Consider the following 69987-nt stretch of genomic DNA (forward strand, 5'->3'; position numbering starts at 1 on the left):
TGAAACCCTCTCGTGATGCCACCAATCACTTCTGATACTGTTTTAGAGTAGCCGGGAACTGTACTTACTGTGCAACGTCGCCTATTCTCGAGCAAGCTTTCGGAAACTGGCACCTGCTCTGCGGATCTCCGGGCCCCAATTGTCGTTGATGTTGCGTTGCTAGAAGAGAAAAGGCGCAACACGCATGTACGAGGATGCTTGGAACGATTTCCTTGTCTAGCCAGGTTCGCGATGCGATTGTTGGTGATCGGTGGACTCCCGGCCAGAATGTCCAGCGGAGAATCTCTAGGGACGTGGAAAAGGAGAAAGGGAGTAAAAATGATAACACCAATGCGTAGATGAGGAATTGTGGCTTTGGACAGTTGATGAAGCGGGTTGCAGTGAATATCGATTCGTGGGCTGTGCTCCCCAAGCAGAATGTCAAATTTGCGTGCTGTGCGTAGATAAGGATAGCGATGTGCAGCATAAACGCGATGTGCAGCATGCTTGGCGGCGGCAGTGAGCGAGAGTGCCATTGCCATGCGCAGCGCTCTGCCAGCCCGATCAGGTCGGTGGTGGTGCCAGACGGCAGGAAGCTGGCTATGGATATCTGCTGGCTTCTGCCCAGTTGCGAGCGAGTGTTGGCCATTTTGGGCGGCAGATCATTGGCGGCAAGAAAGTAAGACAGGTGAAAGGAATACGTGGGAGGAAATCTTCGCTTTGCACGCAGCGATCTTTGGTTGCCAGCGAACTCCTTTGGCGCCGGAAGGTGCAACGTTGCATCATCGTTGATATTTGGGCTCATCGCCAGTCATCACTTCAGATGACTTCCAACACAGTACGCCATTCAAGCTGGCATCAAGATGGCCCTGATCAAATCAACACAGGTGCAAGCGAGGGAGGACCTCCTTCCATCCAGAATCCAGATCGGTGGTGCTCATGATGAAAGCAACCCTTATCCTAGTTTCTGTACTGCTTCTTCGTGCTATCCTCCTTGTCCGCGTCTTCGCCCGTTTCCGCGACCGTCTTTTCTTCTTCTTCACCGAACTTGCAACCTCACTCCCTGACGTAGACCGCTCCGATTGAACTTGATCCACCTCGAATCCCATACCCCCAGCAAGGACGTCAGTACGGCTCATAACATGATTCGGAGGAAATGAGAGTACGACTCGCGCGCCCCAAGACTACCACTGTGACAAAGAGTCGCGCAGCGTATGAGACGTGTGGGAAAGCGAAGTGACCGAAGAGCTTGACTGACACCAGTCCTCAATTGGCGGCTGCTCGTCGACGGCGGCGCGATACCTATTCGCCATGTTCGCGGAAATCGCAGCGTCCAGAAGCAGCGGTATGGCCAAAGCCGAGTAAGATAGTGTTTGGAATGGCGCTCTGGAGGTGGTGCAGAGAAGGAGATGCTCGAGAGAGGGTGGCAGGCGTGCGCGTAGTGATGGGAAGTTCGCAGGTCGTGACGGATTCAACGCCGAGGCAAACTGAGAAGGCCCCCACTTCCAATTCACGACTTCAACGCCTGCTCTTCACCATCTTCCGCACCAGCGCGTAATCAGAATGACGAGAGTTGGTGGAGTCAGTATCGATACCATCGGCCACCAGCGACACGAATCCCACCACGAGAACGCCAATTCTGAAGCGATGAGAAGCATGTCACAGCTCGACATCATTCGCGCCGCCTTCTAACATCAACGGCCTCAGTATCACGCACAGCGCAGTGGATTACTTACGTAATACTGCATTGCCGGCGGTTGAATTGGCTTCCTTAATTGCCTATGTTCTGCTCTATTCTATAGTCTAAAATACAATGAAAATTCTTCAAGCTAAGAAGTCACGTGCTTGTCATGTGACTGAGCTAACGCGTCACACACCCCCTTAGCTTATGCAAAAGAGGTTGCCTTCTATTTTAGGCAAGGTAGTTAATGCTTCTTTACATACAAATAAAAGAAAAATTAATCTTTTCAACTCCTTATATAGTACTTTATTAAAACACTAAAAAAATAGTTTGAATCTATACTATATATAAGAGAGTCTTATTTTATACCCCGATTACCCTAGAAGGATATCGTTACATAATCCGGACTGTATATGCACCTTTATATATAGTCCCTATTACTAGGAACTATTGTCTTCCTACGTAGTCTAAGTATAGACCGACACTACTAAGCCTTACCTAAGTACTCGTATCGTATAGTAAAGTTAGTTTAGCTAAACTAAGCCCGTTACATTATTACTATCGGTTATTATATTAATCGCATAGGTAGCGTCTATTTAATTAGATAAAGGATTAGGTAAGATATGCATTAGTTAAACAGATTTAATAAATTAGGATAGGTAACTTAACTAAGGACGCTACCCTTAGCTAAGACTACTGCACTATTATTACTAGCACTAATACAATCGCCGTAGACTTGTTATTAGTTAGTAGAAGTAACGTTCGAAGTAATAATATAGGCGACAATAACGTATTAGGAAGTAAGGTTAAATCCTTTATCCTAATTAGTCGTCGCTATCGTATTAGACACTTTTGTTAGCGCTAATCGATGAAGGTATACTTAATCGACTTAGTTACAATTAATAGGGGGGGGGCGGCGCCTACTACCTATTATATAGAGTTGTCTTCGTATTGCTAAAAAGGAAGAGGTTATTAGAGGAAGAGTTGCTTCCTTATATACCCCTGTAACTATATATCTTAGTTAGTTATTAGGTTAGGTAGTCTAGTTAGTCTTAGTTGTTTAATAAACCTCTTCTAGTTCTAAGGGCTATAGAGCTTAGTCAACCTATTAGCTAGCATGTCCTATATTGCTAGATACTTACATTGTATGCGACCTAATTTATATTCTTAGCGTAGCTAGCATTAATAAATGTCTATATGCCTAAGCTTAGTGTCTAACTTGCTAGCATCCGCCTTAATAATTCGAATAGTCTATGTGTTATTATAGTATAGTACCGGTATGCTATCTAAGGTAAGGCTAATATTACTAAAGAAGCGCTTCTACTAGATTAGTTCTAAGCCTGCATGTAAGGCAGCTAGCAGCTCGGCTTTAGTCGTAGACTTAGTAACAGTTAACTATCGCGCTGCTTTCTAATTAACTAGTCTATTAAATAGACTAAATATCTATCCTTCTAATAACTGTCTCGTACCCGTATAGTCGCTATAGGAAGCGTTAGAAGCTCCGTAAAATTCGTGAAGCTATTAGCTTAAATAGGCGGTAACTGCTAGTCTATCGGCGTTGTACTCTAAGCATAGGTGCCTTGTCTATAGCAGGTACTTGACATACTAATTGGCTGCGGCTATGTCCTCTTATCGTAGGTTCTAAAGGGCCTTTAATAGCATAGAAACTGCTTTAGCTATGTCCGGCCTAGTTTGAACTGCTAAAAAGTTGAGCGATCCTATACGGCTCTAGTAGGCTAGTATTGCTAATAAGTCTATATAACGAGTCTCCCTATTAGTAGGTTTCTCGTATAGTTCGTATCTAGTTAGCAATAGTGCCTCTGCTCGCCTACTAGTCTTAGGATCAATTCTATAACGCTAACCTATCTTCTTAGTATATGCCTTTTATAACAACTATAGCTTCCTATTCTGTCTGTTACGTATAACTTCAATACCGAGAAACTATAAGAGCTTTCCTAGGTTACTAATTTTATATTCCTTCATTAACTTCTGCTTAAGGTCTATTGCCTTTTATATATGCTATCGGTAATACAATAGTACAATGTCGTCTACGTAGAAGAAGATAAATACCTGTTTGTCTAGGTCGGTATATAGGCAGTCTATATTGTCTACTAGTTGTATACTAAGTTTGTTTTCTAGTGTTATAGTAAAGTAGTTGTACTATAGTCGAGGTAACTCCTATAGACTATAGAGTGCTTAGATTAGTTTCAACACCTTACCCTTCTGCTTAAATCTATTAGGTAGCCTAAGGTATAGCGTATATAGGAACATAGCATTAAGGAAGGCATTAACTGTATCCATTTGCTTAGCTTCTAGGTCAAACTTAGCTACGATAGCTATAAGGGCTCTAAAAACTCGTATAGCTAGTGTTAAGGCATAGGTGTCTAAGTGTGTATTCTTCTAAAGGTCCCCTCTCGCATATACTCTTACCTTGAACTTAATCAGTCGTCTATTAGCATTACCCTTGTATTTGAATACCTAGGTAAGAGGCAGAAGATTAGGCTTATCTAGTATGTTTAGATCTACCTATTTAAAGGTACGTGTCTTTAGTGCCTTATTGAATTCAACTCTTATAGCATGTATCTATTGTTCCTTAAACCGGCTCTTAAGTACCTGTCGCTAGTTACGTAGCTCTGCTAGTAGGTCTGAGATCTTCGGTGTAAGGCTTGAATTATATTCGTCGCGTAGAAGTAGTAGCGGTTCTAGGGGATTAGGTAGATCGCTACTAGCTTGATCATTGTCGGCGCTGTTACTATATATTAACCTAGCTTCGTGCTCTACTGCTATACATAGGTTGCTAAATAGAAGGAGGTTTCTCGCTTAGTCTCGGTCGTTAACATAGTAACGGATCGCGGCTGCTCGTTGTCGCTTGTTTGGATTATTAACACGATAGTATAGACCTCCTATATTTAGTAAGTAACGATGAGATATATTAGCTGCTTCAATTAGCATTAGCAATTTAGCAAGCTCTATACGTAGTAAATTCATGTCTATATTATCTACGTAACCTAGTGCGTCTACATTGTTAGTAGGGTTATAAGTACTAACATCGTTCTTAGGTTATTAAGGTTGCTAATTAATAGTTGGTTTAACTAATTTACTTAGCACGTTATTACGCGGTTGTAGTATTTCGCGTAGATCAATTAGAAAGTCTTGTTTCTATATAGGCACCTATATAGGCTGCAGCTTAGTTAGTACTAGTGATTCTTTCTAAGGTAGTAGTAGTTGTAGTCTAATAGGGTTATCTGTTAGCCTGTTAACTATTATAAGTCGACTAGGCCCTATTAGTGTATCTACCCCCTTAGCTCCAAACCTAACAAGGTCTAGAGGTATGTCGTAGGCTTCTCGAAGCTCGTTAAACTAATGCTCCGAGGCGGGTGCTTGTGCCTCTTCGAGATTACTATATTCTTCTGCAAGCTCTTAGTTAGTTATAACAACACCTAGGTTATTATTATAGCTATTATAGAACTTGGTTTTATTAAACACAACGTCCCTTATACGTAGTACTATTATTCGTAAGGGTACCTATATCCGATAGATAGAGTGTCCCTCGTATCTATATAGGTATCTAATATAGGTTCGTAAGGCCACTTTTATAGTGTTTGGCAGTATAGCCCTCCTTTTGCTATTAGTTGTCTCTGTGCCGTAGATTACTAGATATGCCCTTACTCTAAACTAGTAGATATAGGCTATATTCGGTTTATAGCTAGTGCTAATCTCATATAGTGTTCGTATTAGTAGATTAGCTGTCCGTAACCTTAGTAATCTATTAGCGAGGAAGGTAGCTATATAGACTGCTTCTAGCTATAGGTTGTATAGAAATCCGGCGTATATTATTAAGGCTCGAGCTACCTTAATAATAGTACGGCCTACTCGCTCTACTAGGTCCTACTCTAATGTGTATAGGGCTGTTAGCCTCTAAGTAGTGTAGTTATTGCGTAAATAGGATCGAAACCGAAATCCTAATATACCCCCTTTATTATTAGATAACAAACAAATAATGTCTCTACTAATGCTGCGTACGAAGGTAGCTAACTAGTTCTAGCACTAAAGGAGAGTTGATTCCTAGCGATTACTAATTGTCTATATAAAGTGAAGTCTAGTATTTAGATCGTATACATAGAATATATACTAATCACTATTGTAGGCTAGATCTAGCTGCATTAGGTCGGCTACAAGGTGTCTATATAGAGTTAGTATCGACATATTATAGTGCCTTAGCCTCCTAGAGATAAGCCTCTTTCCCTTTGCTTATACATATATAGGACAAAGTAGTGTTCTTAGTACCTTATTGTTATGTGTGTAATCTCTTGTTATCCTATCAACCCTATTAACTAGCTCTTCTGCTCTTTTAGCACCTAGGTGCCTAAACACCTTATGTATTTGCTTTAGTGTAAGCTTCCTTAGCGGTAGTAGGCGTGCGGAGCGACGGGCTGTTACGTAGGATAACTGAGGCAGTTAGAAGGGGTATAAATGTAGCTTGCCTTTATCCCCTATTAGCTATTTAAGCGGAGGTTTACTATCTGCTTTATAGGTAATATCGAAATAGGGCATATAGTTGTCCGGTCTAATAAGAGGGACTAGTAGTTTCCCTTATAGGTTGTAGAGAACATTATTAAGCTTATTGTGCTTAAACCTACGGTAATAGAAGATTGCCCCTCTAACAATATTAGTATAGAAATTAGGGACATAGAGGCACTCTTTCAGCTTAATAGTTAGGGGTTTACCTGCTACTAACTTAACTATAAAAGATGCCCTTCCGATAGCGATAACTTTATTGTATCTAGTTCCTATTACTATAGTAGCTCGCGGTAGAATAAACATTGCCTAAAAGTTGAAGCGACTAGGGTAGTTAACAATATTGCAGTTAGATCCACTATCGTACATTAGGGCAACAAAGGGGTTCTATTTCTTACTTCTATTTATAGCTATTAACAGATAGTTAGTAGTTAGTACTAGGGTAACTAATGTAAAGGCTAATAGGTCTAGAGTGTCTGCCTTAAAGAAGCAGGCTAGTAAGACTTTGTCTAATCTATTGCCTATTCTAGCATCGTCTCTACTATCTTTAGCCGAAAGTCTATAGTGTTACTATACAATCTTAATAGCTAGTAGGTCCTTAAAGAACTTAGCTTGTCTTAGGCAGAACCCTTTGTTCTTGCGTAGGTAGGACTCGAAGTACTTCAGTTTTCCTTTCTACTTATTGTCCTTATCCTTCTCTTTAACCTGTTCTCGAAGGCAGTAGTTTACTATAGTGCATTTGCCGCGGTTTTCATATACCTTCTTCTCGCCTACTCTAGTAAGCTTAGTATATGTCTTTAGTATACGGTTGCTACTATTACTGCGGCCCTTATTCTTATTAGGTTTGTCGTTGTCGTCTATAGCTTATAAAGCGGCGTTAGTACTAGCTTTACCTTCTTCGTAGATAATGCTAAAAGATAAACCCTTCTTCGTAGAAGTACCTAGCATATTGCGGGCATATTCTCGTACTATGCTAATAAGTTAATAGAAGTTGTTAACCGATAGCCCTGCCTAGTACATTATATAGAGCCCTTTGCTATAGGTCTTATCTACATTTGTAACTACAGTATATAGGTAGGTTACTAAGTTGTTAAATTCCGGGTATTGTATGCGTTTTATTGTCTTATAAAGATCAAGCTATTCCTTATACTAGTGCTCTAGGTCCTTTACCTACTTAGAATTTACAAGGCGGTAGAGCTCCTTGCTAAGGGCAGTCCTTTGCTATTAAGTATTAGGTATAAGCTTGTTCTTCAATTAAGTTAGAATAAGCCGCATAGTTAGTGCTACGTTATCTATATTAGGATTAGTAATCTCTAAATAATAGCGAATGTCTATAGTTGTAGCTAGATATTTAATTGTCTTATTGCGAGCTGTCCTAAAGCGTTCAAACTCCGCCTTCCTTATATTAAAGTATTCCTTAGTAAGCTTTGCCCTAGCCTAATATAGGGGGTTGCTTATAAGTTGTTCTATATCGAATTCCGGGAGAAGGGGTTGTACTAGTTTAGTTAGCTTAGTCGAATATAGGTTAGCAAGGACCTAGGTCTTATATCTAGTTAGGTATGTCTTAGTTTGCTTAAACTATCGATCCTAATTATTAGGTCTACGAAGGATAATAAGCTTACTACTACCGAGGCGACTAGCTAATAAGAGGGCTATTAAGGATATGCTAAATTCGAAACGATTATAGAGGCTTATAGAAGCTTAAATAGTTGTTTTCTTATAGTACCGATAAGACTTTCGATTGTTGAAGGTCTCGTAGAATAGAAAATTCTTTCCTACTATAGAAGTCTCTAATACCGCGGATTAAATCCGGGCTTATAACTATCACGTATAGCGTAGTAGATTACTTACGTAATACTACATTGCCGGCGGTTGAATTGGCTTCCTTAATTGCCTATGTTCTACTCTATTCTATAGTCTAAAATACAATGAAAATTCTTCAAGCTAAGAAGTCACGTGCTTGTTATATGACTGAGCTGACGCGTCACACTCAGGCACATGTGAGGCACCCGCCACATCGGGACGCAGCGACTGTATCCTTCCGCTCTCACGATCTGTCTTCGCCACAGTATCATCCCAGAGCCCGCGTTCGCAGAGCGGACAGGTGCAGAATCCGGCATCCCAGGATGCTGTCTCGGGTTGCAAACAACTCCAAAACATTGCTCGGAATGACATGGGAGAAATGATTTCCACTGGCCTTCACCATCTCATACGCTATAGCTTTCGGGAGTGTACTTGCACACGGACGCACTTCTCTCACAGCCTCACCAAAGCGCCGTCGATCTGGCTTGTAAACATGCTGCAATGCTTGACGGAGGCGGGATTCTATCATATCTGCATCTCTTCCTACTCCCGAAATTGACCTCCAGTCTACCCGTCGGCAGCTATCAGCGATCTTTCCCCACTTACCTCCATTGAACTTCATCTTCGTTGAACTTTGCCTTCGTTGAACGTCACCTTCGTTGAAAAGCTCTCCATTGCACTCCACGATCTTCATACGCGGGAAAAGATTGCTCTCGTCACAAGCATGGATTCAGAAACACCATCCACACCTCAGCACAGCACCTCCAACACCGGCAGCCGTAGCGAAAAGAGCTCCGTCGGCACCTGCAAGGACGCCACTCCCACTAGCAGCACTCGTACTGGTAGGTCTCCAGCTCGCTATTTGACCTTGATCCTCTAAAGCAGGAGTAATCCGAATCTGCAGATCTGCCTCTTGGGCCTTGCGATGACAACATCCCGCTCAACGAGAATGTCTCCCTCGACAACAAATTCTCCAGTAAGTCTCTATGCGGCAGACACTCAACCCACCACCGCGACTAACCATGCAATCGCCCTTAGGCTCTCCACTCATTCCATACAACCTCATGACCTCCGACAACCTCTCTGACACCGATTGTGAGTTCTCTCCTCATTATCATCTCCCTCCCAACCCTCAACATTCTCCTCAACCTCTCCTCCGACTAACTCGTCAACCCAGCCGACACCCCAACACAAGCCCTCTCCGAAGAAAGCGATATAGACCAAGTCCTCTCGGAGGACAGCGATACAGACAACGACCCCGACATCGGACAAGACTGGTTCCGCGAGACATCATCTACGCCGCCACCCACTACACCCCACGCAAAGAAAACCGGCACCGAGATTTTCATCAACAAACATGACAAGTGGGCCAAGTGGCGGTGTTGGAAATTGAGGAAGGATTTGAGTGATGCCGCTGTCAACCCATCAAGTTACGACATCTCATCGTCGCCGTTCTCGACCCCATGCAAGCGCAAAATGGCAGGAAGGGATGAGTGTGGTTTGAAGGAGGTTGCTGAGATTCAGGATTCGGGGTATGAGGGAAGTAGTAAGAAGAAGAAGAAGATGAAGAAGACTGCTGCTGCTGCGGCGTAAACGAGGGAGGTTGGATGTGGAAAGGAGTGAGTGTGTGGGAAATAATCCCTGTTTGCAAAGTTCCTTCTGCGATGTGGATTCTATTATAGAACAGAGCAGAAAAAACCCATCCCATCATCGTAGTCATCAACATCTCAAAATTTCTACCTCGCGCTGTGATCCCTCATAGCAACCACACGCCCTCGAGAAATCCATCCATCCTTCTTCCTTCACGATCCATACATATCCCAACCCTCAAAACCAATCCTTCAAAATCCCTCCTCTCCTCGCACCAACGACCGATTCGCACCTCCAATCACTTCCACCAAGGAAGTAACGGAATCCCACTTTCCATTCCATTCAATTCCATAGCTTTAGGAATGCGTGGATGATAATCAAGGATCGCGCGGGAGTTTGTTTGTATGATGATTATGATGCGGAAGATATGAAGAAAGAAATCCGATAGGTTGGATAGGTGAGATGCGAGTTGAGTGCTGTTTTCGTGAGGATGGTGAATGGTGATGTTGGGCCTTGGTGGTTTGATTCTCGGCGTTGATGGCTCTCTGGAATGGATGTCAGGTTGAGACGAATGTAATGCTCGTTCATATACCTTATACTAGCAAAGGAGAGTAGATTTGATTACACATTACGCCCATACAATCCCATCAAACCAAAGAATATCCTCCCACCCTCCGCAACCAACAAATGAGTTCCACAACCGAGGTTCGATTCGAGATTCCCAATTACAATGCCACCCCCTCTTCCTGATCCTCTCCCTCAACCTCGAATCCTCCATCCCGCACCAGCACAACTAGACTCGTCATTGTAGCAAGTGTGTTGACGGCATCGGCCAAGTTTCCGGCGTGGCAATGCTCACGCAGTTGGGACCAAGCGGTGTCGAGAGCTGATGTGAGAGCTGAAAGCATTGCGGTGGATTTGGGATTGGGTTGGGATGTGGGTGTAGGGTCTTGGGGCTGAGAATGAAGAGGACTGGGTGCATCGGCAGTGGGAGTGGGAGGAGGAGGAGGAGTGTTGGTATTGGATGGCTGTTGATAGCGATGATGGTTTGGTAATGTGTGATGACGAGTGGATGCTGCGGTGATGGGACTGCTCTTGATGCGTGGGTCGATAGCCTCTTGGTGGTGGGCGTGAAGGTCCTGGAAGCCGAGTCGCTGCTGCTGCGGATTCTGCTTGGGCGGAGGAGCACGGAGATTCTCCGCCATGTCTAGGCGTGACGGCAGAAAATCAGCATCAGTGCCGATGACTATCATTCCGGACTTGCGATCGGAAAAGTTGGCGTCGTCGTCGTCTGTGTCGATTGGGATGAATGGTGCTCGTGTGCTGGTGTGCGCAGACGTCGTCCGAGATGCCCCATAGAGTCGGGGCTGCATTCCTGATTTCTTCTTCATCACATGCGATGGGGAACTCAATTCGTCGTCAGAAGTCTGCAAAACATGGTTTCGTAAGTTGATGCGAACTTCACAGAAAGGACAGAAAACTGCGTACATCTTCGTCTTGGACAAATAAAGGGTTGCGCAGTCTGCAGCTTCGATGCTTTGGAGGTGACGGTGGTGCTGATGCTGCTCGCACTGCTGGATCGTTCTCGCGGGAAAAAGCGGTCATTGGGCTTTGGTGACCCTCTGACATAAGCACGTCCAGACTATCGGACTTCACGCCACGATGAGGTCGCGGTGTCCCGGAAGCTCTGCTGCTTGGTGGTAGACTCGCCGAGGAAGAATGATGATCGGGAGGACGAATGCCATAAGAATTGCCGGCAGCACTCTGAGTGGTATCCGATCGATCGATAGCTTGAGGCATGTGAGCGGGCGACGTCGTCCGCAGGCGCATCGAACCATGCAGCAAGGCTGTCGTAGGCATCTTCTCTGTTGGGTGACGAAGCTCAGGGTAGTTGCGCATAATCCAGCTTAAAAGGTTGCGCTTGTTCCGCTCTTCCTCTGCGGGTGTGTGTGGAAGAGGTGGTGTCCAGGCGAGAAGGTCGTACAATTGATTGAAGTCTTTCGGGGAGAGATGGTTGATGTATGTGGTCATAGTGTGTGCGAAGTTCGCAAGCGCTGGTCGTGAGGCTTTGTAGTCGCAAGGCATGTTGGAGTATGCGTGCTAATGTGGTGTGAGATGACGACAGGATTGATGGAGGAAGTAGAAGGAGAAGAGGAGTATAGGAGCTCAAGATGGGGATGTGTGGGCGATACAATGTTGGATGACTGTCGACGGCATCGACGCATGGACATGCACATGTACTCAAGGCTGTGCCCAAGGCGCGTTGGTCTGATTGGTACGTCTTCTCAATTCGTCATGCTGCTTCATCTGGCTAGACGGAGATTTAGGACGGCTGGCCCTAGCTCTGACCATCGCAGAAGACAGCGCCCATAATCACTGGCCCTGCTACGGATGCGAGAGGCTAAGGTGCCCGCGCGCGCAATGGACGTGCCGCTCCATCGTGGTCGATTTGATTGGGCCGGGGTGACTGGCCCAAACGAATGCTGCCCAGATGGGAAATGAAGTTCTCAATAGGCGTATGCAGCGTTTGTATGATCTCGGACCGTAGTTCTCTGGCGGGGCGGGGCGGTGGACGTTGCGTCGACTTCCAATGGCCGGGAGGATGGCATGGGTGCCGTAGCCTTGTCCGTAACCGTAGCCGCGAGGGTGAAGGCGAAAAGACGGACTTCGCATGGGGCCATGGCCAGACGCTGTGTACGTGTGGTGGCGTGCGTGTCAAGTTGTCGGTGTCGCTGTGGTGCTTGATCTCAGAATCTGCGCTGGGCGCAGGGCGGGGGCGGAGATGAGTCAGCAGCATCAACCAAGGGCGGAGTCGGAAGACCTTCCTGAAATGGAGAGGTGGATGAAAAGCCATCCACCTCAAGCATCGGCAGCAGCAAGACGGGCACGCACGCACGCACGCACACATACGCATAAACCAAGAGGACAGCTCTTGGCTTTCATTCTGCCTCGCCTCGCCTCGCCCACGACGGTCGTCAAGAGCCACCTCGAGCACCACTCCTCGAAAGCTGTAGAGCCGACTTCGGTGTCCTCAGAACGATCAGCTACAAGTAGAAAAGTGCCAGCGCCGCATCGAGCTTAACAACAAAACCATTGAAGATGAGGAGCGCAAGGAGTGAGAGAAGGCATACGCAGAACATGCCACGCTCACTATGAATTCCCAGCCCAGACCGAAGTCGCTGTCTGCAAATGTAAAGGGGCGGAGGTTTCGAAGCAGTCCACAGACCCAGAACCATCGGACTGTTTGATACTGGCAGCGCTGCTAGCACGCGTCAATAGTGAAGCGAGGCAGGTTTGGGGACGAGGAGATGCCAGATGCAGCACGCAACGCAGAGCACAACCCGATTCAAGAGCTCAAGAAGAAGATGCGGATGGGCAAGAATCACCGCAAGCCAATAATCCGATCAAGGCCGCATTCCACTCAACTCTGCTGGATGAAGCAAGGCGCCTCAGCACCTTCCGTCACAGCACGCCTGCGAAAGACGAAGACGAAGAATGGAAGAAGCTCGAAGACGCCACCGGAAGCATGGGATGGAGGCCGAAGCCACCATCTAGGTAAGAGCGTGACCTAGATCATGTGTTCGCGCTACAAGCATCGCCCCACGATCGTAGTCGGTGCAAGCTAGCCGTCTACAGCCCTCCGCGCGAGAGAGCAACCAGGGTGAACAACGTAGCTTATGTCAATGCTAGTTCGGCGCAGACGGCGGAGATCAGAATCAGTGGCTCCGGCAAGGCCTTCATAGCAGCGATGCAGACAGCAATTGCGAAAGCAGTAGAGAAGAAGTTGGTCAAGATGGAGTTTCTACAACCAATATCGCCATCTCTACAGACAGCATCAATGAACCAATTTACCATAGCAATTCACTTATTGGCAATGCACTTGTAGAGGCTGCTGCCATCAATCATCTGTGCCATTCATCCGAAACAGACACGCTCTCCTTCTCCTTCCTCTTCAGCGTGGCTTCCTCTGTAAGCCGAGCAGGCTGCGCTGCGCCAAGCTTTGAAGGCTCAACGGAGACCGGTCCGTGCCTGAACGCGCCGGTGCAAGATCTTCTGGCGAGACTGCATGTTGCCGTCTCCGGCGCATCACAATCAGCTTTCCTTTCCTTCCATATACTTCGTCTCCGCCGCGCGAACAGATCTCACGCTGTCTCACGTTCATCGTCTACTTGGACATTTGAAAACGACCCGAGCAATTCCTCAAAACCCCGCCGCCGACCAGACGCCGCCGCCTCTCGCCCTTCTCCGTATTTCCTTGCGCTCCGCCACGCACACACATCGACATGCCCGTATCCGTCCGCGCCCACGCTGTTCGCCATCTCGTGGAATGAGCCGCTTGCACCTGATACGGTCCCGTGTGCCGGGCCAGGCGACGACGAGGTTTCCGCGAGACACAAACACCTACATGAAAGAGAAGCTACTTCAGGAAACCCCGATTGATCAGAACCCGCCCAAGTACCTGCACCCGCATCCGCATCCGCGCAATCTACCATCAATCTTGCTTGTTCCTCGCTCCTGATACGACACCGTGGGCCAGACGATCGGAAAAGCACCTTGTAGGCAAAATTTCATTTACGAAACCAGATGAGATGGACATCGTCATACTGGGCATCCGTCATGTGCGGAGCGCTCTTAGTGAGATGAAGAGGCATGCGTGGGTGACAGGAAGGGCTCCTGCGTATTCTTATTATTCTTGTTGTTGATGATGTCGTTGTTGCTCTCCATCACGCCGCACTCTCTTGCTCTGTCCTGTTCTCTCTCCAGGCATTCCTCTGTCCTCCGTCCATCTTTCATCGTGCGCATCTTCACTCTCGTTCCTTCCTTGGTCAAAGCAATTCTTTCCCCCATCCTTACGCACAGAGTCAGCCATGGAATGGGAAGGACATCCAAACAGCGGCTTGAGTAGCAGTGAAACAGGTAAATGTCTCGAGAGGGAACCCCAATCCACCTTCATTCCTGACATTCCGAGAAGAAGCGATGATGATGCATCTCGACGACGGAGATCAGCCACTACCAACGCCAATGTCACCACCAATGCTCCTGCGGCAATCCAACCAAGAACAACCCATCCCACCATCCTCGACAACTAAGCTTCATTTGATGAATGACCGCCCCTGGCTTCTGCCAAACTACGACAGCCTATCACCGGCATCAATACCACCAGTGCCTCGTCATCTCATTCTGCCAAGTCATACACACGGCGGACTAAGTGCTGCCGCACCTCATCAGCTTTTCGACCCGAAAGACCTCTTCGATCTCCGCACGAACCCCGACGAAGAAATGGAACTTGAAGAGGTAGCGGCACTCTTCGGTCTTGATCGGGCTGGCATGATCAGCACCAACACGCCATCCACACCCAATGATATCGACATGATCAGTACTCATCCATCATCCACACCCAATAATATCGACACGATCAGCTCCAACCCGTCATTCACACCCAGCATTACCAGTGGTCCAGGACTCATCCACAGTCATGTCAACATCACCAGTACCCCATCGCAGATTCTGGTTGCTCGGGGCGATCCACGCGCCTCAAGGTCGAGCCGGAGATTGAACTGGAGACTGAGAAACGCGCAGCAGAACGGTGAACTTTTGCTGAGTGAGGCAACCTCCTCCCCTTTGTCCTGTTCTTCTTCTGGGAATACTCATGTGCGGATGCCACCGAGAACCCCTACGACTAGGCCTTGGCGGATTGATAAGAGCTGGAAGTGGAGTAGGACGAACATGGGTCGTCGCTCTCAGTAATCGCTCTTGCTTGCGGAATGGCGTGAAGTTGAGGTGGGCGGAAAGCAAGGTGGGTAGAGGGGCGGGCATGGAATGATAAGATGTAGTTCCAAGAGGAGAGCCCGCGAAATGAGGATTTCGTGGTCACAAGTAGCGACAACTTCAATCCCAGTCTTTCTCGCTCGAGCAAAATCAACCCCGGAGAATCATGTCTGTGGTTTGTGCAAGTCGCTTAACTCCGTCGGCAGAATGGATCACAACGCTGGCAAGGTGTCATGCTTACCTCCCAGATCAACAGACACCCTCCTTCAGCAAAATGGACCGTGACGCCCTCCGTAGCAAGGTCCACATCGTACCAAGTCCTCTCTCCCATCGACGGAAATCTTACTCGCTAAGTCTCTCGCCTCAGTCGGCAGTACAGACGTTCACACTGTTCGTAGCAAGATACCTATAGTACGTCGAGCCAGCACATACATTGACCAACGAACTCATATTCGCCGGGAGCTGCTCGTAGGAATCACGAAATTTTCCTTCTCTGCCTACTCTATCCTCTCTATTTCTCGTAACTCACGCTGTAGTTTCGTCGTACATTTCCACATCGCGCCTTCCCTATCACACGCCTTGCAATCTCCCACGAAAGCTGTGTGTATTCGTAAAATCCAGCGACGAGGTCGACTCTGGTGAACATGTATCTGAGTTGTATGGATCAAAGCGAGGTAGAGTGGAAGATCGTTCTCGTCCTGTGGGAGGTCGTTGTGCACGACCTCATTTATCTACATGTAGTTGAATTGAGTATTGCCTCTCCCGAAATCACATCTCTGCATGCGGATGCATACACAAGGAGACTGGCTCCGATAGCGCCGAACAAGAGGGATCTGATCGGTCTGGTACGGACAGCTAGTAGGATCCCGCGCTGCTCTTGCTTGTGCACTGACATCCCAACGCTCGGATTTTCTCAATAGCCTTTTTGGTCTTGTGGAGGAATTCGCTCACTAGTCGATCGTCTGCGTCTAGGGTGTAGTCGTGTGGGTTGCTCGTTACGATGTCTTGCAGCTTGTCCAGAGTATCTAGCAACTGAAGCGGGATTGATTCGTTGGTCGTGAGTGGGTTTGCGCAAGTCCAGTGAACAAGCTCCAGGGTTCCCACCAGCCGAAGCTTATCCCAAAGCATGCCTCCTTCCATGAGACATGGCGACAGAGTAAGCGGAGAGTGGATTACGCGCACCCCTGGGGGCATCAATAAAACGGAATGCTGACCTGGGCGGAGAAGTAGGTATCGAATCTTGTTGGCCGGCGGAATGTAATCGGGTCCTTGCTGAGTGTATTCGTCCACTTCTGACGGAGTAAGATTGACGGCGATGAGCCATAACTTAAGTCCTTGCAGAACCTTGACCCAGGTCCCAGCGAGAAGATCGTGGTGAGGCCGAGAGTATGCTAGCGTAGATGCAAAAAGATTGAATCTCCGCGCGGCTGAGACGTCATTTGGGGAGTAGAAAGTCTGTTTGCCGGCGCGGCCGGCTCGCAGGCACATATCCAAGGTCTTTAAGACATTGTATCTCGGGTGAACAACGAAGAGAGGCAGTGGACTTTCAACATCAGCACTCAGATTGAGCAGATTGAGGGGCGTATCCTTGACAAAGCATTTCGCAGAGCTGTCCAGCTCTGTGCGAATTCTGTCGGCGAAAGTTGACGTGGCTATCTCAGCAGTGAGAGACGGAGACGATTCATGCTCATCGCTTGGATGGAGGTGACGTAAATCCCTCGGTTCCAGACCAATTCGTTGACTCTCCACCCGCTCAAACGCGATAGACAGAGTCGTAAGATGTTCTTTGATGATATTGTTATCGTCATCCGAATCTGGAGCTAAGTCGGTGAGGAGGAGAGGCCTGTCAGGCACAAATCCAGCTGATAGCCGCTTGTAGAAGTCACTCGCGGTGACAGAGAAAACCTCACAGTATGGACTGTCAAAGGACCCGAAATGAGGACGCTTGGCGGCTGAGACCCATTTGATTGCACTTTCGTAATGAATCTTCATATGCTGATTCCAGCTCGCAAGGTGGGTGAGGTGTTCAATGAGACGAGGCTTGCATTCCTCGAAGTTGTCCAAATATTCTTTTTCGGTAGGCAAGGGATGGTCGGGTAGAGGGCTTGAGAGAGGTTCGTGTCCATTCAGCGCTTGTAGAAGGCTTGAGACAGGTTCCGGCGAAGGAGAGTCATCGCCTGCATTTAGCGCTCCTGCATCTTTGTCGAGTGCAAGAGACGGAGGCACTTCTGAACCCAAGCGTGTCTCCGAATCATCATTGGATTTGGTCGTGCTGCCGGGCGTTGCAGGCGCGTATGGCGGGTCGGGTCTCGGTTTCTTCGGGGGCGGCGGGTTTGAGAGATCTTCGGGCGAAGCAGATTCATCGTCTGCATTCAGCGCTCCTGTATCTTTGTCGGGTGCAAGCACTTCCGAACCCAAGCGCGTCTCCGAATCATCATTATTGGGTTTCTTCGGAGGTTGGGGAGCTTGCTCAAGCTTCCGCTTCTTGCATGTAGGCGATTTCGGATCCTGCTGTGACTCGACGGGGAGGAGGAGGCCATATTGGTCGTAGCTGTGTGACTCTGACGGGACCAAGTGTGGAAAGTGGACCAGACTGCCATTGTCGCGCCAATTCGCGAGGTCTGTCAGGTCTTTCTGGCCGAAGGGACAATGAGGGTTCGCGAATTGAGACGATTTAGCCAACGGCCTACGCGCCGCCATGATGCGATTCAGGCGTTCGCGGGCAACGTGCCAAGAACCAGATGCGTTGGCGGCCTTGCGCAGTTCTTCAAACCACTTTCGCCCGCCGCTTTCTCCCGGGGGGCGCACATAGTACTCCAGCGCCTTGACGCCCCATCGTCCTGCGACGGCGATATAGGCTGCCCATGCCGCACGGCGCTCGTCTCTGATCCTTTTGTCCTTCGTTGGCTGTGCGGCAGACAGTTTTTGCACCTCCTTCCAATCATTGTGGTCTTGAACATTCGAGAAGATCTCAGCGACATCAAGGCCAAACTCCTTCACTGTCGTCTCGATGATGTATGCGCAGTCTTGCAGATTCGCATGTCCCTGCACAATGCGGCGAACGTAGGCAAGGATGATCTCTTGGCGCGTATGTTGGGCCTCTCTGCTGCCCGGTCTGGTGGACTGCAATTGAGCAATGAGCTGTTGAAGCGTCGGGGCGATTGTATTGTCGCTGTTGCCGCCGCTGATCAGTCGGCCGAGAGTGGCATGCGTTTCGCTTTTCTGCAGCGCCATGGTGAGGTATGGAAACGAACGACGTGTTGCGCTCAACCGCAAGCGAGAGCGGTCAGTCGAGGTGGGCGGGGCGCTGGCCCACCTCGAGTCATCGAGACCTGGATTTTGCAGTGCGGCCTGGGTTTTTTGCAGCACGGCCTGTACATCATGTGATGCCTTGCTCAACACTCAAATCGGACACTTTCACAAACGTCACTTGGACACATGATCCCACTTCTCGAACAGCGTCCTATACAAATTGGATCTGGTGGAATGTTGTCGTGCCATGCTATCGAAGAATGTCCAATACCACTACTGCTGCCATGGAAGTTGAGCTGAGATGCTGTGTACTCGAGAAGAGAGAGGGATCTGATCGGGCGCCGAAGCAACGGTACTCAGCACAGACTTCTCAATCCGTGACAGTGGCATATCGTGTGACAAAAAAACATTCAAGAATCCATCATCAAGCTCTGGCACCATGGCAGAGTTCGACGCGCGAGAGACACCATGACAGTCATGTCTCAGACCCCCACGACTTCGGGACCTGCTCCATGCCATATTTCTCTGTGGCTGTTGGGCCGCGAGCTTCGCCATTACCAAAACCACATGGCAGATCCGGCACAAGATTGGTAGCGGTGACCGTGGGCGGCGTGCCAGCAGCTTCGCCATTGCCAGTACCAAATGACAGGTCGGGAAATGAGCCGGCGCTCGTCCTGAGATTGGTAGCGGAGAAGATGTGTGCAGGCTCAGCGACGGGAAAGGCTGCTGCTGACGGCTGACAATGAAACGGGGGAGAGGCATAGTAAGGAGAGGGGAACGGGGTGCCGTTGAGATCCGTACAGGCGGCCGAGGTAGAGGTGTGCGGAGTGCCGTGAGCTGTGAGGACAGACGGGCGGTCAGGATAGCAATAGACATTCCCAGATTCCAGCACGTTCGAAGGACCACTCGGACGTACACTTGTTGGGAGCTGAGGTGGCGCGTGGTCGTCGCGAAGCTGCTGATAGAGGCCAGACGGGGCGCTGGGGATAGCATGGCGATTCGAGCGGGAGGCATCGATATTCGCGGAACAGGAACTGTCGCGGGTGAACCGTAGACACGGCAGGGGTTCAGGCGTGAAGAGACTCATGTGTGGAGGTCTTGCCAGGCTGTCGGGTGAAGCTTGGTTTTGCGTGCTTGGACAAGCTCGTCGCCGCTTAGCTGAACGGGTTGCAGTGTCTGGGCGAGGCAATAGCACAGTGCGTCGAGAGGTGTGCCGGGCAAGGGTTGCGGCGCGTTTGGTCGCCTGCTTGGACAATGGTTCTGGGGCTTGACGCTTTCTTTTTCTGGCTCCTGCTCTTGCTGCAGGCTCCTGTGCTTGGTCTTGGTCTCGCTCTCGATCACGCTCTCGATCACGCTCTTGATCATGCTCTTGATCTTGCCCTAGCTCTCCCGCTTGCTCCTCGACTTGTAGAAACTGCTTGCGCCGCTGAATTCGGCGTTGTTGAACAGCCTTCAGATTGCTGTTGCGACATTCGCCGCCGAATGGCACGATTTGAGAGCAATCACACTCGTGTATATGACCTCCCTCCCTGGCGTCACTGCCTGTGCAGTATATGAACATGAAATCCGTGGATGTGTGCTCGACGTCGTCGGGGGCTGGGAAGCGAGAAGGACTGTCTAGGGGTGTGACATAACGGGCGAAGTGCTCCAAGGTCGCCAGATTGGGTCGCACGAGGTAGGACGTATTAGGTTTGAGGGGCATTGCGTACAGCGCTGCTTCCAAGTTGTGGTAGAGGGCGGCGTGGCGGTAGCGCATACCGTACTCGAGAGGCTCGGCGCATAGAGAACAATGCTTCCAGTCGGCGGAGAGCATCAAGAACGTTATTTCGTAGCGGTGGATCGTGTGATTGCATTTGGAGCATATAGGGTCAGTGAGATCGAGTAGTTGAGACATGATTATAGCGCGAGAAGCTCACGCTGGGAGTAGGAGTAGGTGGACGGGAACTCTGAGCGTGTGCGAAATGAACTGAGATTCGGTGTGCGCGCAGAGCACGGCTTACATTTTGCAGGCAGCCGCCGTGGCCGCGCCTTTGCGGTCGCATTGGGAACAAGTTTGAAGCTGTGCGACCAGAGGATGCACGCCGTGTTGCACCGTAACCGGGGGGTACACAACCACACTGGAGCGGGGCGATCAGGCTCATAGCGAACGAAGATTGATGATGCGATGCGATGCGATGCGATGCGATATATCAATGCAGGGCAGCGCAGGGCAGCGTTGTGGATGAAGAACGATTTGGACCAGCTAGCATGAGAGGAGGAAGAGACTTCTCGGCAAGTTCTCGGAGACTCGTCGGAGACTCGTCGGACTTCGACTGGGTCTCCGAGACAGCAGAATTCCAACAACTCCGTGTCCCCTGCCACTCGCTCTTCACTGCACGCAAGCGCCAACACGAGGCGTCACTATGTCTACAAGCCATCCAGCACCTTCAATGCTTCCCCTCTCTCCTACGACGGCGCGGCGACATGCACACCTGGACACCACGAGAAAGAGGCAGACGTGCTGAGCGGCAGGACCTGGCGAATTGGGTTGCAATACGAGGTGCAGCATGATTATGGTCAAGCATGCGCCTCGCAATCGAATGATTGCTGAGACGCCATGTACATCGACCATGTCATCAAAAATGGCGCGAGGCGCTGTAAGCCAAAAGCGACCGATCCGCCGGCGCCGAAGAGGTCGAAGAAGCGGGTGGAGAAGGCGCACATACACGAGCGAACACCACCGACGCTAGTTGAAGCAAATACCTACTACTCAAATACGTAGCAAGTTGCTCAACAACCGCCCTTCGCAATTCCAGGTGGTAGCGCTGCGTTCTCTACGCTTTTTCCTTCACTTACCCCCGCAGAGGGGAATCATCGCTATCTCATGCCTCCGCCGACAGCACCGGCCAATATGCGCCTCCGAGTGCGACACAGGTCTCAGGCGGCATGCCTTATGCACCGTCGCCCTCCAATATGTATCAACGTCACTGAGTTGTGTACAAATTGCAAACATCTCGGATTTCGCCACACCGCTATCTTGCTAGCAAGCTTTTCATTTTCAGTGACACGCCCAGTATCTATCAGCAGAGTCGTCAAAATGCATCAAATTCCCTACCGTACGAGCTCTTGCGCGATCTTCAGTAAGCCAGCGGAAACCACGATTCCGCGACAGTGAGGCCACGCTTCTTCGAAGGCCACGCTTCTTCTAAGGTCACGCTTCCTCCATGGTCACGCTTCTTCCATGGTCACGCTTCTTCCATGGTCACGCTTCTTCCATGGTCACGCTTCTTTCAAGGTCACGCTCTGCGCTTCTTTCACGGCCACGCACCACACGCTTCTCTGGAAGGTCAAGGGTATAAGATGTGCGATGTCAGCACACATGTCTCCTCCACAGGGCAATGGCCGAGTCTCAGTGGGCCAGCATCTCTCAGCTTCAAGCCTTACCCGAGAGACGACTACTCGAAGCTCTTACTCAGACAGCGGCCAGATCCTCGCCAGCGACGCGAGATGAAGCTCAAGATCGTCCTAGACGTTCGCTCTGACAATGACATATACAAGAGTACTCTCGTGATCTAGAATGGTGACGTTCTCAAGCATCCCCGTAGGCCGCAATACTTCCAAGATCTCGACGGCGAGTCGCAGCCTAACGACATCGACGAGGAGGGCAATAACCAAGGACTGCAACGTTGGCTACATTCAGATGAAGAGCACACATATAGATGTGTAAAGCCTGCTCGATCGAGCTAGAATCTGCCAGCCTCACGAGACTGTGCGCAAGGGTGTGTTGGTCAGCAAGGACAAGAGCAGCTCTGGCTCTACTCCAGGACTTGAAATGCCGCTTCAACGCAGCGGACAATGCCAACGAGGAAATGTGTTCTAAGCGCAGGCTCGTAATCCTAGGTTCCATAGTCGCCGAATTGCGTAATAATCCTTTCACGATTCAAAATGTGTCCAATGTCACGCGATATGTTGTGTTATAGAAGGAGTATAGGCACTTTGCTTCTCGACAAGCTAGTCTACGGCACAATTCTCCTACAGTACCCTTTTAAAGTAAGCGAAGGTCATCAAATGGCCAATTTGCGATCGTCTTCTTAAACCTCCGGACTTGTAGAGACGCCAACACGACATAGTGGACACTTCGTAGCTTGTCGCCACTGCTAACGCTGATCTCTAACCTGCCAGCGCGTAACACGTGCTTGAAAATCTTAGCAGCAGACCGTTTGAGCTACAAGGATGCCGATTCTTCCACAGCCCTTCGCAGATATTAGCAATTTTGGCCAAGACGCTTTGGCGATAGCACGATGCCGTGGTCTGCCCGTCTCCATCCACCTTTGCACTGCACCCAGACAGCATCCACCGTTTCATAGGACCCGTAATACCGTCGGCGGCTGACATTACACATGAATTGGCAAACTCCAAGTCATCGCTTACTAGAAAACTTTTCGACTACCACCACTTGTTGCCTTCCTATGTGTGATTTGCCCTACCCGGGTGGACTGATGAGTGCGCTGAGCACTGGTAGGCATGTGTCCACATCTTGCTTGAGTTCGCCGAGGGTGTCTGTAAGGTATGGAGATGGCAATCACGGGACATCAGCTGGATTATGCATTCTGATCGTGTTGTGTTGTTCACAGGGCGAGGCGACGATCGGCCATCCTGAGCGTCACCTGTGCGATGAGTTGGCTGGATGGTAGAGGTTTTGCTGGCGGTTGCGTCTTCGTCGCCGAGCCCATGTCACTGGGAAATACCGTGCTGACTTGCGCGGCAAGCTTGAACAGCTGTAGCCTAATCTGAGATCGACGTTGCGCCACGTAGTTCGATCGTCTAGAAACCACGGAAAGTTTCCCTCTTCCGCAGAATCTCATGCGTGTCCCCGTCACAGACATGTCGCTATTTCGAAAGCTCCCTACTGCTGGCCGCATGATTTGGAAGAAGTTGACAGCCGAATGTGGGCAGTAGGAGTGGTTGAGCTCACGCTCACGGCAGAAGCTAGGAATTGACGAGCCAGCTCACCGTAGGTTGGTGCCAATGGAAGGGAGTAGCTTTGGGCCAATATTCTCGATAATCAGGAATTGAAGGTGAGAGTGGAAGAGGGAAACGCGACATGTCCCCAGTTACGAAGTGAGACTTGAGCCGTCGCATGCGAAGCAAGTAACAAGAATCAATTGGGTAGTATGTCACACCGAGATCACCTCGTGACATAAACCCACCTCCTTCTTCCGTTGTTTTTTTCCTCGCGGGACATGCACCCACCTCCTCTGTCCGTTCTTTCGTGTTCTTTCCTGACCGTTCTTTCTTCAATCTCGTCTCTTCCCTCCCAGACCTCGCAGATTCGTTGATCAGAGTCGCTGCGGGAATCGGAAGATGAGAATTGTGCCGTAGATTGTCGTGTGGTGAAGACGGATGCGAGCGGCTGATGCGACGTCGTGCACGCAGCAGCGACCTTGAACAAGAAGACGACGCGCAGGCTCGGGATTTGCGAGCGTGCCTGGAAATACTGCTGCGTGCCTTGGAATGCGCGTACCTGGGAATGAAGAACACACAGACGGCCGAGAAAATGGCTCGAGGACGACCAAGTAAGAGGCCGGAACATTGGAGAATGGAGGAGCATGCGGATATGCTATCGGAAGTGCGCGCCCCATGGAACACATAAAAGAGCGAGAGACTGGGTCGAGGATGAATGAATAAGGCTGGAAATCCGTCGTGAGCAGAGTTTCTTGGAATTGCAGATTCAATCTGCGCCGCCATCACATCCATTACCGTCTTCATCCTGTCCGCCAGGTTCGCTTTCCACGACCGCCTGCTCAGCTCGAGCGTTCGCGGCCTCCACTGCTCGACGCCGACATTTAGTTGCGTAGTCTACGCTGTTTCGGTACTTCTTCAAGCCGTCGCGAAGTTGTGCAGGAGAGCTATAAAGATATTGGCTAGCGATTTCCGTTATAATATACCGTAAGTTAACGTAGACGTAATTACCGGCCTAGTAATCTAGCGTAGCGCGTCTATGTTAGTTTATATAGTATTCGTAGACCTCCTAAGTATATATTATCTCTTCTTAAAGTTCTTAGTATATCTAGGCTATTTAAAAAGCGAAGGCGTCGGCGTCTCGTTTCGGGTCGCTAGCTAGCGGCTCTAGTTCGATCTCTATAGGTTCTATTCTAGTTTAGAGGCAAAAGCCGGCTAACGCGTAAAAAGATATCGTACGGGTCGTAGCTAACTCCTAATTATTAATTATAAAGTTAATAAAAGGCGTTAATCTAGGCTAATTAGTTTAGTAGTAATTATAGAAATACCTAATAATCTATTTAATTTAAGCGTTAGCGCGTTCTGTCTATCCGTCTATCTATAGCTAGTAAGCTATTAAAAGGCGTACTTAAATTTTAAATCGTTTATAGAGGCATTTCTAAAAGCGAGTAATAAAATTCGGGCCTCGGTTAGATATAATTAATTTAGGAAGACCTATATCTTTCTATACGTCTTAGTAGGGGATCTTAGCTATATTCTTAGTAGTTATACTATAGGCGTTTAAGACTTTCTTATATTTTATAAGGCGATAGACGACGACTAGTAAGTTTTAATACTAGAGGCTATTAAAATCGGAACCTTTCTATTAGGATACGCTCTATTAAGCGGAGACGGACCCGATTATAGTATATAAGATAATTAATTCTATCTACGTTCCTACTCGGAGGAAGTTATATATATTAATCGTTATAATCTATAGTAGGATCGATAGTATCTCTAGTAGGATCGGCTATACCTATATCTAATCCGTAATAGTCTCCCCCTTTAAAGGAAAGATCTATACGTCCTTATATAAGATATGCCGCCTAATACTTACTAATAGTATATCCTTTTACTTCGTACCTACTAATAGCTATATAGAGCGTCTATTGCTTATAGTAGCTATATAAAGGCCGCTTTATTAGGCTTCGGTTCAATAAGGCTAATACCGAGTTTAATAGTATTATTTATTAGTCTAGCGGCGACAATATCTAGTAACTCGAGGTTATATAAGTTAGTACTATAAGTCGTATCTAAAGAGATAATATATAGCGTATCTTTATAGGTAGAGAGCGACCGTAGATAGAGGGCAACTATTAACTAAATTATACTATTATTAGGATTAGTTATTATCTCGTAGAGGATTGAATTCTCGTCTAGTAACTTAACTATTCTCTCGGCCTAGTTTAACTCTCTTCGAGGGATAGTATTACGGTTAAAAGCAATATTATATACGTCGTATAGCTTTAGAATAATCCCCTACCCTCGGAAATAGGCTATAATCTTCGAAGTTAGTATTTGTAACTACTATAATCGCCCTAGTTGCTTAAGGAATTACTAAGACCTCGTACGGATACGTATATTAGTTAGTAAGATAACGTCGTTAGGTCTATAGTTATACTAGCAATATATCTCTTTAGAAGAGTAGCGAATATACTACTTACCTTCTAGCGTATAAGGGTCGATAGTAACGGCGTAGAAATAGAATTTATAGCTAGTCTTCTTTATCTTCTTCTTCGCCTTATTTGTCGCTATCTAGGTACGTTTATTAGGCTTACTAAAGTAGCCGTAGACGTAGAGATAGCGGTATTTAATACTATCCTTATTCTTCTTAGGTTTCTACTCTTTAAATTCGAATCTAGTATCTATACTTAACGACTAAATATAGCGCGCGAGCGTATACTTCGAAGGAAATAACGACTAGCGAGGTAATAGTCTACGAGGGCGCTTAATCGTTATAAACTCGTACTTTTAAAGTCGCGGCGATACTAACCGATAATCTAGTAGATTAGTAATTTAATACGCTCGCGTAGTAGCGATAGTAAGCGCGAGCGGCCTCTAATCGAGCGGCCTCGAATATATATCTCTAAGACAAATTCTATCTCTTCCTATAACTCGATAACTACTACCGAGCGCGCGCCTTTTATCGCTATTTCTACCTTTTCCTACGACTTAATAACTACCGCCGAGCGCGCGCCTTCTATTGCTATTTCTACCTCTTCTTACGACTTAATACGCGCGCTATCTACTACTATTTCTACCTATTCCTAGTAGTACGACTTAATAACTACTACTAAGCGCGCGCCTTCTACTATCCCTTCCTCTACTACTACCTCTACTACCTCCGCTACGCTAGTAATAAGATTATTATAAAACTCGTCGTATAATAGAGACTTAGCTATTTTTAATAGTTACTAGGTAATCTACTATAAAAGATAGAAGGATGCGAATTTTAGGTTTATAGTAAAAGGCGCGACTCCTCCGCGCCTATTAATAATACTATCTAGGAACGGATCTAGAATATAATAGGTAGAAATAGTACGTAATCTAATTTAGGGCGATTCTATAATCTACTATATTACTAGGGCTCGGGGAAGTAGCGAGGACCTTAGTAGTGTAGCAGGCGTCGGACACTCCCGTCTGCAGTTACATTACGAACATTTTTATGAATTAACTCAGCCGATAGGAAGAGAGCGTAAGGTATCGTGTTAGCCACCTCAGAGGCGTGACGAGGCCTCAAGCTGCATTGACATCTATCCAAAATAAGCATACTCTCCGCCCTCTGACATTCTCTCCGTCATCTCAACTAACAAAGATTTGCTAAGCTGCGCCCTTCTGCGCATATCTCCCAGCTCCAAGTCAGCATCACTGCCCGACGGATCACGAGCAGTATACTCTTCCACCGCAGCTTGATCACGCAAGTACTGCCCATGCAGCAGCGACAACATGGCCTGGCGCATACCGCCATCTGGGGCCGACGGCGGAGGATTGCCGCGGCGGCCTTGCTCGATTTCTTCCTCTTGATCCTCAGGGCTTGGCTGGCGGCGGCCTTTTCCCTTCTTCCTCCTCCCATTACCTGCGCCTTGTGCGCCTTTGGCGAAGCCATCATCTGGTCTGGCATTGCGCTTTTTACCCGACGCAGTGGGCTGCTCACCTCCTTCTTCTTCTCCTTCTTCTTCTCCTTCTTCTTCTCCTTCTTCTTCTCCTTCTTCTTCTCCTTCTTCTTCTCCTTCTTCCTCCTCTTCTTCCTCTTCTCTACCTGCTCCGGTTCCTGCTCCTGCTCCTGCTCCTGCCCCTGCTCCTGCTCCATCATCATCATCCTCTACGCCAGGGATTCCAAATTCACCGCCCGAAGTCGCCGAAAACGAAAGACCAGTGATGCCAGAGGAGCGAGGCAGCGACGGGGGTCGAGGACCGTCTTGGTCCATTGCATCGGTATGGAAGGACGACGATTCTTCCGGCAACTTCTCCAGTGGATCTACAGCCCCACCCTCTACTGGGGCTTTCGCCAAACCAGTAGAGGATGGTACTCCTTGTATCGCCGCAGTTACCGCCAGGATATCGGTGGTCATCAAGACCGGATCTCGTCTCGTGTGGCGTCCATGATTGCGGAGTCTTGCCAGCACCTGCTCGTCCAACCTTCTCTTCACCTCCACTGCTAGCACACCCTGCTCTTCTGCAACTCCCGCAAGCCTTCTCATCTTATCCAGCATTTCACCACTCCAGGCCGCAGGCTGATACCTACCAAAATTCCAGTCGAAGGCATGTCCAAACCGGCGATTGATGGCATCGATTTTCTTGACAATCTCCTGCTCCTTTAAAGCCGCTGTAGCTCTGGACAGCATCATGGCCTCGTACTGCTGCTCTTCTTCGAGCCGGAGCCGGGCAATGATATGTGGAGCATTGTGCTCCAACCAACCAACTACAGCGGCAATCTGGTATGTATTGCGCGTAACTGCGACGCTGAGGTTGCGGATCTTCGCCTCACAAAAACTGACGCGCGACACCATATCCTGTCTCCGGCCAATTTCTGCGAGAATTCGCAGCCTTTCAACTGCTGCATCGAACGGCGGAGCGGCGAGGAAAGCGGAGGACGACATGGCGGCGAGGCGGCGAGGCGAGGCGATCTCCAGCGGTTTCAAAGTGTGAAGGACCACTCAGACAAGATGGTCCCTGCTAGGCTGGACGGATGCTTCAGTTTTGCGAATGCTCTGAATCGTGACAAGGTACTCGGCTGGGTGCAACAACAAAGTCTGGTTCCGCATCTGGCATTCACTACATGGCTACTACTCCAAGCTACCTACTCGCCCCAAAGTGACCAGGTGGTGGGTGAAGCAAGTGCGATACCACAGTCCCCGACTCCGGGCTTGCGACTACCCTCGAACATTACAGTCCCGAGCGGGACTCCAGACATGCGACTGCTCTTTAAGACCATACTCCCGCGCGGGACCTTGAGGCTGCGACTGCTTCGATCAACGGTCAGAAGTACCAACCTCGTTTTGCAGCGGTAAAATCGCTATCGCGTAGGACATTCTCTTTCTTAGAGGAGGCAGACAATCGTATGAAACCTTCTGTGTAAGTATGCTTATCTAGGTCTACGGATACGGCTATAGTAGCTAATAGCCTAGATACCTAGTCGGAGGTCGGCGTATACTAAGTATCCGGTTCTATTAGCAAACCCCTACCAAAACTACAATCCACGTAATATTCTCGCGTCGCGTAGGGCAGGGGTAGGATCAGACCCTACCGTCGCTAAAATACAAAGCTAAAGTAATAGCGTAGAAATAGCGGTATAGACTAAAGTAAGATATTATTAATAAGTTTATATTATAGTAGAGAGATATATAGACTTATTTACGCTTCTTACTAGACCTTACTATCGCCGGCGCCTTCCGCTTACTTAAGGCAAAGTTATAGGAGATAGTTTTATTAAAAGAGATAGATTATAAAGGCCGAGGAGGTAGGCCTATTACCTATATAGAAGGCGAAGGCTCGTACGAATTACTCTATAGAGTAACCTATGCCTCCGGTATTACCGGTTATATAGTAGCTAGTATAGTAGACTCGATCTCTAAAGCCGCTAGTACTCTTAAGGCATCTACTACTACCTTTTCTACCTCTTCTATATCTACTTCGCGAACCTTCTTATATAACCCTACTTCTTTAACTATTATAAAGGGCTATACCTTAGATAGAAGATACTAGCCTTAGGTATTCGGCCTATACGATACTAACCTACGGCTTAGTACTTAGCGTACCGTATAAAACGATTCGGATTTACGTAGATAGACTTAGCTCCTTATCGAACCTATTAAGTCTTATATCTAGTATCTACGTATACGTTACTTATCTATAATATTAGGTTCGATCTTTATTATAGAAAATATATAGGTTTAGTAGGAACCCGAGTAAGATAGTTAGGAGAACGCTACCTCTACTGTACTAGGAATATCTAGAGAGGCAGTCTGCTGTACCTTCGAAAGACTCTATACTAGGTAATAGACGATAGAAGCCGAGCTATAAGCTACGCGCTTCGCGCTCTATTACGCGGAGTTGTCTCGTTAAGCTACTACTACCGATACTAGTACTGCTCTAGTATAGGATTAGGTTACGAACGAGATTCTAAAAGGGCTCCTTAAAACCCTCTCGGCTACTAATTAAAGTATAACGGCGTTACGCGAGTAGAAACTACTATTATAGGATAGGAAGGCTAATTCGTTCTAGGACTATCTTCTACGTCTAAGAAGCTCGTACCGAGTTCGCTCCGGACTAAAACTAAAGCTCTCCGAGGATTACTACTAAGATACTATCTACGATACTCTACCGGCGAAAGAACGCGCTAGGATACGCTACTTCTAAGAGAAGGGAAGTACCGAAAAAGGAAAGGATCCTAGAGCTTTCTTCTAGTAACTTAAAAACGTCTTCGCGGATAGTAACGAGGCCGCTAAAGCGCTAGAATAACTCTAAACCCTTCGATAGACTTAGGGATAACCTTAGTACGAATACTAGCTAGAGTTTAACGGTCTCCTATTAAGTATAGACGGAGATCGGTAGACTAACGATATTAAGATCGGATATCTAAAGAATATCTTCTCGAACGCGGCTAAGATCTATACCGCCGCCGTCCTAAAGTTTATAGAGTACTATCTCTACTTAAAGGAAGTCGAGCGAATTATAATAAATCTCGAAACGACCGACTAGTTTAAATAGGCTTCTAAACGCTAGCTCGAGAAAAAGAAGGAGGCTACTAGTAACCCTACGATTATTATCCTACCTTATATAGCTCTAGCGGTAAACCTAAAGATAGACTCTAACGGAGACGTAGTTATAAACCTCGCTTAGACGAACTCTTTCTATAGGAAGAACCGCGGAGGCTAATAAGGAATAGGAGGAAAGCTAAGGGCTAAATAGGTCGACTCTATAGAAAGAGAGAAGCGTAAGGAGAATAGGCTCTACTTCTATTATAGAGCGAGCGGATACTATATTCGTAATTACCCCTATACGCCGGCTATCTAGCTAACTAAGATTAGCGTTACCTCCGTAAAGCCTATACTAGAGGACGTAGAAGAGCCGTTAAGCTTAGATAGCTCTAACTTAGGAAAAGAGTAACTATTACCTAAAGTTAGGAGTCGAGAGTAGGTAAGGCGCTAGTAAAGAAATAGGAAGAAGTTAGAAAGGATATAAACGGGAACCTTATATATACCGATATAGTCCTTAAAAAAATATTAGAACTTCTACTCCTACTAACGAAGGATACTAGTACTACGCTATAATTAACGCGAGCCTTACTAAAGGCCTCGGGCTTAGCTACGCTAGTTACAAAGCCCGAGAAGTAAGAGGAGCGTCGTCTATAATATAGAACGCGAAAATTATTAGAATCGTCGCCTTCTAAATAGAAATTAATAGATTCCTATAAACGGTATATACCTACGTCGTACTAGGATTAGCCTTCCCGCTTATCTTAGGAAACCTATAGAAGGTATATAATAAGGTTAGGACCGCCCCCGAGAAGCAACGGTACTATTACGGAAGAGCTTAATATTAGGTTAAAGAAGGACGTCGCTACTAAGAAGTAGACGATATCGGGAATATTACTATAATTAACGTAGCGAGGAGCCTACTTACCGCGATAATCGTAGAGGATATTAAGAAGATATTAAAAACGAAAGAATACCTAACAATTAAGGAACTAAAGAAGAAACTACCTTTAGAGGTTTAAGATATAGTAGCGCTATTTTACTAGAGGGAAGCTAATAAGTTAGCTCTATACCGTCTAGGTATTAACTATACTATAGAACTCCGCGAGAACCTTAGCGGATCGTAGCCTTAACTCCCGTAGAGGCCGTTATATAGTATATCGAAATAAGAGCTCCTAGTCCTCCGGAAATCTCTCGACGAACTACTATAGAAGAGACTTATAAGACCTACGAATTCTAAAGTAGCGGCGCTCGTACTATTCGTTTAGAAACCCGTTAGAGGACTCCGGTTCTACTACGACTATAGAGCGCTTAACGCGCTTACGAAATATAATAGGTATCCCCTTCTATTAATCTCGGATACTATAAGGAAACTAACGGAAGCGCGATAGTTAACGAAAGTCGATATAGTATCTACCTTTTATAAAATTAGGATAGCGAAGAGTTACAAGTATAAGATAGCCTTCCGAACGAGGCTTAGATCGTTCGAGTAGTTAGTATACCCTTTTAGATTATCCGGGGCTCCGGCGATATTCTAAAGATATATTAATACTCTCTTATAAGAGTATCTAAACGATTTTGCTTCGGTATATATAGACGACGTCGTAATCTACTCTAGCGATACGAGGGGAGATTGTTTCTATAAGGCAAGGGCCGTTCTTAAGAAACTCTAGAACGGAGGCCTATATCTAAACGTAAAAAAGAGCGAATTCGCCTAGAAAAAGATTAAATATCTAGGATTTATCGTTTACGCTAACGGAAAAGGAGTTTTGGCCGACCTTGAGAAAGTAGAAGCCGTATAGAAGTAGGTAGCTCCTAAAACCTAAAAGGAGGTCCGCCGATTTCTAGAATTTACGAACTACTACCGAACATTCGTACTAAACTACTCGAAGATCTCCGTACTATTAACCGCGCTTATCGGGAAGGGTACCCCGTTCTCCTAAGGACTTAGGAGAGGAGTAAGAAAAAGCGTTCGAAGTATTAAAGAATAAGTTCTACCGCGCTCCGGTACTCGCCTAGTAGGATCTATTACTTTCTACCTTCCTCGAAACCGACTATAGCGGTTTCGCGATTAGGAGCGCGCTTATTTAAGAAAATGCCGGGGTCCGGCGTTTAGTAGGCTTCTTCTTAAAGAAGTTAAATAAGGCGGAAATTAACTATAATATCTATAATAAGGAGATACTTATAGTTGTATCTAGTATTAAATTTTAGGACTCCGAGTTAAAATCGTATAGACCCTTTACGATTTAGACGGACTATAAGAACTTAAAGTACTTTATAGTAAAACGGTAACTATCCGAGAGGTAAATTCGTTAGTAGGAGGAACTAGCGAAATACTAGTTTACTCTAGTTTGCCGACCGGGAGTCGAAGTTATTCTCTTAGATACTTTATAAAGAAGAGAATAAAATACGCTAGGCTAGAACGATAAACTTTTGCGGTTTAGAAGGTTCTTAGAACTAGATCTCTTACTAAATTAGCCGGAAGAAGTATAGATCTATAGCGCGATAATTCGAGATTTCCCGTATACGACTATAACGAAGTTAGTATCCCTACTCGTAAACGAAACTAAACCTATATAATCGTTACTAGAAACCGTAGGCCCGTTCTAGGACCCCGAGATAAACGAACTATAGAGAAACGTAATCGAGAAGGACGTAGTATACCGGACGGTACTACGGAAGATATAAGAGGAGGTCCGCTCGTTATAGCTAGAGATTAACGCGAAGATCTAGATCGGAGACTATATAATAGACCCTAAGGGGTTCCTTTACTACTATAGTAAACCTTAGATACTAGGAGCTTATATAACGACGGAAGCCGAGTATAAAACTAAAAGTATAGGATCCGAAGAGCTTAAATAAGACTCCTTACGAACGAAAGTTATTTAGTCGATTTACGACTTACTACTATATAGGTATCCGGGCCTAGACTCTACCGCTTCTATACTAGGACGCGACTTCTATTAGCCGCTATAGTTAAGATAAGTACGTTAGTTCCTACGGAACTACGACTACTATAGGCGTAATAAAGTATAGAGGGAGTATAAATACGGCCTCCTAAAGCCTCTACTAGTTCCCGACCGTTTCTTTTAGGAAATCTTAATAGACTTTATAATAGACTTATCCGAATCCGACGGGAACTATTACCTATAGGTAATTAAGGACCGCCTTAGTAAGTAGATTACCCTAATTAGTATATCTTCGATAAAAGCTAAGGAGTATATAGCTTTATTCCTATAATACTAGGTATAGTATTATAGACTACCTAGGGTAATTACGAGTAATAGAGGCACGAATTATACGAGTACGTTCTAGAAGGAGATATATAGACTTCTAGGCGTAAAGTAGAGGTTAAGCTCGGCCTACTACTTATAAACCGATTAAGGCCCGGAATACACGAATTAAGATATATAGGCGTAGCTTCGGAACTATATTAACTAAATATAGTCCGACTAGAACCGATAGCTACCTATAGCCGAACTAGCGTTTACCGGCCGATATTAAGCTAGGTTAGGAATAAGCGCCTTTTTCGCGACTTACGGTTATAAGTCTACGTCTCTAGTTATACTTAAAGAGGACCCCTCTATTAATAGGTAGCTAAACGCGGTAAAGGGGCGGTAGAGTTTATAGATAAGATTAAGAAAATCTCTAATCTATACTAAGTATAGATAGGGGAAGCTACGTAGAAATAGGAGGATAGCGCGAATAAAACGCGGATACTAGTACTAGTCTATAGAGTCGAGGATAAGGTCTAGCTCGATCTAAGAAACTACTAAAGTAATAGACCTAAGAAGAGCCTAGACGCGAGGTACGCTAAGTATATAGTCGAAGAAGTCTTTTCCCTAGTCTTAGTACGACTCTCTAGTATTCTAAGTAATATTTACCCGGTATTCTATATATATCTTCTACGACTAGTAAGTACGGATCCCCTACTAGGGTAGAAAATCGACGACAAATAACTAGAATCCGTACTATTGGAGATATATAAAGAATAGTAGGTTAAAGAAATCTTATACGCTAGGAAAAAGAAACAAGGTAAGAGCCGAGAGGTACTAGTTAAGTAGACGGGTTATTATAAGCCTACTTAGGAAACCCTTAATAATATCGTAGATACTACTACGTTAGACGATTTAGAAGCTAAATACGGAACGATAGATATAAACGACGGACCTTTAGGAGATTAGGAAAAGAAGGGAAAGCGTAGGAAATAGGGCGGAAACTAGACGTTTTTTTTTCCCGCGGAAACGAGGAGTACTAGTTTTACTAACTCGTTAGGGTTTAAGTTTTATCGTTTCTTTCTTTAGATTTTAGGAAGGAGAATATAATTTAAAGAGAAGAAAGGATTTTATTTAGGTATATATAAGTAAGTATCGGCTCTCTAGCCGAAAATATAAGGATCCTTTAGAATAGAAAAATTACTCTATCGAAAATATAAGGACCCTACTAAAAGCACTTCGGGAACCCTTATCTATCCTTATTATTAGAGTCTACCGGAATATTACGGTTAGTACCGAGGCGTAGAGCGCTAGGGACCCTACTAAAAGAAAAGGTTAGAGTAAGAAAATAGACAGAGACTACTAATATACTTAGGTTTACGACTACTAAGCTACGATATTAGCGACTATATTCGTTACCTCTATAGCTACCGTTCTAGAACTTTAGGTTAGCGGAGGAAAACAACCGGATACCGAGAAAACTAACCTAGATAATAATCCCTCTAGCTAAAGAGACTTTAACGCCTTCTAAGCCTTAAGAACCTTAAGGAGGTCCTTATAACGAGCGACGACGGTATTACGGATCGCGCGGGTATAGCGGGCATAGGCTACGTAAGCTATTTAAGGACTAAAAGGTTAGCGGGCGTTTTAATATAGAGACCGAGGAAACCTATAGAGGGACGTAAGCGATTCTCCTACGAGTATATTTATCGTAAGCCCGGAAGCCGGAAGTCTACTTAGAATTAGCGAAACCCGCGCTAAATAGTACGGAAACCGAACTTACCGACTAGTCGGTAGAATCTTCTCTAGAGTTATAGTAAGCTACGTAGTAGATTCGACGATTAACTATCTAAGAGAGTTAACTTTATAAAGAAAACCGTAGAAGATTAAAATAGTACCTTAATATAGTAGTAGTAGTAGTAGTAGTAGTAGTAGTAGTAGTAGGGGTATATATAGAAAAGAAAAAGAAAAAGAAGGAAAGGAGAAAATATTAATACTACTAGAACCTAAGTCTAAAGTAAAGGGCGATAATAGAACGGAAGGCGTAGCTATAAGCAAAGCCTTTCGAATAGTAGTAACGGCGCGGTATAGAAGGCGGTTAGTACGTAAAAGCGCGCGGCTTAGAAGTCGCGACGAAGTAATAGGAAAGCTAAAACCTAGGATACGGTAACCTCGATAGAAGAGCGCGGAAACCTCGAAAATAAAAAGAGGAACCGCGGGTACTTTACTTTAGAAAGATTAGATAGGTACGTTCTCGATATCTAAAGTAATAGCGTTAGAAACTATAATAGATATCCTATCTCCTATAATAGAGGAGGGGGAGGACGGGGATAATATAAAGGGCTACGCCTTAGGTAGAAGATACTAGCCTTAGGTATTCGGCCTATACGATACTAACCTACCGCTTAGTACTTAGCGTACCGTATAAAACGATTCGGATTTACGTAGATAGACCTAGCTCCCTATCGAACCTATTAAGTCTTATATCTAGTATCTACGTATACGTTACTTACTTATAATAACCGTCTTCTTACTCTTTCCTTTCTAGAACTTCTTCGTAGATAGACTAGCGGTTTAGCTAAGACTAATATAGCATTAACTAAGTAGTACCCCGGTAGGTAGTAGTTATTACGATAGTTAAGGAGGCGGCTCGTTAGACGGTAATTCGAGGCCGAAGTAATCTTCTATAGTAAGGCGCGCGGCTTCTATATATTAAGTTCCGCTAATATAATTAAGTCGCTTAATAAAGCGCTTCTAGTCGCGTTATCGCTATTCGAGTAGCGTCTATTTATTAGCGTAGCGCTCTTTAATAGTATATATCTACCGTTAAATATCGTCGCTATACTTACGGATAAGTCGCGGTATAAGAAGTTAGGCGCGCTTATATCGTCGTATATCTCTTTAATAGCGTAGAATATAGTTACGCGGTCGTAAATAGCGAAGCCGGTATTATCGTATTCGGCGTCTTTAAATATAAATAGCTAGCGCTAGAAGTCGTTATCTTAGATAATGTTTTAACCGAGTTAGAAGTAGTAGTACTATAGGTTGGCGTAGGCGAGTTAATACTATAAATAGAACCTATACTCGTACGTCGTCTCGTTACTAAGTAAGCGCTCTACTATATAATTAGGTTAAGTACCGAGCTAATACTACTCCCTAATAAGCTATTATAACCGCTATAGAAACTCTAGTAGCTAGCGCTTTAGAAGGTCGTTATCGCTAGTCGCTAATAGGTAGATTTTACTATCCTTAGTCTTAGTATAGTTAAGTAAGCGCTAGTCGTATTCGCTATCCTTTGCCTCTACTAGTATTACCGTACCGTAGAGTATATATTTACCGGCTATTCTTACCTTATTACCGTACTTAGATTTATTATAATAGCCTTCGAGCGCGTTAGCATCCCTTTCTCTAAGCGGTAAGAATCTTATTTTTCCGGCGCTAGGGATCTTAACCTTTTACTATCGCTACCCTATCTATATAAACTAGGTTCCCGGCGCTTCTCTTAGCTATCCTCCTTTCCCTTCGTATTCTATACTATATACTAGGCGAAAATATAATATATAGCCTTAATATCGTACTAGAAGCGAGAAAAGACTATACGTAACAATTCGTATAGATAGTAATCGAAGTATATTAGAAAGGTTAAATTTAGGGAACTAGGACGGTAGACTACGCGCTAGCGAAGAAGATTGTAAATAGTAAAGGACGAGACCTAGTTTTTCGAGAGGGCTATATATATATACTAGGAGAAGGCGTAACGTAGAAGGATACTAATAAGAGGGCGAGGCGAGCGGCGCTCGTATATATCCTCGGTATAGATACTAGAAGTTACGCTATACTAAACCGTCCCTTTACTTTAAAATATAGGACGTACAAATCTAACCGGAGGTATTTCGAAGGCTATCGTTATTCCTATAACTTAGCGCTAAAGTTACTATATAGTAATTACGCCTATAGAGGAAATCCGAGGAGCTATACTAGCTATATAAACTCTAACCGGAAGAGAGTAGCGTCTCTAGGATTCGAAGACAGCGGGCGAGCTTTAAAATTAAACGCTCGATCTCTATCTATAGAATATAGACTAGAAGGGGAGAGACTAGAATATTAAGATACTATATCTCCTAGAGACACTCGTAGCGAGGAGGAGTATAACTTTACTCTAGAGCTCTCGTAAAGGGCGGAAAAACTTAGATAGAGTATAAGCGGTATATAGCTTCGATAACTATTCGAATTTCTAGCGGATTTATTAAATTCTAATTCTCCGACAGTTCCGACGTAGTACTTTCGAGATATATATTACGAGAATACTAACGAGGTTGTAAGTAACTATAGAATAAAGGGAGTAGGTAAGAGTATGCGCGTAGTAGGCGCCGTAGCTATAGAGCGGACGTAACTCGAACGTATATACGTTATAAAAGCGATAGTAATATAATTAGGAGTAGAGTATAGTTAGCTTTACTAGACGGTATAATATATACGAATTACGAAGGTTAAACGATAAGAGAATAAGGATAAGAAGATAGTAGGTAGCTAGCTTATTTTATAGCTACTAACGTGCTAACTAGGTACTATAAAGTATCGAGAAAAGTCTAAACCTACGGCCTAGACCCTAAAATCTTGTCTTATTACTACTATCTTAAAATGCCTTAGGCGGTATACTACTCCTAGATTATAGTCTACTTGCGCGAAGGAGGGTAGTAGATACTAGCGGCGAAGCGATTATCTAGGCTAGTCTAGACGTAGGGAGAGCTACCGGCGAAGCCGCGCGTAAAGTCTAGAGCTAGTAGGGAGACTAGAGACTAGGCGCCGGTAGCAGAGATATTGCTAGCCTAGTAGAACTCGATAGTCTCGGTACTATCTTATATCGAGATAGTATAGGTAAAGGCGAGGCGCCGAACGACGCTACTAGCGAAGCGTACGAACATTTCGCTAGCCGGTAACTTTAACTATTAGCTTATACTATAACGTAGTTAAGGAAGCTACTTACTAGTATAGCGCTCTTCTTTAAGCCGATCTTCTTAGCTAGAGTACGCTTACTAGACTTTAGTAGCGACTCGTTAGACGACGTCCCGATTATATTAATAACCTTCTAATTATTATATATACGCGTAACTAAGGCGGTTAGTATCGCTATAATAGAGTACGCGCGATAATATTAGACTTACGACTATTACTAGCGGCCTTAGCTAGCGTAGAGGTAACCTTAGTAGAAGTAGCTATAGTAAGAGTAATAGAGGTAGCGTAGAGCGTAGTAGCGCGGAGTATAGTATACTTAGTAAGGGTCTTAAGAGTAAAGCGTAATAGGTAGATAGGAGTAGTAGGTAGTAGTAGTAGAAGTAGTAGTATTAGAAGAAGTTATTAGTAGAAGAAAGCGCAATTTATATAGTACGATTTATAACGATTTCTACCTCGTTACCTAGCGTACCCGGTAATATCCGGCGGAAAATCTTCTAGAATCTAGCTTATCCTACCTTACTTATCGCCTTAGGTTTCCCCTATAGCTTTTCGAGCTATATAACCTTCGAGCTATATAACTACTAGTATATTAATACTAGCCTCCGACTATATATCTACTAGGATTATAGGTCGATTATAAAGTATAGATATTACATATAGATATTTAGGTATTAATTATAAGTATTAGTATCGGTAGGACCTGTTGTGCGTTGTTAGGACGTCGTAGGAGCTCCTTTGTAGGGGAGGGGGGTACTATTACGGAGTAACTGTCCAGACCTAGAGGTTAGATACCTGGGGCATTAGGTCTTGGCGAGGATGCTTCCTCGTACGCTTCCTTCTACCTCTGGATAGGCCCGTACGATAACTCGTCTTCTGTCTGACCCCTGCTATCTCGTAATATGTGCCGTATCCCAAACAGCAAAGGAGTACGGAAAGTAAGCTGCTATACCGTATAGCTATCGCCTATCTTCTCCGTTACACGTCGCCTAGGTTTTCCAACGTCGCCCTAATCCTCTTGTACAATGTAGGCCAATATTTCTCCTCGGCCCATTGCCCCAAACACCTCAACGAAGCCCTTAGCTTCCACAACTCTAACAACGATCCCGTCCCACCAATGCGTAGCTTGAGATCAATCTCAGCGAACTCGGTCCCAGCCTTTCGAGCAACTACAAGCGCCATGATCCAGTCATGCTGCTGCACGTAGATGATAGGATGAACTGCCATAATGCTTTCCTCGCCTGGTGGGACATCTTCTTCCAGGCCAAGCAGTGTCCGCATGCGCTCGAAGTGTGCATATGCCCAGACACCGAGTTGGTTCTTTGCTTCACCGGTAGTGCCAGAATCTGCCTTGGTCTCGATGGAGATAGCGATAGGGTGGGTGCGGAGAGCTGTCGCTCGGCTCTGACTGATGGTCGCCCTGCAGTCTGGCTCTCTCCGGAGGAGGTGATTAATGTCTCTATCCTCATCTGGGGTTGGTGTGATGGAGACAGCGTAGTCTACCAAACGGGCTTCAGTAATTCTCGGCCCTCGAGTGGGAAGGAATTCCGGTATAGGCCGAGCTTGGGTTCTGTATGCACGAAGATGCTGTCAGTTCGATCCGAACTGGGGAGGAAGAAGACCTGGAAATACATACACGTTGTAGTGGGTGACTCGACCAGGGAAGCTTCTCAGAGCCACTCGCAAGATAGGCGAATGTGCTTCAGAATTCCAAGCGGCCTCGGCTTGATTGTACCCTTCCAGGCTCTGCGCATACTCGACGATGTCCAGCAGGTCCACTAGATCGCGCTCATCGCTTGGATCGGGAGTTTCGGCCACCCAACGATCAAAAAATCTAGTGACTTCACGTTTTGTCGCCTCCTACCGCACAAATGTGTAAGCCACAGCCAGTACACATCACATGTTGTGATCCGACGTGCGCCGTTACTCACCTTTGCTATGGCGGGCACAACTCCATTGCCATCGGCAAAGTCTTCAAGCCTTTCAAGCAGTGGATAAACACATCTAGGAAGCGGCGTATCGCGGCGAGCGTACTGGCGAATAGGCGCATCGGCCATCTGCAAGTCCACCATATCCTTGACCGGACTCTTGGATCTCCCGGCGGAGCTTCTGCTCGACTGTGAAGCAGACTCTGACATGTGCGGCGGACGGAAGTGTGGTTGAAATCGTTCTGTAGGGCGGCGCGCGTTGTTTCGCGGTGTTTGCTCTTGTTCTGCACGGCGGGGTGCATTTTTCCGCGGTGTTTGCTCCCCATCCTCACCTCCAAGCATCGCTACGGCGTGCGCCTCTTCCCCTGCCGACGCTGCGGCGGCAGACGACGACGCGTTCCACCGTGTATTCCCCTCTCCAAGTCCCGCCGGTCGCACGCGAGGTGTCGAAGGAAGGCGAACGTCATCGTCCTCGAAGATCGATATCAGCCCCGTTTGTTTTCGTGGACTACTTCGCCGGGCGGCGGCGGAGGCGCGTGTCCCGGTGCTGATGTTGGCGTCCATTGGCGCGAGCCGCGGGCGCTTCTCCGTAGGGGTGGTCTCGCGGTCGCGTTTTCGCTTCTTGGTGCCTTGCGCTCCCAAAGGGGTCTGCGGTTCAATTTCGTCGAGCCAGGCAGAGATGTTCCACATAGCTGGTGAGTAGCGATTGGAGCGGGTGGTGTGGTGGTAAGAAGTGTTTCGAGTGCGGAGTGCGGAGTGCGGAGGGCGGAGGGCGGGCCGCGTGGAGGCTGAATGGGCCGAGTCAAACCAAAACAAGGTATTCTAGAATACCGCTTCCCGGACCGAGGTCCGCTATCACCACAGTTTGTAACGCATAAGCTGAGGTTACATGACTCTTAGCATCTCACGTGACTCTTAGCGAAGCTAGGGAAATATTAACACCTGTTCTTAATACTTTTTTAAATAGAATTAGTTAATTAGAACTACTATAAGACATACCCCTAAAAGTAGTATTATAATATAACTAATAAGAGGGCGCGTAACAGTTATAAGCCTAGGTTTTACCCGCGGTATTAGAGACTAAGAAAGGAGGAAGAATTTTCTATTCTACGAATAATAACTTTAGTAAAAGGAAATTAGTCTCTACGATACTAATTAACTAACTAAAGCTTCTACTATCTCTTTAAGATTATTAACATGTCTTTAATAATAGCCCTCTTATTAGCTAGTCGTCTCGGCGGTACTAAATATATTACCCTTCGAGGTCTAAACGACTAGGACCGCTAGTTTAAACAAACTAAGACTTATCTAACTAGTTACGAGACCTAGCTATACTCTAATCCGTACGCTACGTTGCCTACGGAGCCAATTTAGCCTGCTCTACTAATTATAGATTAAATACGCCTATAGGAGGATTAAGTCTACTAGTAGTTAATCCGCCTAGCAAAGGACTTCTACGATGTCTGTATGGCTAAGTTTAATAGGTTTAGAACGGCACGTAGTAAGACCCTCGAGTACCTAGCAACTATAATTAATGTCCGCTATTATTTAGAAATTACTAATAACGATAAGCTATCCCTACTAACCCTTCGAATAATTATAATACGACTAAAGGACAAGCTAGCGCTAAATACTTAGTAGCAAAGGACTAACTTAGTTAAGGAGCTAAATCGTTTAATTAACTTAAGGTAGGTAAAGGATCCTAAGTAGTAGTATAAGGAATAGCTTAATCTATATAAGACTATAAAGAGGGTTTAGTATACAGAACTTAATAACATAGTTGTTTACCTCTATACTATAGTAGCTAATATAGACGAAACCTATAGAAAGGGACTCTATATAATATACTAGGCCTTACTAAACACTACTTACTTTTATTAGCTAGTTAGCATAGTAAGGGATTATGCCCGAAACATATTAGGTCTATTAATAAAGCGAGGAGCCTTATTTAGCATTACCTACGATATAGAGACCGGTAAATCTAATACCGCCCTTTAAGGAGCCTCCGAAAACAAAAACAAGGACAAGGGCCGGAGTAATAGCCGTACCCGTACCCTAAAGTTATACGCTAAGCTTACCGGAGTTAGTAAAAAGAAGGCATATAAGAACCGTAGCAAATGCTTAGTAGTTAACTACCGCCTTCGAGATAAGGTTAAAGAGAAGGATAAGGATGCTAAATAGTAAGGAAAGCTAAATTACTTTAAAGGCTACTTATGCCGAAACAAGGACTTCTGCTTAAGACAAGCTAGCTTCTTTAAGGACCCGCTAGCCATTAAGATTGCTTAGCAATATTATAGATACGGAAGCAAGACTAAGGAAACCCCTAACAAGTTGTTACTAGCCTGCTTCTTTAGCCCTAACACCCTATTATTATCCTTTATAGGATTATTATCCTTTATAGGAGCAACTAGATATAGACAAGTTAGTATAGGAATGTCTATTAGAAAATAGAACCCCTTTAGTGGACTAATGTGTGATAGTAGATCAAATTGCTATATTATTAACTATCTAGGTCGATTTAACTTTGCTCCTATCTTCCTACTATTAAGGTCTATAGTAGCGACCGGAATAGGCTATAGTAGGGTCGTGGCTATTAGAAGGGCATTATTTACGGTTAAGGCTATTAGTAGCAGGCCCCTATAGATTGAACTAAGAGAATGCCTATATATCCTAAACTTCTATACTAATATAGTCGGTAGAGCCCTATTCTTCTAGCGAGGGTACAAACATTAAGAGATTAATAACACCCTATACGACCCTTAACAAAAGCCTCTAGTTAAGTTTATTAGACCGGATAATTAGATGCTATACTTTAATATAGTTAGCATAGTAGATAACACACCTTTACTAACTAAATAGCTAGCCGATACGGAAGGCCGACTACTTAAATACCTATTCTAACCTAGCAAAGCATTATACGTAATAGCTCGCCGCTCCGCTCGTCTATTGCTACCGAGGCAGCTTATACTTAAGCAGATATATAAAGTATTTAGATACCTAGGTGCTAAAAGGGCAGAAGAGCTAGTTAATAGGGTTAATAGTATAAAGCGGGATTACACACATAGAAATAAGGTACTAAGGATACTACTTTGTCTAGTGTATATATAAGCAAAGGGCAAAAAGCTTATTTCGAGGAGACTAAGGCACTATAATATGTCGATACTTACTCTATATAGACATATCGCAGCCGATTTGATATAGCTAGATATAGCCTATAACGGTAATTAGTATCTGTTTTATGCTCATAATCTAAATACTAGCCTTCATTTTACCTAGACTATTAATAATCGGACCGATAATACCTTGCTTTAATACTAGACTTAGCTAGTAACCTTTATCCGCAGTATTAGTAGGGACATTATTTGCCTTTTATTAGACAACGAGGGAGGCATTAATAGCTTTAAATTCCGGTCCTACCTACGCGATAATTACACTACGTAGAGGCTAATAGCACCGTATACCTTAGAGTAAGACCCTGCTAAGCGAGTAGGCCGCACTATTATTAAGGTAGCGCGAGCGCTAATAATCTATATAGGTTTTCTATACTAACTATAGCTAAAAGTAGTATACGCTGCTACTTTTCTTATTAACCGGTTACTAAGGTTACGAATAGCCGACTTTGTAATAAGAACACTATATAAGATTAGTACTAGACATAAGCCTAATATAGCTTATATCTATTAATTTGGATCGCAAGCTTATCTATTAATCTATAGCATAGAGGCAGTTAATAGTAAGCGGAAGGCTATACTACTAAATACTATAAAAGTAGCATTACGCATATACATTAGATACCTCTATAGATACGAAGGACACTCTATCTATCGGATTTAGGTGCCTTTACGGATAACGGTGCTACGTATAAGAGATATTGTATTTAATAAGACTAGGTTCTATAATAGACATAACGCTAACCTAGGCGTTACTATAACTAACTAAGAACTGGCTTAATTTAGTAATCTCGAAGAGCTATAAGCACTAGCCTCGAAGCATTAATTTAACGATTTTCGAGAGGCATACGACACACTACTAGACCTAGTACGGTTTAGAGCTAAGGGGGTAGAAACACTAACAGGACCTAGCCGGCTTATAATAGTCGACCCTATAAGGCTAGCAGCTAAGCCTATTAGACAACAACTACCTCCGCAAACACCGACACTACTAACTAAGCTACAGCTCGTATAGGTGCCGAAGAGGCTACGTATAGATCTTACTAATTAGAGATTATATAAGCCTAAATTAGAGGAAGTACCTATTAACTAATAGGACTTTTTAATTAACTTACGCGAAGCACTACCGCCGCGTAATAATATACTAAATAGATTAGTAGACCTAACCATTAATTAGCAACCTAAGACTAAGAATAATACTAGCAATTATAGCCCTACTAACAATATAGACGTACTAGGTTACGTAGACGACATAGACATAAACCTACTACGAGTAGAGCTAGCTAAATTGCTAATGCTAATTAAAGTAGCTAATGTTTCTTATCGTTACTTACTAAACATAGGAGGGCCGCATTATCGAGCTAATAATCCGAACAAACGACAACGAACGGCCGCTATCTACCGAGCCGGCCGTTACTATATTAGCAATCGAGAACAAGCAAGAAACCTCCTATTATTTAATAGCCTATACTTGTTAGTAGAATACGAAGCTCGATTAACATACGTATTAAGCGCATTAAATAGTTAAGCAGACGACAATCCGGATCCGCTACCGCCGCTTCTACGAGACGAGTACGGTCTAAACCTTACCCCGAAGGTGTTAGACCTACCTATAGAGCTACGCAACTAGCGCTAGGTATTAAAGAGCCGGTTTAAAGAGCATTAGATATATGCTATAAGAGTAGAATTTAATAAGGCCTTAAAAATAGGTATATTTAAATAGGTAGATATAGAGGAACTAATAGATAAGGATAATACATACCTTCTGCCTCTTACCTAGGTGTTTAAATACAAAAGTAATGCTAATAGACGGCTAGTTAAGTTTAGGGCTAGAGTGTATATAAGAGGGGACCTGCAGAAGAACACCTATTTAGATACCTATGCCTTAATACTAGCCGCACGAGTATTCCGTACACTAATAGCTATTACTACTAGCTTTAACTTAGAGGCAGAGTAGATAGACGCGGTTAACGCCTTCTTAAATACTAGCCTGCTATACATACTATATTTAAAGCTACTAGAAGGCTTTAAATAGAAAGGAAAGGTACTATAGCTGCTCTAGGCACTCTATAGTCTTTAAGAGTTACTAAGGTTGTAGTATAATTACCTTACTACGACCCTAGAAAACAAGCTTAGTATACAGCTAGTAGACAACGTTAACTGCTTATATACTAATCTAGATAAGCAGGTCTTTATCTTCTTCTATATAGATAATATTGTCCTACTATATTACCGCTAATACAAGTAGAAAGCTATAGATCTAAAGCAACGACTTATAAAGGAATACGAGCTTAACGACCTAGGCAAGCTCTCTTAGTTTCTAGGGATTGAAGTTATACGAGACCGCGCTACTAAGCAGCTCTAGTTGTTATAGAAGACGTATGCTAAGAAAATAGCTTAGCGGTATAGAATTAATACTAGAACTAGACGAAGAGCCGACTTACTATTGCTAACTAGATACGAGCCCTACGAGAAAGCCGATAGTAAGAAGGCCTTATAATACCTAGATTTAATAGTAGTACTAGCCTATTAAAGCCGTATAGGATTACTTAACTTCGTAGCGGTTTAAACAAGGCCGGACATCGCTAAGGCAGTATTATTGCTGTCTAAGGCCCTATAAAACCCTCGATAGGAAGACATAGCGGCTATAAATTAGTATATTAAATACCTCCTACAAACGAAGGACCTATGCTTAGAATACTATGCCGACGGACTAACAATTACTACGCATTCTAGCTATTAGTTGAACGAGTTCTACGGAGCTTCCGATGCCTTATATAGTAACTATAAAGGCACTAGACAGTTATTAGAGGGGTAGTTATTTAGTCTGTTTAATAGCCTAGTCGACTAGAAGGCAGTACGATAGTTAACCGTTACTAAATCTACGACTAAGGCTAAGTTGCTAGCCGCATTACATGCAGGCTTAGAACTAATCTAGTAGAAGCGCTTCTTCCTTAATATTAGCCTTACTTTAGATGCCCCTCCTATATTATATTGCGATAATATATAGACTATTCGTATTATTAAGGCTAATGCTAGCAAACTAGACACTAAGCTAAGGCATATAGATATCTACTAGTACTAGCTCCGCTAAGAACATAAGGCAGGTCGAATACAGTACGAATACCTAGCTATATAGGACATGCTAGCCGATAGACTAACTAAACTCTATAGTCTATAGAACTAGAAGAGGTTCATTTAGCAGCTTAGACTAACTATACTACCCTTAAAGAAGGGTTAACTAGACTAATAAACTAAATTAATTAGAGACCTGTCTGCGAAATAGCGCTAGCAAAAGTGTCTAACACGATAACGACTACTAATTAGAATAGCGTAGACAACCTTACTTGCGGGGTGCGCTGCCTATATTATTACTTCGAGCCTTACTTCCGTTAACTAACTAGAGCCCGCTACGCTTTACTAAGTAATAACTGCGATAGTATAGTAGTATAATTAGAGGTAGCGTCTCTATTTTATACTACGAATCCTAACTAATTAGATTAAAGTAAGTAAAGCACATTTATCTAATCCTTTACTTGTCTTAATTAGACGCTACCTAAGCGAGACCTATTAATAACCGATAATGTAATATAGACGGCACAATTTACTAACACAATCCGAACTAGCGTAGCTATTTAAAAAGGATTAGTCCGTACTTTAACTACGTAGGAAGAAAACAGTTCTTAGTAACAAGGGCCGTATATAAAGGTGCACAGACCTCCTCGGGGGTTTTCCGCAGTCTAGATTATATAACGATATCCTTCGGGGTAATCGGGGTATAAAATGAGACTCTCTTATATATAGTGTGGATTTAAAACTAGCTTTTTGTTATTTTAATAAAGCATTATATAAGAAGAAGAAAAAATCAGTTTTTTCTTTTGTTTTTATATAAAGAAGCATTAACTACCTTGCCTAAATAGGAACACTCTTTTAGCTAAGGTAAGGGGGTGTGTAACGTATAAGCTGAGGTTGTGTAACTCTTAGCATCTTGCGTGACTCTTAGCGAAGCTAGGGAAATATCAACACCTGTTCTTAACACTTTTTTAAATAGAATCAGTCAATTAGAACTACTACAAGACACACCCCTAAAAGCAGTGTTACAATGTGACTAATAAGAGGGCGCGTGACCCAGTTCAGATAATCCAGACAACATACACTCCTTCTCCGATGCTATCGTCTGCAATACTGTCATAATATCGATCTTGGTTGCTTCAAAATACCGTCTTTATCTTCGACCTCCTCGTAGCAGTTGAGTTCAGTTATACACGCATCAATGGATCTTGCGACCCAAGCTTGACCTTGCTCACAAATATTCTCGAATATGATAATGCTTGGCCGGATCCTTGTGTGTTTGTGCTTCTTCTTCCGCTTGACTACCTCGGTTGTCAAGGCAAAAGAGCTGAATGAAACTTGGGCGACACGTCTTCTCAAGTCCGCTGCGGAAGTAGTCATGAGTCTGACTCTCGCAGCCGACGAAAGTGCAATCCCAGTCGCTTGGGTGATGCAATGCTCTGGAAGGGCCGCTAGATCGCTTTAGCATGTCCGTCGAACTGGTCACCATTCCAAAACATCCAGGTGTATCGCAATACCGGCGCTGGTCTGATTGTACCGGTGCAATTCGATCGTGCGGAAGACAGTGTCAGTGCCGGGATGCGGGCCTTCAGTTCCTACAACGGGTGTTGCCCGAATGGATGCACTGTCTTCCTAGCGCGGATGGCATGTTCTGAATCGTCCGACAGTCACAGCCTGCCATTGCTATCGATATGCGAAGACATTTATTAGGAAGGACTAACCTCTGCAAACGAAGCTCGACAGCCTAAGCGGATCCAAACCGGATGCTGTGGTGTCCAGCTGTGACCCAAAGTCGAATTGCCAGCTGCAGTCCTGTGATGCAGACAGGCCAAGAAGATCTGCATGTGCCTTACTGCTAGCGCATTGTGTGCGGAGCTTAGTGAGGGTCTGTTATGGAGACGGAAGAACAACTCGTCTGTATATTCTCGCGCCTCGCCGCCCAGGCCCACCACTCGTGATACGAAGCATCTTGCATAGGTAAATCCTCAAAAGCTGCACAATCATTGAACCAGGAGGACGACGGTCGAAATGCAGACAGCAACTAGGCTTTTGAGGGAGGTCGAAGCTTATTGCCGTCCCTTCCGATTAGCACAAGCCTGGCCCATTGTGTAGATGAATCATTCCACCTTCCGCATTGCTTTAGACTCTCTATGCTAGCGGGATATGGAACATTAATCAATCCAAATGAGGACCATTTTACCATACAGATAGCAAATTGACTGGAGAAATTCAAGAGGCCGTGAAAAGCCTGACTAAGTCTGATATGAGGCCCGATGAGAAGGAGCTGTTGCTGACGGTGGAATTGGGAGGGGTGGGACGATGACTTCAAAAGGACGAGATGAATTCTGAGGTACTTGGATTTGGCTTTGCTGAGTCTCAACTGCCTTCTGGTGTGCATTTTTTTGACTTCTGGGTGTATGAAGAAGGCAGACCCATTAACCGGACCGGCTTTTGAGGAACTCCAAGTCTCTGGAAGGTGTAGAAGAGCTTTTTCGTAAGGCGGCGAGGAGCTGAGGAATGTAGCTATCGCTCCAATATCCCGAGGTCATAGCGCCTTTGTGAGGTGGTATGTGGGTGCAAATCGGGTTGCTGAGCAAATGAGGGTCGCCCTCGGGGCGCTAGAGGGTTCTTGATCTTCTCCCTAGAAGTTGTGGAGTCATCCCTGGGATCGCGCCTGCGCTTCATTGGCGTCGTGCTAGCAGAAAGTCGGAGTGATCAGTCTCCATCGATGTGTATGATCTGAGAGTCTTGAAGCTGCGGTGTAGTAGAGTGAGTGATTGTAAGCTGATGGAAGTTCGCATTTCTCGATGAAAGCTGCATAAAGGCGTCGATAAGGTTCGCTGAGGGTGCGTGGTTGTCCTCTAGATTCTCTGTCTTCTGGGTGTCGTTGTCTAAGAGGCTGAGTCAATGTCATCGCATGGATCTGCCGAGTCGGACAAATTTGAGAAATGCAATGCTGTGCGCTCCTCCGGATCATCTTCACTGTTCCTGAAGTATGTCGAGGCCATCTCCCCAGCTCTCTTTGCTGCGAACTGCCGGATACTTGAAGCAGCACCTTGGCTTGACGAAACACAAGGTCCAGTGTGATGCAGTGTTCTGCAAAATACAGGCTATGGTTGAAGTCTGACTGCTTCTGTGGTCGGACCGCCCAATTCGCAATTCCGAGTCGATGATATGCTGTTGCTGTTGACGAGCATCTGAGTGCGATTGCTGGCTCGGGGTCAGGCATGGCCATGCAGGCCATTCCGGTCTGGTCATATAGGCGATAGATGAGATCCGCGCTGGGCAGGGCTACGGTGCCATAATCGATCCGCGGTGCTGAGGAGCAGCTGGTACAATATGCAGCCCCGTGAGGTTGCGAGAAACTTCCTCCCGAGTGAACCAGACGTTGGAGCCCCGATGCGTCATACTGGTCTCCGCTGCTCTGCCAAAATTGCATGAACGGTGGCTCTCCAGCGTCCTGCGGGTCCTCGGCACTTACAGAGCCGATCTCGTTGACTTTGTATTCGGATGGCACTGTGTTCAATGCGGATATTGCTGCCGATACTGCCGACGCTGACACCCACATTCCCGGCTGCAAGGACCCGATCATGCCGTCGACAGCGCTCGGAGGCTTACCCTGGTATTCTCGAGCCGGTACCTGGAGCACTCTTGCAACGATTGCAGGCGTAATTCGGTGCAGGTCGGTCGTGGAGCTTGCAAATGCTGCCAGACCAAATGGATTGGCTTCAGGACGGGCAAGCACCGGGATGAGTGCAGGCGTCGACATATCGGGCTCGTGAGCAGTTGAAAGCTGTATCATCAGATCCGACGATGCAAGGAGAGTCAGCGGTATTGACGGTAGCTTTTGATCGCAGGACTTAAGGCCGGGCTCGGCGAGCATGGAAATGGGTGCAGGCGTCACCCTGCCCGGCTGGTGAGTATCTGAAAGCTGGAACGTCAAATCCAATGATGCAGGGAGTGTCGGCGTGATTGGCAGAAGCTCCTGATGGCAGGACTTGAGGGCAGGCTCCGTGAGGATGGAAGTGAGTATAGGCATAGTCGTTTCCGGCTGGTGACCGTACGATGATCGTGTCGCAAGGTTGGAAGGAGCAGGGCGAGTCGGTGCGACCGCCAGTGATTTGTGATGCAGTGACCCAGGATCAGCAGAGGCAGAGGCAGAGGCACGCGGTGGAGAGCCTTGGATGTCATTCATCGAGATGGGACGTGGGCGATTGGTGTTCATCTGCCTGGAATGCAAATGAGTGGTCCTCATCAGTTGGCTCAAGTCCCGGAGTATGAGGCCGCTCGAAACTGTCTGGGCGATGCTCAGCGTCAGCGTCAGCGTTAGCCTCGTCGTTAGAGTCGGAGTCAGAGTCAACCTCTCGTGTCTCATTTCATTTTCACTCTTCGGGGTATGACAGCGAGAGACCGGTACGCTCGCGACCGTGATGCGCCGTATCTTGTACTCGGGGGTGATGGCCAAAGACCCAGCGCGTCTCATGGAACCAAGCCTCGCTCCGGTGTCTTCACCGTCGACTGCTCCGCGTCCCTTCTTCTCTATGAATTCCTTCTCCGCCTGAAAATGCCGAGTCTCGACCATGATGCTGGTGTCTTCCTCAACCATTTCCCTGCCAGAATCAGTTTCTATCTCGTCTTCTGTATCATCGTTACTGTGCTCGCCGCTGTTGCTCTCATGACCATGTGGAGTGCGCTTGACCGCAATGTTCCACAAGAGGTGGCTTCATCGCAACAACAGTCTTGGGCAATGTTGCAGCAGGTTTTTCTGCATCATTGGATTTCGTCACAGGTCAAACTTTCTCCTTGTGTGCTCTGAATGCTGCCAGGCACATGAGATAGTGGGTATGCCAGGGAGATACGAGATACGCATTACGCCATTCCGGTGATGAGTGGCGGGATGTGATGCGGCGGCGGCCGCGCGCTTATCGCTGATCTTGAACGTGTAGCAGGCGGACATGGAGGGCTTCTCGATGAATGTCGTAGGCCTGATTCCCGCAGTCTCTTGCACTACTGATGACCGGTATCTGAGGCGGTGGGGTTGAGATTGATACCTTCAAGACTTCGGTGCCCGAAGTCGTGGAAGGGTCTGCGGTGGAAATGTACGTCGTGTTCAAGGCTCTGCAGGTATGTTCTTGCTCACTGTCGATTCACTGGTGAATCCTTCATCGAGCGGCTGCGAGCGGCACACCTATGGGGACAATGTGTCATTGAGGAACTGGCCAGGTAGTTCTCGTCCTTGCCCAGTCGTTTCCGTCGTCGCACAGCTGCAACATCTTCGATGGACAAGTCGTTTCTGCCTGCGGCAGGTGGATTAACTTCCAACTCATGCGGCGTAGGAAAGGATGCTGATGTTCCAGGCCTACTCTTTCACCATTCCTCTCCGATCACTGTCGATGCAGCCAGGGCCTGCTGTCCAGCTGTTCTCCGTTAGCCTCCGGAATGCTGAAGAGTTCGAGTGTACAGTCTGCAGAAATTGGGTTTACCTGATGGTGTTGCCCGTAGCTCAGCGCGAACAATGTGCACGACACTGTCCTCTCTTCGTCAGCGAACGTGTAGTGGCCCTGGCCCTGCTCGAAGCATAGCGTCGACTTATCCAGATGAGAGCGGTAGCGCTGATGTGTCCAAAGAAAGGAGGAGATGTGCCTTTGGGTGCGCTGCCAGCGAACACATCTGAATGACATATGCCCGTCGCCACCATCTTTACCAGCAGTTCAGTTTGGATGCTGAGGTGTGAGAAGCCGAAGTCAAGGCGGAGGCGGAAAAGGTCAAGTGTACTGTACATGCAGGGGATCATGTCCACGCCGGCAAAAGCTATTTTGCAGGTACCTAGCCTAATGTAGACAAGTGCGTGCACGGACGATTTACAGTGTACTTAGACCTAATTTAGCATACCTAAGCATCGCGTTGCTTACTAATTCGAATCGCTAGCTATAGTAACGGTTAGGGTTAAGAAGAAGGCATTTCTAGAGGCTATCGATCGAGTAGATATATAAGACTACTAGAACTAATTGCTATAACCTATATACTAATAACTACGAGGGTATAGCACTAGCTACTACTACTATAGCTACTAGTAACCTCCGTAGAGCGGAGCTATCGATACTAGCGGAGCTATAGAACCTAGCGGAGCTATAGAACCTAGTATATACTATTGCGAGTAAGTAAATACCTATTAATTTAATAGCGGCGGAGCGCCTCTAAATATCGTAGATTAAGTCGCTACTAGAGCCTATCTTAGCGTAGGTTAAGAGCTATAGAACTAGATAAACTATTACTAAGAGTAAGGCATTATCGGCTCTATACGAGCCGGTTATTATTATTATTGTCGACTAAGTACTAAAGCGGCTCTTTAAATGCTAGCTAGATCGTTGCTAATAAAGCCGTATCGCTCTATAGGCGTATAGATAAGCGGAGCTATCGCTCTTAGCGGTTGTATTGCTATACGAGGTTACTAAGTAGATACTCTCGTACGACTAGTACTACGGCCTCTTCGAGAAGCCGGATTCGATCGATCTACGTATTCGAAGCTAGAGGGTTCTCGCTAGTTAGTACGTATATTCCTTTTACGTCGTTTGTTTAGTAGGTTAGATAGCTCTTAAACCGGCCTCTTAACTTCGATAATAGCCCTTACTAGCGCCGCGGCTTTGTCGATATACTAGTACCTATCGAAGTATATATAGGGGTTAAATTCGATAAAGCTATTAGCCTTAATAGTGTCGATAATCGTATACTTATAGATAATACCCTATGCCTTACGGAAGCAGCCTAAGCATTAAGAGCGCTATTTGCCTAGCTCCTTAGTAAGCTTAGCTATCTCTTCGTATGCTAATTTAAGTTAATTAAGGGCTTTCTATAAGGCCTTCCTATATACCTTTATATTAACCTTAGCAAACTCGGGTCTACGTAGTGCTATAGGTATACCCTTCCGCTCTTAGCCTATTCGTACCTTAATCTCTAAGTGCCTAATTAACTACTATAGCTTTAGCTTAAGGAACAGCGTAAGGATATTATAGCGCCTACTAGCAAGCTACCTCTTTATAGTTAGACCCCGAAGTAGTTTAGGTTACGAACTATAAAACGTATATAGTTTGGTTTCTTAGCGGCAAACTAGCTCCCTAGTTCCGGGTTGGTTTTTCTAAACTATATAGATTCCTAGTTAGAACTAGAGACTATATCGGTTTTATTACAAATATACTCTTATCCGACTGCCGGCTACTATTGCCGGCTACAATAGTAACTAGGTTATATTTAGGTCGCTCGTAGATGCCCTAACTATAGGCATTGCCGTTAATAGGTCGTAGTAGCGAGAGACTATATTATAGCTATCCTAGCTATAGGGCAGTATAGTAAGTCTTACTATTCTTATACTCTGCGCTTTGTATACGTATTATAGATCTTAACGTCTTCGGATAGTAGGTAAATCCGGAATACGGACTATTATAGCTAGTAGGAATATTAAGAGGAGGAGGAGAAAGCTATAATCTCTATTTACGCCTTTTATTATAAGCATACTCCTACCCGACTACCGGCTACTATTGACGGCTATTATAGTAACTAGATTACATTTACCCCGCCTACGATTGCCTTAATAATAGCGATTGTCGTTACTAGGTCGTAGTTGCCGTTACTAGGGCGTAGTTACTATTACTAGGGCGTAGTTACCGTAGTTGCAAAAGCTTACCTAGATAACGTTACGTAGGTAGTAACAATTAGGGCTTCGCGATATTCTTATATCTTTTACCTTCTTCCTCTTCTATATCTATAATAACTATCGACGCTACGCCCTCCCCTCTCCCCCCTTCGCCCCCTCCTCCTTAAAATAGTAAGAGAGAAGCGCGCCGCGCGCTAAATAGAAGATAGTAAAGAACGCGAGTTTATTTTGCCTTAGTATCTAAAAAAAAGCGTAAGACTAAAGAGGAGTACTCTATAAACAAAAATTCTATATAAGATCGCGAGAGGAAGGACAATATAGACGAGGATAAAAGAGCTAAGGATAAGAGAAGGAAGGCGCGTAACGAGGTATTCTATCGATAGCTAGCGCCTATTAAAAAGAGCGAAGGTTAGAAGTAGAAGACAAGCTAAGAGAAGGCTTAATTTTTAAAGGAGGAAAGAATTACGGCTAGTTTTCGAGGAGCAATTTCTACTAGCGTAAGTTAATATAGCCGGCATATATAGCCGGTAGCGTAGCCGGTATCCTTTCTCGAAATCGGTAACTAATACTATTTAAACCTATTCCTACTACCTCTATCGATACGACCGATAATAACGGAGATGTTTAGATAGCCGAGAGTAGTAATGCTAGACTTTAGAATGCTACGTAAGAGCTTATTGCTACGAATAACGGGACTGAAAAAAGTAAGAAGATACTATACGTCGATCTGTTTATAGGCGTAGTCTTAAGGCCTAACGCTATAGACGACAAAGGCTAGGAGTAGATTAAGTATAGCGAAAGCGACGAGGCGCTAGTAAAGGGCTAAGGCATAAGTCCTATTAATCTAGATAATTATCGTTAAAGCTACTACGAAAAGCTTGCGAAGATTAGAATTAAGGCTAGTCGTCTTTATATCCTTAATATAGAGTAGAGATTTCTTTATAAGTATTAGAGGGACGCTTTTATAAGTATAAAGGAAAAATATCTTACGATTAATAATATAGAGGCTAGATATCTTAAGGCGGCGAAGGTATTACTAGAGGTAGAGGACGTAAAAGTAAGTGTTTTATAGCCGGCAGCTATAGCCGGTAGCTATAGCCGGCAGCTATAGCCGGCAGCTATAGCCGGCATTCGTAGCTAGTAGATACTAATAGTCGAATAGAAAGCGATTTCCGAGGGAAGAGTACTATTGCTATATAAAATCTTTACTCCGGTAGAGAGGGCTTATATCCGGAATCTAAGCTGCTAGTAGGATAGTTTCCCGTTAGATTTCTCTCGACCTCTATATAAGGTTCCTAGTAATTACCTACTTTAGTAATACGGCTTTATCTTAACTACTCCGCAGTCGCCTAATAAAGCTCGTTCGCTCTTTAAGGTCTTTACTAAGAAGCGGAGGGAATTCGAGAACTAGGATTAGTTAAAGGAGGTATTAGTTAGATTTAGGTTTCGTAGTTAGATTCGGCCCGAGCATTTGCTTATCGAGTGTCTTCTACTAAAGGAGGAAGGATTAAGACTAAAAACAAGCTCGATTGCTATAGTAGCTCTATTCCGTTAGTAGGAGAGAACCGTAGTATAAAAGGGAAAAATTCGGGTAGCTAGGGTAGCTAGGAAAAAATTAAGTAGTTAGGGTAGCTAGGGTAGCTAGGAAACAAAAAAAGGTAGCTATATACTTGCTGCCTAGCTATTCCTAACGATAAGATACTATAAAAGAAAGGGTGTTTCCCTATAACTACTAGTATATATCTACTACTCTTAACCTCTCCGTATAAAACTTTAAATTATGCCGAACGATATTATATATACACTAGGCGCTATACTAGGAAGAGTAACTACGAGACGATAGGCGAGACAGTCTAGTATACGAACTAGATCGCAACGACGTCGAGACGAGGCTATATACTTACCTTCGAGCCTATTGAGTACTAGACGACGATTAAGGCTAGATTTATCCTCTTCGCAACCTAGTAGTAGGATTTCGTTATAGGGTACTACCGTCCGGTCCTTACCTTTATAGAGTCTAAGAAGAAGGTTATTCGGAGAGACACGAATATTAAGTATTAACCCGGATATCTTCGAAAAGGCTAGCTAGGCGTATCTTTAGAAACCCGAGTATACCGAGCAGTTTAATTAATAGGTCTATAAGATATAGTTCCCTTTTTACTTACGTTTAAGGGCGTATAAACTACGGAAGTACTCGATACGATAGGGTAGCAAGGATCGAACGGACATATTCTAGAAATTTTTTACGGAGGGGGCATTATACCGTAATACGAGTTCGTGTCTAAAAGGTTAACTAGTAATTGTCTATAAATTCTATAGTTCGATCTTAAAATACCCGAAGCTAGGGGATAGGAATTTATCGCCTACTAACTATCTCCGTTCTAAACGGTATCGGGAATCTTAAAGGGAGGTAAGGGTTAAGGTAGATACGGCGTTCGAGAAAGAGGTACGTCTTCTAAATATACCGGCCGTAGCTACCGGTAATAGCTGCCGGCTATAGCTACCGGCTATAGCTACTAGCTATAGCTAGAGGGTCCTTAACTTAACCCTATAAATACTACTAATTTTTATAGGCTACGTAGAAGGAAGCTTAAGTATTAAAGGCTTCCGATTTCTCCCCCGAAGATTTTAAGCAACTAGTAAACGAAATGTTAGCTATAAACGGTCTTCCGGAAGACTTCTTCGAAAGGGATTCTATATAGAAGACATACCTATATCTTATAAAGTACCCCCCTACATTTCTAAGCGCGACTACGTAGCGTACTATATTCGAGAAGAATAAAGAGGCTACGTTAGACGACATTCGGGAGATTCTCCGTAATACTCGCCGAGTAGCTATTACTATAAATAGCTAGTTAAGCCGGACTATAAGGGCCTCCTTCCTCTCTATTATACTATACTTTATTAATTCGGATTAGAAACTCTAGGAAATGCTAATCGGATTCCTAGAAATTCTAGGTTCCTATACCGGTTAGGATATAGCGAAGCTTGTCTATACGGTAATAGATAGGGTTAGCGTAACTACGAAACTAATCTCGATTACTATAGACAACGCTAGTAATAATCGAACATTATATAAGGCGTTATATATACTATCTATTTACATTTGTCTTCGAAATAACTAATAGTACCGATAGGGTCGACTATATAGACGAGATTACAAGGTCTATAATCTAGCTTAATCTACCTAATATTAAGCTTACTACGATTTCGGATACGTACGACCCGGAAGATAATAAGGACTATTAGATAAGAAACCCTAACGGCCTTATAGAATAGGAGCCGATATTAGTAGTTACATCCCTACGGAAGTTTCCCTACCTCGCTTATATAGTTTAAATCGCGATCCGAGCCCTTTTTAAGACGCTTAAAATTATATTATCTAACGACGACTAACAAAAGGTCCTAGATAAGGGTAAAGTAAAGTCGAGAGTCGAGAAACTCGTTACGGCAATAAAATAGGATAAGGTAGAGAGCCTCGCTCTCGTTTTGTATAAGGTATAACCTTTATCCGTAGCTAGCACCTATAGCCGGCACCTATAGCCGGCAATCTAGGATAGTATTAACCCTCTTTTTCTAACTTCGTCGTCTAGCAATCTATACGAACTCGAGCTTATAGAGATATAACCGATTCGAGGCTATTTAAAAGACCCTTATCGAGCGCCCTAAAGTCGATGCCTAGAATATCGTATAGAATAAGCGATAGTAAAAGCGGCCTCCTTAGCGCCTACTCCGTTTTACCTAAGATATTAAAACCCGATTCGATTCGACTTTCTATATACTTACGAGGGGATATACTTTACGTACCGCTCTCGAGCTCTATTAGAATACTAAGGGTATTAAGTAGCTCGCGCTTATACCCGCCGAATAGCGCTAAGTAGAGTATCTCGTAGATATTAGCAAACATTACGTAAAGGTTACTACTACGATTAGAAGAACCCGAGGACCGACGATCTACCTTATCTTTACGTACTATAACTAGCTCTTTAATTAGCTTAAAGAACTCGCGGCTAAGCTAGCTAAGAAGAGCGTCCCTTAGAAAGTAGCTATAACGAAAGCTATAGAGGCTTCCTATACTAAGCTAGATAAATATTATAGTGCTACCTTCGAGTCGTTCGGGGAGCTCTACGGCGTTACGTACTTACTAAACCTAGTTAAAAAGGATATATACTAGTAGAAGGAGGAATAGAAGGATAATAAGGTATAGCCTAAGCGATATTAGGAGGTTCTAGAAAAGATGTTTAGTAGGCGTCGGAAAGAAACTAGTCTAAATGCAGGTCGTATTAGGAAAAGGAAGGCTAAGAAGGCTCCGATATCCTATCTATTTAGTAGGTAGGAAGTAGAGGTAGAAGAGCAAGTTAGTTCTATACTAAATAAAGAAGAGTTCGATCTCTATTAGAGCGTAGGTAAGTGCTAAACTTATAGGCTCGGAAAGAGGGCTAATAATCTCTAAATCTTACCGGTCTTTAAGACGAATTCGGAGACGATATTCTCGCTATATAGTAGCGGTTAGAGCCTAAGTTTCTAACGATAGCTTCGATCGCTCGGGACGTCCTCGCTATTCCGAGCGTAAGTATAGGCTATAAGAGATCTTTTAGTATCGCTCGTTACTAAGGCCGGTTTAATCGAATATACTCGTCTACTACCTTCGAATCTATTATAGTATTCCGATACTACCTCCTCTATTAGAGTCGCTAAGGCAAGATACTATATATCTTATTAAAGGAGCTTATCGACTAATTAGAAAAGCTTAAGATCGAAGAAACCTAGGAGTGCGAAGAGAATGCGAAATTTAGTCTAAGCGAGACCCTTATTAGCGATAACGAAGAGGAAGAGGGCGGAAGTAGAAGGCGACTACGGGTCGAGAAGTAGAAGCGTATATAGGCTAAGGGCGACTTAAAGTAGGCGAAGCGTTTATATAGAAGGAAATATAGCCGGTAGGTATAGCCGGTAAATAGCTATATTTACTAGAGTTTCTATATATAACCGACCTATATAGTCGGTATATATAGCCGGCGTATATAGCCGGCGTATATAGCCGGCGTATATAGCCGGCGTATATAGCCGGTATACGTTCTTAATATGTTTTGAATTCTTAAATAGAGTAGTTGCTATAGTAACCTACCCCGCTCGCCTACTACTATTTCTAAGTCTCTATTCGCTCTTCCTTTCCTTCTTCCCTTTCCCTATCTTCTAAAATACAAATATACCTTACGGATTCGGCTCTTCGGGCCTTGCTAAGTCGGCCGCCTCCTCTCTCTATAGCGACTATACTAATTACGAATCTAACGAGGGCCTACTAAACCGGTTTAATAGAAGACTATTTAGTTCGGAAGGTAAGAGGCACTTAATGTCTCTTTACGATTAAAGGCTTAGAGATTTTCTAGGTGCTACCGGTATGCCCTCGTCGCCCGAATATATATAAAGATACCTTAAGAACTTAGAAAAGAGCAAGGGTAAAGGACGCTAAGTATAGGAAGACTATAGCGAGAACGAGATATCGGAAGAGGAGGACTATTCGTAGTATATATAAAGGAAGGGGGTTCCTCGTAAAATAGTATCGAAAAACAAGGCGGCTTCGGCTAAAGTAGGAAAAAAAAGTAGGCGGACGAAGACTATCGCGAAGAAGAGTTATTCTTCTATAAGGAAAAAGGGCAAACGCCGGCGCTTTAAACTAAGTACTATTGCCCTTCGCGAGATCCGGAAATTCTAAGAAAAAAAGGGGACTAAGCTTTTAATCCTTAAGGCTCCTTTCTAGCGACTCGTCTAAGAAATTATATTAGATTTTAAGTCCGGTATACGATTTACGGCTAAGGCGATTAGTACTCTTTAGGAAGCTACGGAGGCATTTCTTATAACCGAGTTAGAGCTTTCTAACCTTCTTACTATCTATACGAAGCGGGTTACTCTTTAATAAAGAGATATATAGCTTCTAGCTAAGATTCGGCGTCGATTTATAGCGGAATAATTAGGATTTGTATTTAGTAACTAGACTAATCGCTTACCCGGCGAACGGCCCCTCTCGGGGCGTAAGCCCTTAACCTTCGATGCCTTCTCCTTCTCCTTCTTTATTAATCGCATTGCTAGAGAATATCTATACTACGGTAGGCTTCCCTAGATAGGCCGGCTTTTTAGTAGGAGGAGGCTTCTTTCTATATCCTTTTGCCGGCTATATATGCCGGCTATACCTCTTATTTCAACTCCGCGCCCTACTTAGATCTAGGCTACGAAGTAGGAATTCTCTAGTAGGAACGCCGAGAATCTAGTATTCTAAAAGTATGTATTCTAGACATTTCCTATCTATTTTATCTTCTAGCCGGTTAGTCTAGTAGTATAATTCTTAGCTATAAAAGACATAGTTGCTAAGTACGCTAAAGGAGTCCCCGCTCCCCGAGCTATACTACCCTAGGTCCCGAGAACTCTAAGGCGCTATAATCGATAGGGTCTAAGAGGTCGTAGGTTCAATTCCTATACTAGTTATTTCTTTTTTTATAATTTTTGATTATCTACTAACAGTATTGCTAAGTAGAATTTACTAGATTCTCGCTATAAAGCGAGTCGCCGTTTTACTATATAGCGGATAGGTATTTCTATTTCTAGTCGAGAAAGCCGGTTCGGAATTTAATCGAACTACTAAAAAATACCTATATTATAGTAGGCTACCTTTATTACGCCGACTATTTACTAAAAGGAGGGTTTCGCCGTTTTCCTATACCGGCTATAGGTGCCGGCTATATTTTAAAGTTTGCCGTTCCTACCTCTTTTAGCCGTGCCTACCTTCTTTGCTTATTATAACGTTACTCTACTACAGGCTTACGCGAAGCTTACTTAGTTGCTTAGCGATACCGCGTTACTACCCCTCTTGCTATATATAATCTTTGTATCGATACTTATACTTCTACGCTCTATATCTACTACCTCTACTATACCTCCGCTCCGCGCGCGCCTTTCTATACCTTCGTAACGTACCTTTTTACTAATTCGACGACTTTTATAATAGCTAATCTACTCGACTAAATTTAGAAGGGTCGTAAGAAGGGACCTACCGCTACTTAGGGTCGTAATATAACTAGACTTAGTAGAAAGAGTACTATATATTTACGTAAGATAGCCGCTACCGCTACCGGTCGCGCTAGTTAAAAGTAGACTACGGGTAAGGCTCCGCGTAAGACGACGGCGGGCAAGACGACGGCGGGTAAGACTCCGCGTAAGACGACGACGAGTGCTTCTACTACTAGTAGTAATAATCGTAGTAACCGTCGATAGCGCTTAGGAAGTAAGTTTTCTCTATAGCCGGTAGTATAGCCGGTAGTATAGCCGGTAGCGTAGCCGGCATCTTTACTCCTTTTTACTAATCCTTCTTTAGCCGTAGCCCTTCGTAAGATTCGGAGGTATTAGAAGGGTAACTAGCTCCTTGTTCCGAAAGCTCCCTTCTAGCGACTTGTTCGCGAAATCGCCGTCTTCTATTAAGCCGATCTTCGCTTTTAGAGATCCGTAATCGAGGCCCTTTAGGAGGCTATAGAAGCCTACCTAATTCGCATCTTCGAATATATGTTTCTCTTCTACCTCTTTTCGAACTATACTAATGCTATTTTAGCTGTCTAGCTTATAGCTATTTACGCTAAGCGCATTACGATAATATAGAAGGATTTTATCGCCCTCGATCGGATTCTTACTAGCTAGAATGTCTTTATTCGCTAAGGTAATAGGTAGCGTAGTTGTTCTTAGTGTCCTCTATAAGCGTTTCTATACGCAAAATATAGCGCTATATAGCGCGCTCTATATGCTCTTTAGGCATATATATATAGTATAATATGCTTTCTTAGGCGTATAGAATTAAAGTCTTCGGAAATTCTATTAGTACTAGTCTTATAAAGGGCATGCTTCAAGTGTTAGAAACCGATAAATTCTATAGTTCGAACTAGCTAATCCTATAGTTTCTTAGCAAACCGAACTAAACCAACCTAGAATTTTAGCTTAGTAAACCAACCTAACCCAACCCGAACTACTGCGGCGTCTATTTATAGTTAAGTAAGCGCCTTCGGCTCTAGAAGTAACTAACTGTCCGTAGAAAGGAAATTTACGCTACTAGAAGCAGTAGACTAGCTTATACTTATAGCTCTAGTATTTACGTAGGATATAAGCTCGGAGGGTTATAAAGTAAGGGTTCTCGTAGTTTGCTATCTACTAGTCCTTAGTATTAAATTCTTCCTTAGTCTTAGTATAGATATAGGCACGGAAGTTGTTAACAAACGTAGTATAGTCCGGGTCGTCTTGCTACTCGTTCTTGCTAGTCTCTTTATTAAGAACCTACTTCTATAGCATTAGCTTCCGTACCTAAGCCTAGACATTCTTAAAGATATACTAGGCGTAGATAAGAGCCGGTATACGAGGGTATACTACGTCTAGTGCGTTTATACAACTACGGTCTCGATTAGTAACCTATAGGTTAGGTAGAGGTAGATCCTACTTACTATATATAGACTTGAAGTTCTTAGTAAACTACGTAAACGCAGTTTCATCCTCGTTGCCTATAATATAGTATCTAAGGGGGATTGTGTCTCCGGCTCTAGTACTAGACACGATATTAAGCAATAGCTAATTGTACTTATTCGTCTTATATATATTATCGATAATAATGTAGTCCGGATAGAGCTTATATAACTCGGCTATTTAAGGGCTAATTACGAGCAATTTGTCAAGTTTGCCGTTACTTAGATTAACCTCCTTCTTAAAGTAGAAACCTAGCTTAGTTAGCTGCTTAAATAGGGCCTCCGGAGTAGTTAAATTACCCTATATAGCCTTCCGTACCTAAAGCCTTACATTCTAAAGGTCCTTAACGATTTGAATGCCTATAGATAGTATATTATAAGTAAGAGGGTTAAGTTAAGAATAGAAGAAATGAGTAATAGTTAACCGGCCGAAACTCGGCCGGTTAACTTCGTAGAATTCGACTTATAATCTTCGCTTTCTATAAACCTATATAACGTCGTATATATACTCGTATTAGCATTTAGATTATCGACAATAGCCTTCCGTATAGCCTTATTACGCTAGCGCCGACGGTGACTCGCGAAGTCGCGCGTAGAATCCGCTAGACCGTAGTTATACGAGCTAACCTACCTCTCGACCTACTATCGACCGTCTAGCTTCGTTAAATCTACAGCTTTAATAGTAAGGCGCACTTTGTACCTATAGCGCTTAGAAGTAGCTCCTTTCCTCTTCGTCTTAGCACTCTTATCGGTCGGTTTACTAGCTCTCGTATACTATATCTAGCGACTAATAATCTTGCCGCGAAGTTGTAGGTTAAGCGCTCGCGATTTAGTCGTAGATTTAACGTAGAGGTTATACCGCGCCTTCGTAGTATACGCGTAGACCGTACGCTTATACGCCGCTATAGAATAATAGGTATCGACTAGCACTAGATCTAGTAGCGCTACGGCCTCCTTATTATTATCTCTATTATTATTATCTCTATTATTATTATCTCTATTATTATTATCTCTATTATTATTATCTCTATTATTATTATCTCTATTATTATTATCTCTATTATTATTATCTCTATTATTATTATCTCTATTATTATTATCTCTATTATTATCTCCGACCTTAACTTCCTTATTCTCGACTTAAGATACTAATTGCTAAGTAGTCCGTACGCTACCCTCGCGACTCTCGCTAACCTTACGATCTTCGTCTTCTTTCCGCGCCTACCGCTCTAATTCGTACTTACGACGCTCCTTATCGTTTAAATCGTTTAAATCGACCTCTTCGTCTTTATCCTTACTAAAACTACTATCTCTAGTAGGACTATCTCTTACGATTCTTAGATCTCCGAGGTCTTAAGTGTCTTAGAAGAAATCGCTAGTTTCTAGTACGGAAGACTTATAAAGAGCCTAAGAAGCCGACAATACTATAAGAATAATACCCGAGAAGCGCTATACTATTAAGTTATAAAGAATATAAGAATTTGCTATACTACGAAGTCGAATACGCGACGCGCCGAGCGCCTAGTAGTACGCTATACTATTCTTAGCTAGTTTATAGTATTAAAGGCACTATACCTAGGGCGGATAGGGCATACCTAGTTTAGCTAGGTACCTGCAAAATAGTATAGAGGTACCTATAAAATAGCTTTTGCCGTCTACGCCGGGTGCCGCTAAGCTATACCGTACCGTGCCGTGCCTTGCCGTACCGTAACGCCTCCCTATTATAAATCGTGCTAAGGATGCAACTAATTATCGGATTAACAACTATATAACTATACAAAGAAGGATTAGGAGCCTACTATAGAAACTATAGTTAATATACCTATTATGCGTCCCTCCTCTTAGCATAGGTTAGCTAATAGTATTAGCTAACTAGCATATTACCTAACTAAACTATAACACTCCCCCTTAGGTAGAGATAATATGCTACTTAGATTAGACACTTTAAATCTAGGCTTAGAGCTTCACTTTATCTTCTAACTGTCTTTAGATACTAGACTATATCTGCTTTATATGCAGCTTTATATACTATACTACTTATACGCGCTTATATTATATTGTCTTATACGCGCTTATATTACATTATTTGCTAATTGGTTTGCTTTGGAGTAATGTCCTTAGTCGTAATTGTAGGGTTAGTAGGCGCCTATAAAAGACACTTAAACTTAACTAGACAACCTAAACTTTTGTAATCCACTCTTTAGCAATCCCTTAAGTACTAGTAGCCTCCGCTAGAATTTCTATTTTTACTAAAACTTTTCAAGTCTAATAGCTAGCCGAGACTTTATTCTAGCGATAATTCTTTACCCTAGCCTAGGGAGTATAGCGAGTAGTATAGGTAGTAGTAGCAGTAGTAGCGGTAGTAATAATCTAAATAAGAATCGGCACCCTTCGCGTTGTAATAAGCTCTAGCTTGTAGAGAATAGTAAGTATTACTATCGGAGTTTTCTCTTTTCCGACAATTTGCTAACTAGGCGTAGTCCTTAAGGAAGTTTAGTTAACTATCGCGATTCTTTAGAGAATTATCTAGTGCTTAACTAATATTAGTCCGGAGCAGACTCCGCCTTAGCTACGCAACGTTAATGTTAGGCATTTTATTACGAGCTAGGATAATGCTCGGCTGTTCCTAAGTATGCCTCTACGCCTACGTAAGGCGGCTAAGGCATTCAATTTAGGTTCAAAATCGAATGTTAACTACTTGCCTACCGCGCTTATATATACGGCTAGTGCTAGACGCGTATACACTAGTAATAGCTAGTGCGGTCCTTATAAGCAGTTAAAGGGTCCGTACTTAGAGTGTATAACTCTAAGTTATCGAATTAATAGCTAGGATGTTGTTTTCCTAAAGGGCGCTTATACTAACTATACTAGCCTAAATTATTATAGTTAATGCGAGTTCTCTAGTAAGTTAGATCTAGTCTTATACATTTTTTAAAGCAAAAAACACTAACTCTTTTATTAGGTTACGTCTCTCGGCTACGCTCTAATACGAATCGTTAGACGCCTATAGTGCCTCTACCGCCTCGCAATCCGGGGAGTAGAGTAGGTACTAATTAGCGTCGTCTGTACGTACTAGTCCCGTCTAGTATCGATTAGAGTACTCCTTAAGGCGCCTAAATAGTAGCAAATTTGCTGCTATAGTAGGCAAATGCTTATGCCTAGGCTACTACTTAGGGACGTAGTCGTAAGCTAGGTTCTAGGTTGTCTACTAGTCCTAGCTCGACTCGTAATTCTAGTCGTTCTTAGAGGGGTTTTTCTAATTACGAAGATAGTAATGCTAAGATAGGTAGCTAATTAGGGAGATTTGGTTTTTCTAGTAGGTAGAGAGCTATAATGTGTGTTTTTGATTTTAAAATAGGCTAGGTAGTCTAGATTGGTAAAAGCCTTATAGCATTAGAGAGCTTCTAACTCTTAAGGGCTAGGGTATTTCTTCCTACTTAGTCCTAATGTTGTTATAAAAGTTATAGAAATTTTGTAGCTTAGACTATATAGTACAGCTAGGCTGTTTCTAGAAATTAGAATGAAATTCAATAAGTATATAAAGTTTTTTTTTTAATCCTATAAATGAAATTTTTCTTTCTAAAGGAGTAACTTAGGGGTTTTGTCCTAGGGACGCTATGTTATTAGAGAATTTTGTTTAGAGATTTAGGCTTAGTAAAACAGTCCGCTAGTTGTTTGTTAGTAGTAACGAATTCGATACTAATCTTTCCCTAGGCATACTATTCTCTATAGTAGTAGTTCCTAAGGGAGACATGCCTCGACCTCTTAGAATTTATATAGTCCTTAATAAGGGAAATAGCTAACTAGTTGTCTACCTAGTCTTAGAAATAAGCTTTGTTAGCCTTAAAGCGAGTAAATAATAATTTCAGGCTACTTTGTCCTTATATCCTTCTTTATATATATACAGCCTTTGTATATAAAGAAATAAGATTACGAGGCGTAATACGGCGCCTCTAGAACTATCGGATATACCGATACTATTGTCGGAGTAGCCGACAATAGTAAGGATACTCGATAATAGGAAGGACTAAATATATATATGCCTAGGATAGTTACTAGTTTAGATAGAACACAACGAATACAATATAGTTTAGCCTACACTACTACTATACAATTTAACAGGTTATGAGCCCGGCTAGCTCTTAATCTAAGATACTAAGCCTTACTCGCTATCGACTACTATTCGAAATACCCTACCGATCTTACTATATATCGATAACGGATACTTTTAATCTAGACGACTATCGATATATAAACGACTTATATAACCAATCCCCGAGTATACTACTATACGAAGAGCTATACTAATCGGTTTTTAGTACTAAACAATACAAACTATACGACTTAGAAGCTAGGCGCGTAGTTTGGTCTCGAAACGTTAAGATACTCGATAGAGTATTCTTAAGTAGTACTACTTATACTACTAAAGAATCTATTAGTACGGATACACTACAAGATATACCGACTATAGAACTTAATACTATTAGAGATATTACTACTCAAAACGATAGTACTATACTGCCGGGGCCTAGCGATAATATGCTAGAAGAACTAGAGAGCTTAGAAGTTACTCTACCTAAGAAACAGTCTCTAGACACCCCGGAATCTACTACTAGTATACAAGAAGAGCCTAAATATAAAAGGCCTAGACTAGCCAAAGACGAGGCTAATACCCGAATACGGGATATGTTTAATCTATACGAAGGATATAGAAATAACGACGAAATAGCGTACTTAGCGGACGATAATATTACCGATCCGGATACGTACAAAGATGCTATTACTAGTCCTAATTCCGAGAAGTGGAAAGAGTCTATGCTTAAAGAAATTACCGATCTACAAGCTCAAAATACCTAGGAACTAGTAGAACTACCGCCGGACCGAAAAGCGCTAAAAGGACGCTTCGTTTATAAATCAAAATTAAACGAGAAAGGCGAGGTAGTAAAACATAAATCCCGATAGGTAGTAAAAGGGTATAACTAAGTAAAAGGGATTGATTACGATCAAACCTTTAGCTAAACGGCAAGGCCCGAAACTTAGCGATCGTTATTCTACTTAGCGGCTTATTTTAATTAGGAAATAGAACAGTGGGATATAAAATCCGCGTTCCCAAATGCCGAAATAGACAAGGAAATATACGTCGAACAGCCTATAGGCTACACGGACAATACGAATAAGGTATGCCGTCTAAATAAGGCATTATACGGATTAAAACAGTCTCCTAGGCAATGGTTTAAGAAGCTAAGTAGCCTACTAGCTACTATAGGTTTTAAACTAATACCTAAAGACGAGGCTGCCTTTATAAATAAGGAAACTAATATCCGAATTACGTGCTACGTTAACGACTTACTTATATTTAGTCCGAATAAAAACGATATCGACTCTATACGAGAATATCTCTCTAAGACGGTAGAAGTTACCGATCTAGGTCCTATACGATACTATCTAGGTATAGAAGTATCTAGGGATAGGCCTAATAGGGTAGTAGAACTCTCCCAAAAGGCATATATTAAAAAGATACTAAAGAGGTTTAATAAAGAAACTAGCGCTAGCGTAGCTACTCCTACGGAGCAAGGAGTAATCCTAAAACAGTCTACGGCTAAAGCGTCTATAGAGGACCTATCTGAGTATCAAAAACAAGTAGGGTCTCTTATATACTTAGCTATATAAACGAGACCCGATCTATCTTTCGCGGTAGGACAAGTAGCAAGATATATATCTAATCCGGATAGGACTCATTTTAGAGCCCTAGATAGGATTTGGAAATATCTTAATGCTAATTAGAATAGCCTTGTTTATCGGGCTAATCGTCCGCCGCTTCTTAAAGGTTACTACGACTCCGATTACGGGGGCAATTTAGATAACCGAAAATTAACTACGGCGTATATCTTTACGCTAGGCGATAAGGCCCCGGTATCTTAGGATAGTAAGCTCCAAAAGACCGTAGCGCTAAGTAGTTGCGAGGCTGAATATATAGCTCTAACGGAAGCTACTCGGGAATATCAATTCCTATCTAATTTAATAGTATCCTTAGATGTAAATCTAGAAGGAAATACTATAGCTACCGATAGCCAAAGTGCTATAGCACTAGCACAAAATCTAGAGCATCACTCTAGGACAAAACATATCGATATACGATATCATTATATAAGAGAACTACTTGAAAACAAAGTAATATCTCTAGTATATATAAATACAAAAGATCAAATCGCCGATCTACTAACTAAGGCACTATCGGCACCTATATTTACTAGACTAAAGGACTTATTAGGCCTATAAGGACTTAAGCAACCGTCTAGAATCGAAACTGCCCTAGAAAATAAAAGGATATACGTAATATACTCTATAGAAGAGTACGTATACTTATGTTCTATTTACTATAGAACTCCTAACCCTAGAATAAAACCGAGTATACTATTCGATTCTACGTATAAAACTCCCTAGATCTATATACTTAGGGTATTATACGACTATCTAATAGTATTAAACTAACGGTCGAAAAAGACTCTCTATAAAACGACGAGGTAACGTCGGAAGAGACTTTGCGGAAAATTACCGGATTAAGCCTAGTTAGTCCGGGGAAATCTAGGGAAACCAAAAATCTACCAAACAATACTTCATTTACTCGAAGTACGACAAAACCTACGATTCTATATAATAGGATTGTTTATCGGCTATCTACCGCTTACGGGGGTGTCTTAGAAATAAGCTTTGTTAGCCTCAAAGCGAGTGAATAATAATTTCAGGCTACTTTGTCCTTATATCCTTCTTTATATATATACAGCCTTTGTATATAAAGAAATAAGATTACGAGGCGTAATACGGCGCCTCTAGAACTATCGGATATACCGATACTATTGTCGGAGTAGCCGACAATAGTAAGGATACTCGATAATAGGAAGGACTAAATATATATATGCCTAGGATAGTTACTAGTTTAGATAGAACACAACGAAC

At 44.1% G+C, this 69987-nt stretch overlaps 11 protein-coding genes across 11 annotated transcripts; 5 read left to right on the forward strand and 6 right to left on the reverse strand.

The window, feature by feature from the left end:
• Positions 1-8705: 8705 nt before the first annotated feature.
• MYCFIDRAFT_84707 (uncharacterized protein) lies at positions 8706-9574 on the forward strand (the record flags this gene model as incomplete). Its single annotated transcript, XM_007934157.1, has 4 exons — positions 8706-8823; positions 8886-8957; positions 9020-9076; positions 9159-9574. The coding sequence occupies 4 exons, from the start codon at positions 8706-8708 to the stop codon at positions 9572-9574; spliced, it is 663 nt and encodes a 220-aa protein (XP_007932348.1).
• A 722-nt stretch (positions 9575-10296) lies between these two features.
• MYCFIDRAFT_200805 (uncharacterized protein) lies at positions 10297-11656 on the reverse strand (the record flags this gene model as incomplete). Its single annotated transcript, XM_007934158.1, has 2 exons — positions 10297-10998; positions 11060-11656. The coding sequence occupies 2 exons, from the start codon at positions 11654-11656 to the stop codon at positions 10297-10299; spliced, it is 1299 nt and encodes a 432-aa protein (XP_007932349.1).
• A 336-nt stretch (positions 11657-11992) lies between these two features.
• On the forward strand, positions 11993-15812 carry MYCFIDRAFT_180356 (uncharacterized protein; the record flags this gene model as incomplete). The annotated part of the gene is made up of 19 exons (XM_007934159.1): positions 11993-12034; positions 12063-12087; positions 12120-12182; positions 12232-12581; positions 12607-12686; positions 12707-12849; positions 12887-13134; positions 13165-13186; positions 13225-13232; positions 13262-13951; positions 13984-14185; positions 14212-14473; positions 14503-15282; positions 15317-15368; positions 15406-15441; positions 15471-15519; positions 15569-15621; positions 15659-15730; positions 15762-15812. 19 exons carry the CDS (start codon positions 11993-11995, stop codon positions 15810-15812), a joined length of 3228 nt encoding a protein of 1075 aa, XP_007932350.1.
• Positions 15813-15909: 97 nt separating this feature from the next.
• On the reverse strand, positions 15910-18574 carry MYCFIDRAFT_217095 (uncharacterized protein; the record flags this gene model as incomplete). Its single annotated transcript, XM_007934160.1, has 1 exon — positions 15910-18574. The coding sequence occupies one exon, from the start codon at positions 18572-18574 to the stop codon at positions 16196-16198; it is 2379 nt and encodes a 792-aa protein (XP_007932351.1). The 3' UTR covers positions 15910-16195.
• Positions 18575-19067: 493 nt separating this feature from the next.
• Positions 19068-20348, reverse strand: MYCFIDRAFT_180358 (uncharacterized protein; the record flags this gene model as incomplete). The annotated part of the gene is made up of 1 exon (XM_007934161.1): positions 19068-20348. The coding sequence occupies one exon, from the start codon at positions 20346-20348 to the stop codon at positions 19068-19070; it is 1281 nt and encodes a 426-aa protein (XP_007932352.1).
• A 33-nt stretch (positions 20349-20381) lies between these two features.
• MYCFIDRAFT_180359 (uncharacterized protein) lies at positions 20382-22701 on the forward strand (the record flags this gene model as incomplete). The annotated part of the gene is made up of 16 exons (XM_007934162.1): positions 20382-20426; positions 20452-20463; positions 20495-20525; positions 20564-20610; positions 20645-20677; positions 20716-20806; positions 20835-20988; positions 21014-21147; positions 21184-21320; positions 21354-21687; positions 21717-22138; positions 22166-22292; positions 22329-22350; positions 22374-22539; positions 22583-22656; positions 22683-22701. The coding sequence occupies 16 exons, from the start codon at positions 20382-20384 to the stop codon at positions 22699-22701; spliced, it is 1848 nt and encodes a 615-aa protein (XP_007932353.1).
• Positions 22702-22728: 27 nt separating this feature from the next.
• On the reverse strand, positions 22729-28197 carry MYCFIDRAFT_180360 (uncharacterized protein; the record flags this gene model as incomplete). Its single annotated transcript, XM_007934163.1, has 12 exons — positions 22729-22775; positions 22821-22900; positions 22929-22959; positions 22986-22997; positions 23028-23034; positions 23069-23286; positions 23310-23547; positions 23573-24403; positions 27069-27087; positions 27125-27461; positions 27491-27653; positions 27679-28197. 12 exons carry the CDS (start codon positions 28195-28197, stop codon positions 22729-22731), a joined length of 2502 nt encoding a protein of 833 aa, XP_007932354.1.
• Positions 28198-28245: 48 nt separating this feature from the next.
• Positions 28246-32351, forward strand: MYCFIDRAFT_180361 (uncharacterized protein; the record flags this gene model as incomplete). The annotated part of the gene is made up of 5 exons (XM_007934164.1): positions 28246-28570; positions 28605-28681; positions 28705-28848; positions 28899-28925; positions 32334-32351. The coding sequence occupies 5 exons, from the start codon at positions 28246-28248 to the stop codon at positions 32349-32351; spliced, it is 591 nt and encodes a 196-aa protein (XP_007932355.1).
• A 7344-nt stretch (positions 32352-39695) lies between these two features.
• MYCFIDRAFT_89145 (uncharacterized protein) lies at positions 39696-41335 on the reverse strand (the record flags this gene model as incomplete). Its single annotated transcript, XM_007934165.1, has 3 exons — positions 39696-40287; positions 40354-40577; positions 40649-41335. 3 exons carry the CDS (start codon positions 41333-41335, stop codon positions 39696-39698), a joined length of 1503 nt encoding a protein of 500 aa, XP_007932356.1.
• A 7815-nt stretch (positions 41336-49150) lies between these two features.
• MYCFIDRAFT_180363 (uncharacterized protein) lies at positions 49151-49709 on the forward strand (the record flags this gene model as incomplete). Its single annotated transcript, XM_007934166.1, has 7 exons — positions 49151-49198; positions 49226-49279; positions 49311-49363; positions 49403-49457; positions 49490-49605; positions 49632-49646; positions 49682-49709. 7 exons carry the CDS (start codon positions 49151-49153, stop codon positions 49707-49709), a joined length of 369 nt encoding a protein of 122 aa, XP_007932357.1.
• Positions 49710-49778: 69 nt separating this feature from the next.
• On the reverse strand, positions 49779-52681 carry MYCFIDRAFT_180364 (uncharacterized protein; the record flags this gene model as incomplete). The annotated part of the gene is made up of 8 exons (XM_007934167.1): positions 49779-49907; positions 49943-51557; positions 51587-51652; positions 51675-51872; positions 51899-52003; positions 52028-52246; positions 52276-52389; positions 52416-52681. 8 exons carry the CDS (start codon positions 52679-52681, stop codon positions 49779-49781), a joined length of 2712 nt encoding a protein of 903 aa, XP_007932358.1.
• Between the last annotated feature and the right edge of the window lie 17306 nt (positions 52682-69987).

This window comes from Pseudocercospora fijiensis (assembly GCF_000340215.1).
Source record: "Pseudocercospora fijiensis CIRAD86 unplaced genomic scaffold MYCFIscaffold_17, whole genome shotgun sequence".
Taxonomy (NCBI): Eukaryota; Fungi; Ascomycota; class Dothideomycetes; order Mycosphaerellales; family Mycosphaerellaceae; genus Pseudocercospora; species Pseudocercospora fijiensis.